The 71,795-nt window shown below is 47.8% G+C and overlaps 3 protein-coding genes across 3 annotated transcripts; 1 reads left to right on the forward strand and 2 right to left on the reverse strand.

Annotated features, from left to right (window-relative positions):
- Positions 1 to 24,979: 24,979 nt before the first annotated feature.
- On the reverse strand, positions 24,980 to 26,953 carry LOC125534255 (flavonoid 3',5'-hydroxylase 2). Its single transcript, XM_048697521.2, has 3 exons — positions 26,289 to 26,953; positions 25,880 to 26,171; positions 24,980 to 25,766 (listed from the first exon to the last, which is right to left on the reverse strand). The coding sequence occupies exons 1-3, from the start codon at positions 26,903 to 26,905 to the stop codon at positions 25,140 to 25,142; spliced, it is 1,536 nt and encodes a 511-aa protein (XP_048553478.2). The 5' UTR covers positions 26,906 to 26,953; the 3' UTR covers positions 24,980 to 25,139.
- A 7,893-nt stretch (positions 26,954 to 34,846) lies between these two features.
- LOC125539980 (rust resistance kinase Lr10) lies at positions 34,847 to 36,500 on the forward strand. Its single transcript, XM_048703538.2, has 2 exons — positions 34,847 to 35,087; positions 35,166 to 36,500. The coding sequence occupies exons 1-2, from the start codon at positions 35,051 to 35,053 to the stop codon at positions 36,368 to 36,370; spliced, it is 1,242 nt and encodes a 413-aa protein (XP_048559495.2). The 5' UTR covers positions 34,847 to 35,050; the 3' UTR covers positions 36,371 to 36,500.
- LOC125539979 (UDP-glycosyltransferase 87A2) lies at positions 36,439 to 38,164 on the reverse strand. The gene is made up of 2 exons (XM_048703537.2): positions 37,398 to 38,164; positions 36,439 to 37,301 (listed from the first exon to the last, which is right to left on the reverse strand). The coding sequence occupies exons 1-2, from the start codon at positions 37,900 to 37,902 to the stop codon at positions 36,439 to 36,441; spliced, it is 1,368 nt and encodes a 455-aa protein (XP_048559494.1). The 5' UTR covers positions 37,903 to 38,164.
- Between the last annotated feature and the right edge of the window lie 33,631 nt (positions 38,165 to 71,795).

Genomic DNA, 71,795 nt, shown 5'->3' on the forward strand with positions numbered 1-71,795 from the left:
TCCGGACACGGGACGGAGTCTTTAATCTTGTATCTTCATAGTCCAGGAGTCCGGCTGAAGGTATAGTCCGGCTATCCAAACACCCCCTAATCCAGGACTTCCTCAATGACGATCATCATATGTAGTTCTAGATGATATAGCCACACACACATATGTAGTTCTAGATGATATCGATGACGATCATCATCCTCAAGCTCGGGCGGTGGGTGTTCCTGATAGTAATTAGGATGGCCTGTCCAATACGAAGATTCTTGCCAACGAGGAACCTCTTCCACCCAATCAAGTTTAAGTGTGTGCGACCGTCTGTGTCCATGCGGTAAGTACAGGTGGTGACGGAGCCCCTTGCGGTAAGGTGTAGTCTAGCTGAGCCTTCTTCATCAGGCTCGATACCACAACTCACAGATAGGTTCTTTGGCAATTTCTGAATAAGAAAAACATATCAATTAATAAATAGCCTCACACATACTCTTGCAAATATATTTCTATTAAGTCTAGATTTCTACACTATCAAAAGACACAATACTACGTATTTGTACTAATTAATCATGAATTCTACTAATAAGTATATATGGATTATCTACACTATTAATAGTTCCTTTGATTCTACACTAATAAGCATGCGATCAGACTCTACACTAAAGCATATCATCGACTAGATTCCACAAAGCATATCATTGGACTCTACACTAAGCATATCATCGGATTCACTAAGCATATCATCGGATAATTTGCATTTGTAAATATAACAATAAAGCATATATATATATATCATCAGATTACTACAGTCAATACGTATAACATACCATTTCATGCCGATCGACCATGGTACTTGTCAGGCGGGTCATGAATGGCACCCCGACAAAGTCATCACGTGGCGGAATTATGTCCCATAGGTTGCACACCTCCTCCTCGCTCAGCCTCATTCTTTGAGCTATGATGGCTTCATGAAGTGGGTTCTCACATCTTCATCGAGTGGGTCCTCATTATCTTCATCATCCTCGTCATCTGCATCATCTTCGTCATCTTCATCATCTTCGTCATCTTCATCATCTTCCACCAGGTTGAGATAAATGACAGCCAGCTTGGGTCTTTCTGCTTTGAAGGAGAAGCTGATCAACTCACCACCAGTGAGACGCATGCGGGCAAGGAAACGGGCCCATCCATCTCCTCCAATCTGTGACATATTGCGTCCTTTCTCGACCTCCATAGTGTATGGGCCCCCAGGAGCCTCAAATGTCACAGTGTCTCCTGTCAGCTTGTTGAATTCCAACCTCACATTGCATGGGATGATCTGTGTAAGAAAAGCAAAATGACACAATGCAGTAATGCCAACACTAAAAATAAAATAGTTGTTACATTTCATCTAATTTCTTACCGCCACATGACGAAAACTCGGCTGGAAGTAGATGTCGAACAGCTTGCCAGTGGCAAGGCTGCTGGCGCACCTTGACTTGCACAGTCGACATAGTGGTGGTGGTGGTGGCGCCATTTTCCTAAAGCAATATGATCAAAGGATTAACGATTCACTTCACAGGAAAGAAAAATAGTAGCATGTGATATTTTTGGTTCTTCCGCGATAAGCAATTTTATGGACAATTATAATCCTAAGATTTAGTAACATATTAGATGACAAGGTACCACCTACCAAAGCATTTCGTTGGCATCTATTGCCTAAGATAATTGATTAAAAAAACAAGTGGGAAATTTATCTAAATTGGCACCTACATTTTGCCAAAAAATAACTTACTACAAAAAAACAAAAGCATCTACCTATCCATGTATAGAAAAATAACAATAAAATCGTGCATACTAAATCAACTAAATCAATTAGCATACTAAATCCACTAGCATACTAAATCAAAATGATCTAAATCAACTAAATCAACTAGCCTACTAAATCAACTAAATGAAAATGTTCTAAATCAACTAAATCAACTAGCCTACTAAATCAACGAATCATATCAACTAAATCAAAATGTTGCATATAAACTAGCCAACTAAATCAAAATGTAGCAGGGAGGAGGGATAAGGAGGGGCGACTCGAGGAGGGAAAAGAGAGTAGGACGGAGGAGGAAGGCGGAGCTAGGAGGGGCCGGCCGGCGGCGAGTGGAGGGAGGACGGAGGAGGAAGGAGGAGCGAGGAGGGGCCGACCAGCGGCGAGTGAAGGGAGGACGGAGGAAAGGCCGGTACCGAGTCTAGCGAGGAGGATGAGGTGACGATGGCGCAGATCGGAGGAGGGGCGACGGGGGAGGACCGGCGGCGTGGGGGTCGAGGGGGAGATCGAGTGAGTGTGTGTGAGAGTGTGATCTGGATCAGATATGCAGGGGGGAGATGGAATGGCTTAGCAGTAGCGCGCTATATCAAAACGTGCTACTGCTAAACGACCTATCAGTAGCGCCTTTCGCCTAGAACGCGCTACTGCTATGTGTCAGTATGTAAAAATAGACATAGACATAAAAAATACATTGATCATCAATGGTCTTTTTGTGTACAATCTGATTTGTCAATAGGAATCCTCGCCGATTGGTTTAAGAACCGGCGAGGATTCCTATTGCGGCCACAAATCCTACACATAGAGTTCAATGAAGACCAAGTGCTTGTGAAAGTTGTAGAAGTAACATATTTAAGGTGGTACAAACCCTCTTCGCCGAGCGAGGTGGGACTAAATTTTCATAGTAAACTTAGCAGCAGCGGTTATCGCGTAAATGTGCTACTGCTATGACTCGTAACAGTAGCACTCTTCGTGTTAACGCGCTGCTGCTATAACTGGCCTCGCGGCGGCGTCGTGGGAAATTTAGGAGTAGCGCGTCTTTGAGTGTGCGCGCTCCTGATAAACTTGTTTCAGCAGTGAGTTTTGTCTGCGTGCGCTACTGCTACTTAGCAGCAGCGCCTAATTTTAAAGCGCGTTGCTGGTAAGATTCTGTGTATAGGCTTTTCCCTAGTAGTGTAGATATATTCCACCTAAGCATGATATCAATGAGTCTCTCAAAGCCATGAGAGTTTCCATTGATGAGTGCAAAGAAAGAACCGCTAGAATGCGTGCTAAGAAATATTGCTTTGTAAAGGCGTGTTCTTCTAGTTTTTATGAGAATAGAGATGAAGATCTAAAAGTTGTTGACATGTCTCCTATTAAATCTTTGTTTTGCAATATGAATCTTGATAATGATGGGACTGGAGATGAGTCAACTTTATTTAAAAGGTGTCCCAATAATTCGGAGTTTTTAGATCTTGATGCAGAAATTGGTAAAAGTGGGATTGAAGAGGTCAAAACTATAGATAGCATAGAACCCACTATTTTGGATTTCAAGGAATTTAACTATGATAATTGCTCTTTAATAGATGTATTTCCTTGTTGCAATCTGTGCTAAATTCTCCTCATGCTTATAGTCAAAATAAAGCCTTTACGAAACATATCGTGGATGCTCTGATGCAATCTTGTGAAGAAAAACTTGAGTTGGAAGTTTCTATCCCTAGAAAACTTTATGATGAGTGGGAACCTACAATTAAAATTAAAATTAAAGATCATGAATGCTATGCTTGTGTGATTTGGGTGCTAGTGTTTCCACGATTCCAAAAACTTTGTGTGATTTGCTAGGTTTCCGTGAACTTGATGATTGCTCTTTAAACTTGCACCTTGCGGATTCCACTATCAAGAAACCTATGGGAAGAATTAATGATGTTCTTATTTTTGCAAATAGGAATTATGAGACCGTAGATTTTATCGTTCTAGATATAGATTGCAATCCTTCTTGTCCTATTATTCTTGGTAGACCTTTCGTTAGAACGATTGGTGCAATTATTGATATGAAGGAAGGGAATATTAGATTCCAATTTCCGTTAAAGGAAGGCATGGAACACTTCCATAGAAAGAAGATTAAATTAACTTATGAATCCATTATGAGAGCCACTTATGGGTTGCCTACCAAAGATGGCAATACCTAGATCTATCCTTGTTTTTGTGCCCAGCTAGGGGCGTTAAACGATAGTGCTTGTTGGGAGGCAACCCAATTTTATTTTAGTTCTTTGCTTTTTTGTTCTTTTTAGTAATAAATTTTTCATCTAGCCTCTGGTTATATGTGGTTTTGTGTTTTAATTAGTGTTTGTGCCAATTAAAACCGTTAGGATAACCTACGGTAATAGTTGTTTGATCTTGCTGCAAAAAACAGAAACTTTGCATGCACGAGATTAGTTTTCATAATTCACAGAAACGTGATTTTCAGTTGATTCTTTTTGCATTAGTTCAATAAAAAAATTATCTAGGACTTCCTAATTTGGTAGAATATTTTAGGTTCCAGAAGTTTGTGTTAGATACAGATTACTACAGACTGTCCTGTTTTTGACAAATTCTGTTTTTCGTGTGTTGTTTACTTATTTTGATGAATCTATGGCTAGTACAAGAGCTTATAAACCATAGAAAAGTTGGAATACAGTAGGTTGAACACCAATGTAAATAAATAATGAGTTCATTATAGTACCTTAAAGTGGTGGTTTGTTTTATTTCGCTAACGGAGCTTATGAGATTTTCTGTTGAGTTTTGTGTTGTGAAGTTTTCAAGTTTTGGGTAAAGATTTGATGGATTATGGAACAAAGAGTGGCAAGAGCCTAATCTTGGGGATACCCAAGGCACCCCAAGGTAAAATTCAAGGGCAACCAAAATCCTAAGCTTGGGGATGCCCGGAAGGCATCCCCTCTTTCGTCTTCGTCTATCGGTAACTTTACTTGGAGCTATATTTTTATTCACCACATGATATGTGTTTTGCTTGGAGCATCTTGTATGATTTGAGTATTTGCTTTTTAGTTTACCACAATCATCCTTGTTGTACTCACCTTTTGAGGGAGACACACATGATTTGGAATTTATTAGAATACTCTATGTGCTTCACTTATATCTTTTGAGCTAGATAATTTTGCTCCAGTGCTTCACTTATATCTTTTAGAGCACGGTGGTGGTTTTATTTTATAGATATTATTGATCTCTCATGCTTCACTTATATTATTTTGAGAGTCTTCTAGAACAGGATGGTATTTTGCTTTGGTTGAAATTAGTCCTAATATAATAGGCATCCAAGATAGGTATAATAAAAACTATCATATAAAGTGCGTTGAATACTATGAGAAGTTTGATACTTGATGATTGTTTTGAGATATGGAGATAGTGATATTAAAGTTGTGCTAGTTGAGTAATTATGAAATTGAGAAATACTTGTGTTGAAGTTTGCAAGTCCCGTAGCATGCACGTATGGTAACCATTGTGTAACAAATTTGAAACATAAGGTGTTCTTTGAGTGTCATCTTTTGTGTGGAGGTCGGGGGCGCGCGATGGTTATCTCCTACCAACCTCTCCCCTAGGAGCATGTGTGTAGTGCTTGGTTTTGATGACTTGTAGATTTTTGCAATAAGTATGTGATTTCTTTATGACTAATGTTGAGTCCATGGATTATACGCACTCTCACCCTTCCATCATTGCTAGCCACCATACCTACCTATCATGGCATGCATTCCTCTTCGGTGCCGTGCATTGCCCTTTCTCACCTTGAGAGTTGGTGCAAACTTCGCTGGTGCATCCAAACCCTGTGATATGATACGCTCTATCACACATAAACCTCCTTATATCTTCGTCAAAACAGCCACCATACCTACCTATCATGGCATTTCCATAGCCATTCCAAGATATATTGCCATGCAACTTTCCACCGTTTCATTTATTATGACACGCTTCATCATTGTCATATTGCCATGCATGATCATGTAGTTGACATCGTATTTGTGGCAAAGCCACCATGCATATTATTTCATACATTTCACTCTTGATTCATTGCCCATCCAGGTACACCGCCCGAGGCATTCATGTACAGTCATATTTTGTTCTAGTATCGAGTTGTAATCATTGAGTTGTAAATAAATAGAAGTGTGATGATCATCATTCATAGAGCATTATCCAAAAAAAAGGAGAAAGGCCAAAAAAAGAAGGCCCAAAAAAAGAGAAATAAAAAGGGGACAATGCTACTATCTCTTTCTCTACACTTGTGCTTCAAAGTAGCTCCATGTTCTTTATGATAGAGAGTATCTTGTTTTGTCACTTTCATATACTAGTGGGAATTTTTCATTATAGAACTTGGCTTGTATATTCCAACAATGGGCTTCCTCAAATGCCCTAGGTCTTCGTGAGCAAGCAAGTTGGATGCACACCCACTTAGTTTCATTTGTTGAGCTTTCATACGTTTATAGCTCTAGTGCATCCGTTGCATGGCAATCCCTACACCTTGCGTTGACATCAATTGATGGGCATCTCCATAGCCCATTGATTAGCCCGCCAATGTGAGACTTTCTCCTTTTTGTCTTCCCCACACAACCCCCATCATCATATTCTATTCCACCCATAGTGCTATGTCCATGGCTCACGCTCATGTATTGCGTGAAAGTTGAAAAAGTTTGAAAATTCTTAAGTATGAAACAATTGCTTGGATGAAACCGAGGTTGTGCATGATTTGAATATTTTGTGTGACGAAGATGGGACATAGCCAAACTATATGATTTTGTAGGGATGAACTTACTTTGGCCATGTTATTTTGAGAAGACAAAATTGCTTAGTTAGTATGCTTGAAGTATTATTATTTTTATGTCAATATTAAACTTTTATCTTGAATCTTTCGGATCTGAACATTCATGCCACAATAAATAAAGTTACATTGAGAAATATGCTAGGTAGCATTCCACATCAAAAATTCTGTTTTTATCATTTACCTACTCGAGGACGAGCAAGAATTAAGCTTGGGGATGCTTGATATGTCTCCAACGTATCTATAATTTTTTATTATTCCATACTATTATATTATCTGATTTGGATGTTTAATAGGCTTTATCATACACTTTTATATTATTGTTGGGACTAACCTATTAACCAGAGGCCCAGCCCAAATTGTTGTTTTTTTTTGCCTATTTCAGTGTTTCGCAGAAAAAGAATATCAACCGGAGTCCACACGGAATGAAACCTTCGGGAACGTGATTTTCGGAACAAACGTGATCCAGAGGACCTGGAGTGGATGTCAACCAATCAACGAGGAGGCCACGAGGCAGGGAGGCGCGCCTGCCCCCCTTGAAGGAAATATGCCCTAGAGGCAATAATAAAATTATTATTTATTTCCTTATTTCATGATAAATGTTTATTATTCATGCTAGAGTTGTATTAACCGGAACTTAGTGCATGTGTGAATATATAGACATACAGAGTGTCACTAGTATGCCTCTACTTGACTAGCTCGTTGAATCAAAGATGGTTATGTTTCCTAACCATAGGCATGAGTTGTCATTTGATTAACGGGATCACATCATTAGAGAATGATGTGATTGACTTGACCCATTCCGTTAGCTTAGCACTTGATCGTTTAGTATCTTGATATTGCTTTCTTCATGACTTATACATGTTCCTATGACTATGAGAGTATGCAACTACCGAATACCGGAGGAACACTTTGTGTGCTACCAAACGTCACAACGTAACTGGGTGATTATAAAGGTGCTCTACAGGTGTCTCCGATGGTGTTTGTTGAGTTGGCATAGATCGAGATTAGGATTTGTCACTCCGATTGTCGGAGAGGTATCTCTGGGCCCTCTCAGTAATGCACATCACTATAAGCCTTGCAGGCAATGTGACTAATGAGTTAGTTGCGGAATGATGCATTACGGAACAAGTCAAGAGACTTGCCGGTAACGAGATTGAACTAGGTATTGAGATATCGACGATCGAATCTCGGGCAAGTAACATACCGATGACAAAGGGAACAACGTATGTTGTTATGCGGTTTGACCGATAAAGATCTTCGTAGAATATGTAGGAGCCAATATGAGCATCCAGGTTCCGCTATTGGTTATTGACTGGAAACGTGTCTCGGTCATGTCTGCATGGTTCTCGAACCCTTAGGGTCCGCACGCTTAATGTTAGGTGACGATCGGTATTATGAGTTTATGTGTTTTGATGTACCAAAGGTAGTTCGAAGTCCCGGATATGATCACGGACATGACGAGGAGTCTCGAAATGGTCGAGACGTAAAGATTGATATATTGGACGACTATATTTGGACACCGGAAGTGTTCCGGGTGGTTTCAAAGAAAACCGGAGTGCCGGAGGGTTACCAGAACCCCCCGGGAGAAATAGTGGGCCTTATGAGCCTTAGTGGAGAGAGAGAGGGCTGGCCTAGGGCAGGCCGCACGCCCCTCCCCCTCTGGTCCGAATTGGACTAGGAGAGGGGGCGGCGCCCCCCTTTCCTTCTCCCTCTCCCCCTTCCTTTCCCCCTCCTAGTAGGAGTAGGAAAGAGGGGAGTCCTACTCCTAATTGGAGGACTCCTCCTCCTCCTGGCATGCCCTACAGGGCCGGCCGGCCTCCCCCTTGCTCCTTTATATATGGGGGCAGGGGGCACCCTAGAACACACAAGTTGATCTGTTGATCTCTCCCAGCCGTGTGCAGTGCCCCCCTCCACCATATTCCACCTCGGTAATATCTTAGCGGTGCTTAGGTGAAGCCCTGCATCGGTAGCATCATCAACACCGTCATCACGCCATCGTGCTGACGGAACTCTACCGCAAAGCTCTGCTGGATCGGAGTTCGTGGGACATCATCGAGCTGAACGTGTGCTGAACTCGGAGGTGCCGTATGTTCGGTACTTGGATCGGTCGGATCGTGAAGACGTACGACTACATCAACCGCGTTGTCATAACGCTTCCGCTTTCGGTCTACGAGGGTATGTGGACACACTCTCCCCTCTCGTTGCTGTGCATCACCATGATCTTGCGTGTGCATAGGAATTGTTTTTAAATTACTACGTTCCCCAACAATGGCATTCGAGCCAGGTTTATGCGTAGATGTTATATGCACGAGTAGAACACAAGTGAGTTGTGGGCGATACTAGTCATACTGCTTACCAGCATTCCATACTTTGATTCGGCAGTATTGTTGGATGAAACGGCCCAGACCGACATTACGTGTACGCTTACGCGAGACTGGTTCTACCGACGTGCTTCACACACAAGTGGCTGGCGGGTGTCAGTTTCTCCAACTTTAGTTGAATCGAGTGTGGCTACGCCCGGTCCTTGTTGAAGGTTAAAACAACACATACTTGACGAAATATTGTTGTGGTTTGATGCGTAGGTAAGAATGGTTCTTGCTCAGCCCATAGCAGCCACGTAAAACTTGCAACAACAAAGTAGAGGACGTCTAACTTGTTTTTGCAGGGCATGTTGTGATATGATATGGTCAAGACATGATGCTATATTTTATTGTATGAGATGATCATGTTTTGTAACAGAGTTATCAGCAACTGGGAGGAGCCATATGGTTGTCGCTTTATTGTATGAAATGCAATCGCCATGTAATTGCTTCACTTTATCACTAAGTGGTAGCGATAGTCGTAGAAGCAATAGTTGGCGAGACGACAACGATGCTATGATGGAGATCAAGGTGTTGCGCTGGTGACGATGGTGATCATGACGGTGCTTTGGAGATGGAGATCAAAGGCACAAGATGATGAAGGCCATATCATATCACTTATATTGATTGCATGTGATATTTATCTTTTATGCATCTTATTTTGCTTAGATCGATGGTAGCATTATAAGATGATCTCTCACTAAATTTAAAGGTATAAGTGTTCTCCCTGAGTATGCACTGTTGCGATAGTTCTTCGTCCTGAGACACCACGTGATGATCGGGTGTGATAAGCTCTACGTTCACATACAACGGGTGCAAGCCAGTTTTGCACATGTGGAATACTTGGGTTAAACTTGACGAGCCTAGCATATGCAGATATGGCCTCGGAACACTTGAGACCGAAAGGTCGAGCGTGAATCATATAGTAGATATGATCAACATAGTGATGTTCAGCATTGAAAACTACTCCATCTCACGTGATGATCGGACATGGTTTAGTTGATTTGGATCACGTGATCATTTAGATGACTAGAGGGATCTCTATCTAAGTGGGAGTTCTTAAGTAATATGATTAATTGAACTTAAATTTATCATGAACTTAGTCTTGGTAGTATTAGCATATCTATGTTGTAGATCAATAGCTTGCATTTAGCTCCCCTGCTTTTATTTTTGATATGTTCCTAGAGAAAACTAAGTTGAAAGATGTTAGTAGCAATGATGCGGATTGGATCTATGATCTAAGGATTATCCTCATTACTGCACAGAAGAATTATGTCCTTGATGCACCACTAGATGACAGACTGATTGCAGGAGCAAATGCAGACGTTATGAACGTTTGGCAAGCTTGATATGATGACTACTTGATAGTTTAGTGCACCATGATTTACGGCTTAGAATCGGGGCTCCAAAGACGTTTTTGAAACGCCACGGAGCATATGAGATGTTCCAAGAGTTGAAATTAGTATTTCAGACTCATGCCCATGTCGAAAGGTATGAGACCTTTGACAAGTACTTTGCCTACAAGATGGAGGAGAATAGCTCAGCTAGTGAGCATGTGCTCAGAATGTCTGAGTACTACAATCACTTGAATCAAGCGGGAGTTAATCTTCCAGATAAGATAGTGATTGAAAGAGTTCTCCAGTCACTATCACCAAGTTATTAGAACTTCGTGATGAACTATAATATGCAAGGGATAACGGAAACGATTCCCAAGCTCTTCGTGATGCTGAAATCGACGAAGGTAGAAATCAAGAAAAGCATCAAGTGTTGATGGTTGACAAGACCACTAGTTTCAAGAAAAGGGCAAAGGGAAGAAGGGGAACTTCAAAAGGAATGGCAAGCAAGTTGCTGCTCCCGTGAAGAAGCCCAAAGCTAGACCCAAGCCTAAAACTGAGTGTTTCTACTGCAAAGGAAATGGTCACTAGAAGCGGAACTGTCCCAAGTGTTTGGTGGATAAGAAGGATGGCAAAATGAACAAAGCTATATTTGATATACATGTTATTGATGTGTACTTTACTAGTGTTTATAGCAACCCCTTGGTATTTGATACTGGTTCAGTTGCTAAGAGTAGTAACTCGAAACGGGAGTTGCAGAATGAACAGAGACTAGTTAAGGGTGGAGTGATGATGTGTATTGGAAGTGGTATCAAGATTGATATGATCATCATCGCACACACCCTATACTTTCGGGATTAGTGTTGAACCTAAAATAAATGTTATTTGGTGTTTGCGTTGAGCATGAGTATGACTGGATCATGTTTATTGCAATACAGTTATTCATTTAAGTTAGAGAATAATTGTTGTCCTGTTTACATGAATAAAACCTTCTATGGTCATACACCCAATAAAAATGGTTTGTTGGATCTCGATCGTAGTGATACACATATTCATAATATTGAAGCCAAAATATGCAAAGTTAATAATGATAGTGCAACTTATTTGTGGCACTGCCGTTTAGGTCATATTGGTGTAAAGCGCATGAAGAAACTCCAAGCTGATGGGCTTTTGGAATCACGTGATTATGAGTCACTTGATGCTTGCGAACCATGCCTCATGGGCAAGATGACTGAGACTCCATTCTCCGGAACAATGGAGCGAGCAACTGACTTATTGGAAATAATACATACTGATGTATGCGGTCCGATGAGTGTTGAGGCTTGTGGCGGGTACCGTTATTTTCTGACCTTCACAGATGATTTGAGCAGATATGGGTATATCTAGTTGATCAAACACAAGTCTGAAACATTTTAAAAGTTCAAAGAATTTCATAGTGAAGTGGAGAATCATCGAAGAAAATAAAAAGTTTCTACGATATGATCGCAGAGGTAAAATATTTGAGTTAACAAGTTTGGCCTTCAGTTAAAACAATGTGAAATAGTTTCACTACTCACGCCACCTGGAACACCACAGTGTAATGGTGTGTCCGAACATCGTAACCGTACTTTATTAGATATGGTGCGATCTATGATGTCTCTTACCGATCTACCACTATGGTTTTGGGGTTATGCATTAGAGACAGCTACATTCACGTTAAATAGGGCACCATCTAATCTGTGGAGATGACACCGTATGAACTATGGTTTGGCGAGAAAACTAAGCTGTCGTTTCTTAAAGTTTGGGACTGCGATGCTTATGTGAAAAAGTTTCAACATGATAAGCTCGAACCCGAATCGGAGAACTAAATCTTCATAGGTTACCCAAAATAAACTGTTGGGTACACCTTCTATCACAGCCGAAGGCAAGATATTCGTTGCTAAGAATGGATCCTTTCTAGGGAAGGAGTTTCTCTCGAAAGAAGTGAGTGGGAGGAAAGTAGAACTTGATGAGGTAATTGTACCTTCTCCCGAATTGGAAAGTAGTTCATCACAGAAATTAGTTCCAGTGATTCCTACACCAATTAGTGAGGAAGCTAATGATAGCGATCATGAAACTTCAGATCAAGTTACTGCTGAACCTCGTAGTTCAACCAGAGTGAGATCCGCACCAGAGTGGTATGGTAATCCTGTTCTGGAGGTCATGTTACTTGACCATGACAAAACCTACGAACTATGAGGAAGCGATGATGAGCCCAGATTCCGCAAAATGGCTTGAGGCCATGAAATCTGAGATAGGATCCATGTATGAAAACAATGTATGGACTTTGGTGGAATTGCCCGATGATCGACAAGCCATTGAGAATAAATGGATCTTCAAGAGGAAGACAGACGCTGATAGTAGTGTTACTATCTACAAAGCTCGAATTGTCGCAAAAATGTTTTCGACAAGTTCAAGATGTTGAATACAATGATATTTTCTCACTTGTATCGATGCTTAAAAGTCTGTCTGGATCATGTTAGCAATTGCCGCATTTTATGAAATTTGGCAAATGGATATCAAACCTGCATTTCTTAATGGATTTCTTAAAGAAGAGTTGTATGTGATGCAACCAGAAGGTTTTGTCAATCCTAAAGGTGCTAACAAAGTGTGCAAGCTCTAGCGATCCATCTATGGACTGGTGCAAGCATCTCGGAGTTGGAATATACGCTTTGATGAGTTGATCGAAGCATATAGTTTTATACAGACTTGCAGTGAAGCCTGTATTTACAAGAAAGTGAGTGGGAGCACTACATCCTTTCTGATAAGTATATGTGAATGACATATTGTTGATCGGAAATGATGTAGAATTTCTGGAAAGCATAAAGGAGTGTTTGAAAGGAGTTTTTTCAAAGAAAGACCTCGGTGAAGCTACTTACATATTGAGCATCAAGATCTATAGAGATAGATCAAGATGCTTGATAAGTTTTTTCAATGAGTACATACCTTGACAAGATTTTGAAGTAGTTCAAAAATGGAATAGTCAAAGAAAGAGTTCTTACCTGTGTTACAAGGTGTGAAGTTGAGTAAAGACTCAAAACCCAAACACGGCAGAAGATAGAGAGAGAATGAAAGTCATTCCCTATGCCTCAGCCATAGATTCTATAAAGTATGCTATGCTATGTACCAGATCTATTGTATACCCTACACTGAGTTTGGCAAGGGAGTACAATAGTGATCTAGGAGTAGATCACTGGACAACGGCAAGGGAGTACAATATGTTTCTCGATTATGGAGGTGACAAAAGGTTCGTCATAAAGGGTTACGTCGATGCAAGCTTTGACACCGATCTGGATGACTTTAAGTCACAATCCATATATATATTGAAAGTGGGAGCATTTAGCTAGAGTAGCTCTGTGCAGAGCATTGTAGACAGAATATTAGCAAAATGCATACGGCTCTGAATGTGGCAGACCCATTGACTAAACTTCTCTCACAAGCAAAACATGATCACACCTTAGTACTCTATGGGTGTTAATCACATAGCGATGTGAACTAGATTATTGACTCTAGTAAACCCTTTGGGTATTGGTCACATGACGATCTGAACTATGGGTGTTAATCACATGGTGATGTGAACTATTAGTGTTAAATCACATGGCAATGTGAACTAGATTATTGACTCTAGTGCAAGTGGGAGACTGAAGGAAATATGCCCTAGAGGCAATAATAAAGCTATTATTTATTTCCTTATTTCATGATAAATTTTTATTATTTATGCTAGAATTGTATTAACCGGAAACTTAGTACATGTGTGAATACATAGACATACAGAGTGTCACTAGTATGCCTCTACTTGACTAGCTCGTTGAATCAAAGATGGTTATGTTTCCTAACCATAGACATGAGTTGTCATTTGATTAACGGGATCACATCATTAGAGAATGATGTGATTGACTTGACCCATTCCGTTAGCTTAGCACTTGATCATTTAGTATGTTGCTATTGCTTTCTTCATGACTTATACATGTTCCTATGACTATGAGATTATGCAACTCCCGAATACCGGAGGAGCACTTTGTGTGCTACCAAACGTCACAACATAACTGGGTGATTACAAAGGTGCTCTACAGGTGTCTCCGATGGTGTTTGTTGAGTTGTCATAGATCGAGATTAGGATTTGTCACTCCGATTGTCGGAGAGGTATCTCTGGGCCCTCTCGGTAATGCACATCACTATAAGCCTTGCAAGCAATGTGACTAATGAGTTAGTTGCGGGATGATGCATTACGGAATGAGTAAAGAGACTTGCCGGTAACAATATTGAACTAGGTATTGAGATATTGACGATCGAATCTCGGGCAAGTAACATACCGATGACAAAGGGAACAACGTATGTTGTTATGCGGGTTGGCCGATAAAGATCTTCATAGAATATGTAGGAGCCACTATGAGCATCCAGGTTCCGCTATTGGTTATTGACTGGAAACGTGTCTTGGTCATGTCTACATAGTTCTCGAACCCGTAGGGTCCGCATGCTTAACGTTCGGTGACGATCGGTATTATGAGTTTATGTGTTTTGATGTACCGAAGGTAGTTCGTAGTCCCGGATATGATCACGGATATGACGAGGAGTCTCTAAATGGTCGAGACGTAAAGATCGATATATTGGACGACTATATTCGGACACCGGAAGTGTTCCGGGTGGTTTCGGAGAAAACCGGAGTGCCGGAGGGTTACCGGACCCCCCCCCCGGGAGAAATAGTAGGCCTTATGGGCCTTAGTGGAGAGAGAGAGGGCTGGCCTAGGGCAGGGCGCGCGCCCTCCCCCTCTGGTCCGAATTGGACTAGGAGAGGAGGGGCGAAGCCCCCCTTTCCTTCTCCCTCTCCCCCTTCCTTTCCCCCTCCTAGTAGTAGGAAAGAGGGGAGTCCTACTCCTACTAGGAGGAGGACTCCTCCTGGCGCGCCCTACAGGGCCGGCCGGCCTTCCCCCCTTGCTCCTTTATATACGGGGGTAGGGGGCACCCTAGAGCACACAAGTTGATCTGTTGATCTCTCCCAGCCGTGTGCGGTGCCCCCCTCCACCATATTCCACCTCGGTAATATCGTAGCGGTGCTTAGGCGAAGCCTTGCGTCGGTAGCATCATCAACACCGTCATCACGTCGTCGCGCTGACGGAACTCTCCCGCAAAACTCTGCTGGATCGGAGTTCGTGGGACGTCATCGAGATGAACATGTGCTGAACTCGGAGGTGCCGTACGTTCGGTACTTGGATCGGTCGGATCGTGAAGACGTACGACTACATCAACTGCGTTGTCATAACGCTTCCGCTTTCGGTCTACGAGGGTATGTGGACACACTCTCCCCTCTCGTTGCTATGCATCACCATGATCTTGCGTGTGCGTAGGAATTTTTTTGAAATTACTACGTTCCCCAACACCCCTGGGCGCGCCCCCCACCCTCGTGGGCCCCTCGTAGCTCCACCGACCTACTTCTTCCTCCTATATATATACCTACGGACCCCAAAAACATCCATGAGCACCACGAAACCCTATTTCCACCGCCACAACCTTCTGTACCCGTGAGATCCCATCTTGGGGCCTTTTCCGGCGCACCACTGGAGGGGGCATTGATCATGGAGGGCTTCTACATCAACACCATAGCCTCTCCGATGATGTGTGAGTAGTTTACCTCAAACCTTCGGGTCCATAGTTATTAGCTAGATGACTTCTTCTCTCTTTTTGGATCTCAATACAAATTTCTCCTCGATCTTCTTGGAGATCTATTCGATGTAATCTTCTTTTGCGGTGTGTTTGTCGAGATCCGATGAATTGTGGGTTTATGATCAAGATTATCTATGAACAATATTTGAATCTCCTCTGAATTCTTTTATGTATGATTTGTTATCTTTGCAAGTCTCTTCGAATTATCAGTTTGGTTTGGCCTACTAGATTGATCTTTCTTGCAATGGGAGAAGTGCTTAGCTTTGGGTTCAATCTTGTCGTGTTTGATCCCAGTGACAGAAGGGGAAACGACACGTATTGTATTGTTGCCATCGAGGATAAAAAGATGGGGTTTATATCATATTACTTGAGTTTATCCCTCTACAGCATGTCATCTTGCCAAATGCGTTACTCTGTTCTTATGAACTTAATACTCTAGATGCATGCTGGATAGCGGTCGATGTGTGGAGTAATAGTAGTAGATGTAGAATCGTTTCGGTCTACTTGTCACGGAGTGATACCTATATACATGATCATGCCTAGATATTCTCATAACTATGCTCAATTCTATCAATTGCTCGACAGTAATTTGTTCACCCACCGTAATACTTCTGCTATCTTGAGAGAAGCCACTAGTGAAACCTATGGCCCCTGGGTCTATTTTCCATCATATTAATCTCCCGTCAACTAGCTATTTCTGTCGCCGTTTATTCTGTTTTCTTTACTTTTAGTCTTTATCATAAAAATACCAAAAATATTATCTTATCATCTCTATCAGATCTCACTTTTACAAGTGGCCGTGAAGGGATTGACAACTCCTTTATCGCGTTGGTTGCAAGGTTCTTATTTGTTTGTGTACGTGTGTGGGACTTGAGCATTGTCTCCTATTGGATTGATACCTTGGTTCTCAAAAACTGAGGGGAAATACTTACGCTACTTTGCTGCATCACCCTTTCCTCTTCAAGGGAAAACCAACGCAGTGCTCAAGAGGCCACTCCCGGGTCCGCTGAAGTGTCGGTGTCCTCCTCCCCGACGCCCGTCTCCTCGGAGTTGCCCTCCGGGTCATCCAGAAGCAGTCTGTAGTCGTCGGCAGGCACGACTCCGCCATCCTTCGATTGCTCCGGCCAGAACTCGTCGTGAAAGGCGAACCCGGCGATGTAGCTGGCCCGAGCGGCTATCCGGCCGGCCTCCGCATGCAGCTGGCTCTCTGAGCCGGCTCGCTGGCCCATCAACGCGTCCAGCGACAAGTCTGGATGCCAAGACATCGCAAACCGGAGCGCCATCTCGCCACCAGCACGGACGGCGGAAACGCGCCAGTCATGGAGCCGATCCAGCCCCGCCTCCAACCACCGCGCCAGCCGCGTAAAGTTGGTCGGCACGATGGAACCCGGCCAGAGGGCCGCCGTCATCGCCGCGCCGGCCTCAGAGAGCCGCCCCATCTGATCACCTAGGACTCGCAGACGAGCCTCGGCGGTGGTCACGATCTCCGAGAAGATCCAGGGCACCTGCGGGTCGCGCCGAAAACGGACCGCCTCCTCCGCCAGCTGGCTTGTCTTCGGGAAGGCCCCTGTTGTGAAGAAAAGCAAGTCAGAAGAAAGTCACCAAGGACAAGGAGCCGGGTCCACAACCCGGCAGAATCCAAGAAAAGCACTTACTAGAGAAGGACTCTTCCAGGTGCTGCGCCTCGAGCAACGTACCATGCCGCTCCCGGGCAATGGTGCGGTCATGCTCCTGCAGCGCCTTCTCCAGATCGGCGACCTTGGCAAGGGCCACCTTCAGCTCGGCCTCCTTGTCCTCGTCTGCCTTCACGGCCTCCTTGCGGCGCCGGGTCTTCGCCTGCCAGGTCTCCTCCGACGTGGCCACCAGCACCTTCAGGCGCTCCACCTCGGCCTGAAGCTGCCCCTTGTCATCGGCCAGCTTGCCGCGTTGCTGGTCCGCCTCGGCGAGGGCCCGCTGCGCCTCCACGACCTTGGTGGCCTCCGCCTTGAGGCGCTCCACCTCGGCCTCGAGACGGCCCTTGTCGCCCGCCAGCTGCTCACGCAGCTGGCTAGCTTCGTCGAGCGCCCGCCGGGCTCCCGTCGCCTCCGCCCTCGCCCTCTCCACCTTGGCTCCAAGCCGACCGGCGTCAGCAACAAGCCGGTCGTAGTGGAAGCCGGCCCGAATCAGCCGGGTCCTCCAAGACAGCACCTCGGCTGCAGAAGAAAGATTCAGAAACAAAGCACTATTTTAAGATTCAACCCAACTACTACACAGTTGGCCCGAATCTCAGGGGCTACATCCAGTGGGTGCGCTAGCGCGCCCCCACTAAAAAGAGTACGCAAGAAAAGTACCTGCCACGGCACGGAGCTCCTCCTCCTTGGCAGCGAGGTGTTCCTTGAGACGCCGATGCGTCTCAAGGAGCCGGTTGAAGACGCCGACTCGGTAGGAGTCCAGTTGCTGTAGAAAGCAACGATTAATACAAGACAGCAAGTTAAGATTCGACCCAACTACTACGTAATTGGCCCGAATCTCGGGGGATACACCCAGTGGGTGCGCTGGCGCGCCCCCACAAAGTAGAACACAACGGAAAACTTACAAACACGGCGCGCTCCAGCTCCTGCGTCGCCTCCACCTCGGCCTAGGCAAAGGCCTGGATCCGGTCCGTCCGCCCTCACAGACGCCGGGTCACGGCGGCCATCGCCGCCTCCTCCTGGGTCGGAAGCCCAAAGAAGACATCGCTGGTCCCGCTCTGCGTCGGCTGCGACCCGGCGGCCCGGCGACCCCCTGACATGAGCACCAGGGCTTGTTCCCCGCTGGCCGCGCCCCCTGCGGCTGGCTCCTTCTCCGGCGCCCTCTCCGGCATTGTCGCCGGCTCGGTGGCCGGAGTGGCCCGCGGCTCCCCCACCAATGGTGCCTCGCTCGTCGATGCCTGGGGTGCTCCCTCCGGCACCATCTGCGGCACCTCCTCCAAGACAGCGTCGCCGCCGCTCCATCGACCCCCGCCCGCTCGGCCATGTCGGTCCCCAACGACCACGACCACGACCTCCCGGTCGAGGTCCATCACATCTGCACGGCCGCTTCGGCCGTGCTACCCCTCCAACGACGGCACAAAAACCGTCGCCGCAACCATCGACCCTGCCGGCATCTCCGGCCACGCCGACTCCTCGCCGGCTCGCGCCCATGTCGCCGCAACGTCAACCCACGCTCGGGCCGACGCCGCCTCCAGCTCCGCCTTGGCCCGATTCTGGTCGCGCCAGGCCAGGCCTTCAACATCGGTCGGGTCCAGACCAAGAGCTGGATCCGCCCGCTCCACCTCCTCGTCCCGTTTGATGTTGTCGGATCGGCTCCTCCGGAACGCGGCGCCCTAGTTGGATATAGCATCCGCAAGACTACTAGTTCTATGAAGAATGGACCCACCCATAGTGGGCAAAGCACCGGCACAAGTAAAGAAATCTTGAATAACTCCTTTTCCAATAATATTACCACTACCAATCCGAAACTTTTTAGTGTGTAAAATAGTAGGTTCTTCATGAGGATCAAAAGCATCAAAATTTCCCCCATCGTTACTACTATCTTTTTCAATGATAACCTCCCCAGTTTCAGACATGATAACAACAAATCGCACTAAGAACGAACACACAAGAGGCATGCGGAAAGAGTCGAACGGAAGAAGGGCAAAGAAAAGGCAAAGGTTTTCGAAAATCATTTTAGAAGTGGGGGAGAGGAAAACGAGAGGCGAATGGCAAATAATGTAATGCGAGGGAGAAGAGTTTATGATGGGTACTTGGTATGTCTTGACTTGGCGTAGATCTCCCTGGCAACGGCGCCAGAAATCCTTCTTGCTACCTCTTGAGCATGCGTTGGTTTTCCCTTGAAAAGGAAAGAGTGATGCAGCAAAGTAGCGTAAGTATTTCCCTCAGTTTTTGAGAACCAAGGTATCAATCCAGTAGGAGACAACGCACAAGTCACCTAGTACCTGCACAAAATATCAAGAACCTTGCAACCAACGCGATAAAGGGGTTGTCAATCCCTTCACGGTCACTCGCACAAGTGAGATGTAATAAAGATAGTAAAGTAAATATTTTTGGTATTTTTGTTGTATAGATTGGAAAGTAAAGATTGCAAAATAAAAGAACGGCAATATAAATTGGCAAGTTAACGGGAAACTAATATGATGTAAAATAGACCCGGGGGCCATAAATTTCACTAGTGGCTTCTCTCAAGATAGCATGAATGACGGTGGGTGAACAAATTACTACCGAGTAACTGATAGAAAAGTGCATAGTTATGAAGATATCTAAGGCAATGATCATGAATATAGGCATCATGTCCGTGTCAAGTAGACCGAAACGATTCTGCATCTACTACTATTACTCCACACATCGACCGCTATCCAGCATGCATCTAGAGTATTAAGTTCATAAGAACAGAGTAACGCTTTAAGCAAGATGACATGATGTAGAGGGATAAACTCAAGCAATATGATATAAAACCCATCTTTTTATCCTCGATGGCAACAATACAATACATGCCTTGCTGCCCCTACTGTCACTGGGAAAGGACACCGCAAGATTAAACCCAAAGCTAAGCACTTCTCCCATTGCAAGAAAGATCAATCTAGTAGGCCAAACTAAACCGATAATTCAAAGAGACTTGCAAAGATATCAAATCATGCATATAAGAATTCAGAGAAGAACCAAATAATATTCATAGATAAACTTGTTCATAAATCCACAATTCATCAAATCTCGGCAAACACACCGCAAAAGAGTATTATATCGAATAGATCTCCAAGAATATCGAGGAGAACTTTGTATTGAGAATCAAAGAGAGAAAAGAAGCCATCTAGCTAATAACTATGGACCCGAAGGTCTGTGGTAAACTACTCACGCTTCATCAGAGAGGCTATGGTGTTGATGTAGAAGCCCTCCGCGAACGATTCCCCCTCCGGCAGATCGCCAGAAAAGGCCCCAAGATGGGATCTCACGGGTACAGAAGGTTGCGGTGGTGGAAAAGTGGTTTCGTGGCTCCCCCTGATGTTTTTAGGGTATAAGGGTATATATAGGCGAAAGAAGTACGTCGGTGGAGCTCCGTGGGGCCCACAAGGGTGGGGGCGCGCCTACCCCCCCCCCCCCCCGGGCGCACCCTCCAGCCTCGTGGCCGCCTTGCGGAGTTCCAGACTTCAACTCCAAGTCTTCTGGTTTGCTTTTGGTCCAAGAAAGATCATCGCGAAGGTTTCATTCCGTTTGGACTCCATTTGGTATTCCTTCTCCGCAAAACTCTAAAATAGGCAAAAAAACAGGAACTGGAACTGAGCCTCCGGTTAATAGGTTAGTCCCAAAAATAATATAAAAGAGCATATTAAAGCCCATTAAATATCCAAAACAGATAATATAATAACATGGAACAATAAAAAATTATAGATACGTTGGAGACGTATCACCTAGTAGCGAACCACCATGTTTGAGTCTACAAGTAAAACATAGCAATGGAAGTTGGTAAGATCACGAAGACAACGACTAGAGATACCTAGGAGCCCTCTCAGCGATTAGAGGTCGTCAACCATTGGATGTACTTACCGACAAATCAGATCTTCTAGTATCCACGCAGCACCCCATTGGGCCTCTCTCATCTATGAGGACCCGTCACGCCAACGTAAAAGGGCCGCTACTATGCAAAGCTACCTGGACGACTTCTCCTTCGTAGGACCTGTCACACATTGGATATTACGCTGACGATCTGATGCACGCAAGGGAATCATATCGGAAGCCGCTCCCCTCTCTCATGCTCTTGTAGGCGATGGTGGCGTCTTGCTCCTTTCCACCTATGGCGATTGTGGCCATCCCGGAAGCGCAGATGCGGATAGCCATCATGCTCTACAAATCCAAAGGAAGGCCTTCATGGAGGCGTAGAGGAGATAGATTGAACATGCGGGAGGACGATTTGTTGTGCGATGTGTGGTTGTCCACTAGTATCGATCCGATCAATGGTACGGAGCAAAAAGGCACAACATTTTGGGCCAACGTTCATATTTGGTTCCATGAGCACAAGCATTTCGAGCCCTACCATGACAAACTCATCCACAACCGTGGGACGAAGTCGCTCAACCATTGATGGTACATCATCCAAGAGGTCGTGTCCAAGTATTGAATGCCATTGAAACAACTAACCGGTCTATGGCAAAGTGGTGCGCAAATAACCGAACAAGTAAGTTGTTCCATGTGTTGGCCATCTGGCCAGATATGCAACCTGTTGGCTGAATAAGCTCTATTTGTTGGTCATTTGGCCGGATATGCAACTTGACAAGAATGTTTTTTCTTTATAGCCTTCCCATGCGTGCAACTCGTTCTTAAAGGTGGAGAAGAGGAACTTCGTCCTCATGCATTATTGGTGTTGGGCAACCCAAGTGTAATTTATTCATTGCCAACACCATCAAGACTACTAGCATCGGCACCGAGAAAGAAGCGGGTGATCCAACCGACCCAACAAAAGAGCCGCCCAAGAAGGTTAAAAGAGAGTTCCAGGGAAAGAAGTGGGAGGAGGAGAAGGAGAAAATAGAAGGGACGACAGACAAGATGATGAAGAGGTTCGAGAACATCTTGGCGAAGAAGGAGGAGACATGTGTCAAGCGCTCCAATGTTAAGGAGGAAAAAAAGGCCGAGAGGTTTAACATGTTGATGACGGCGATCGATAAGAATCTCAAGCTCGAAGAGAAGATGGCCATGCTCGAAGAGAAGAAGGTTGAGATCGTGGCTGCTTCGGAGGATTCGAAGATGGTGACCTTGAAGATGGAGAAGTCGGATGATGATGCAAATCGTGCAAGCCGTCCGTCTCAGGATGTTGAAGCGCTTGAAGACCAAGTTGGAGACGGTGAAGAATGAAGCGGGTGAGCATGAGGCGGATGGCGAGGCGGAGCCGGCGACAGAGTGAGCCTGGAGGCCCGGATAGCGGGCAAAAAATTCATTTGTTTGCACGTACTGCCAGACTAAGATATTTTTGTGACCCGGCATATGAAAACTACGAACATCACCCTCTTTTTGATTGTGATCGTGCATTATGTGATTGTGCCCTATGCATTTAAATTTTAAATTGGGCGAACGTGAGAAAAGATGATATTTAAAGGATGCGGTTGAATGACATATTCTCCCACATCCATATCCGTGGGCTAGTCTAGAGGATCTCCGCAACGTGCACATGGGACGCGCCATCACGCGTACGCGGCTGGCGCCAACCGTGCGGTGACAATGGCCCGTCGTGGCACAACCTTGGGTATGGTCAGGCTGAGCAACTCCTCCATGTCCAGCTTCTCGACTTCCGGCAACCGCCACTCGAACGCATGCACCGGCATACTCAGGAAGTACTGCACGAGCACCATGCCAGCCAGCTTCTCAACGCAGATCCTCGGCCCGGTGCCGAAAGGGATGAGCTCGAAGTAGTTCCCTAGCGCATCCACGTTGCTCATTGGTCCTGACAGGAACCGCTCCAGCCGAAACTCTCGATGGGTCCCGGCTGATGGCCCAAATGTTAACAAGTGGCTATTCTTGGATGCGAGGGTTTAATCTTTATGGTCTAAAGGCATCTCCAACAAAGACCTGCAAAATACCGATACATGTTTATTCAAATATTTTTGTTCACTTTTGCAATTCAATGAAGACCCTTATCGATCTGTAAAGTGGTACGGACATCCGTTTTCTAGCAAAAGTGAGACAAACGTGAAGCTATCCCGGAGTTCGGACATCCACTTGACAAACCAAAAGCCTGCACGTGGTCCCCTATTTTCTCTCTCTTCAAATGCATAGTCCCCTCTCATTTCTCTCCTCTCCACCAGACATCACATCACAAATCCCACCACATACATGGTCCTTACTTACTTTTTCTTCTCCCAACCGGATACATTGTGGTTAGCATTGGATGGCTCACTCCGGCATCATGTCTGCGCCCATGTCCGGACACAAAAACAGACATATATCGAAGACATTTGTGGGTCGGCGTTAGAGATGACATTTGTGATGGCAAACTGTAGTATTTTTCTTCCATACCTTACTTGATACAAAATTTGAACCTTCAAAAATCTTAGATTCTGACTAGCACAAGTTTCAGCATTTAACAAGCCTTTTAAAAAAAATCTTGTCAATATTGTTGTCTGCATTTTTTTTGTGAAATATACCCTCAGATCTAATAACCAACCGACATTTCAAGGCAACCCCGAAAAAGAAGAAAATTACAACTAGATCCCTAAGAAGCTTCCCGACCCCTTCTTCCTGGATGAGCCGATGGCTCACCGCCCCAACCGCTCCGGCAACCCCGCTGCCAGATTCCAACAAACTTTGTAGTCTCACGCAGACGGGTGGTCATCACTGCCAAGCATCCGAAAGAAGCAGTCGTCAACGCCGGAATCGAAGCCATCTATCTGAGAATCCCATCGCCGGCCAAGCCGACGTGGAACCACATACACACGACCTCCACGAGGCCCACAACCTCCCCAACCTCCGCAACGACGGCGCCATTGGAACGAGGACAGAGCTAGGAAACAAAAACCCGCTGAGCCAGCAACACCACCATCACGCCTCCAACACCCAGGGATCGAAGACCAGGATGTACCACCCCAGAGGGGTAGAGATCAAGCCACACCACGCTCTCCTCACTGTCGATGACGAAACCGCCACCGGGATGGTGGACAAGGAGCCGAGGGATCCTTATTCCCCTCGACAACGCCAGTGCCACCTCAATGCCGTTGCCGAAAAGCCCTAAACCTAACCCTAGCTACCCTATCTACCGTGCCAAAGCGCAGAGAACGGTGTCCCCGCCCCCTCCCGCTGCCAGACCAGCGAGCGGAGGAGGAGGGTACCAACTCCCTCGCCGGCGAAGAGTAGTTGGAGTGGTGGCGTCCCTTTCGCCCTGCTTAGAAAATATGCACAATTATTTTTGTGTTGATTATTTTTTTTTAGATTGTATAATGTACATGAGATGCGCAAAAAAAATTGACGAAAAAGCAGCATAGCTGATTTTCATTGATGGACAAGAGAAGAACATAGCAAAGCAGCCGAAGCTAGGAACGACGAAGTAGAAAAAGGCAGCATAACTTATTTTCATTGATCGACCTCTTGGCATTTCATGTACATTCAATACAAATACGATAAAAAAAAGTGGACAATCGATCCATACAGAACCCGCATGGCCGCATCTCATCCGCGCAGACGTGCACACGTGACGGGACGCGCCCGTCACGCGTAGGCGGCCGGCGCCAACCGTGGCGTGACAATGGCCCGCAGCGGCACGGCCTTGGGCATCGTGAGTCCGAACTGCTCCTCCATGTCCAGCTTCTCGCCCTCCGCCACCCGCCAATCGAACGCGTGCACCAGCATGCCCAGGAAGTACTGCACGAACACCATGCCGGCCAGCTTCCCCACGCAGATCCTCCGGCCGGCGCCGAAGGGGATGAGCTCGAAGTGGTTCCCCAGCGCGTCCACACTGGCCGCCGGCCCGGACAGGAACCGCTCCGGCCGGAACTCCAGCGGCTCCTCCCACGTCGCCGCGTCCCGGCCGATGGCCCAGATGTTGACGAGCAGCTGCGTGTTCTTCGGGATGTGGTACCCGTCCACCTCGCACTCCTCGCCGGAGAAGTGCGGGATGCTGAGCGGCGTCCAGGGGTGGAGCCGCATCGCCTCCTTGCATACGGCCTGCAGATAGGGGAGGCCGGCGACGTCCGACTCCTCGAGGCGGCGGCCGCGGCCGACCACGCGGTCCATCTCCTCCTGCGCGCGCGCCATGATGGACGGGTTCTTCATCATCTCCGCCATCGCCCACTCCGCGATGATCGACGCCGTGTCCGTGCCGGCCGTGAACATGTCCTGCATGCGGTTCGATCACCCATAGTTTATTCTTCGCTTGTACTACTACTGCAGATTGATCCTCCTGGACAAATTATCGTAACGGAAAAGGTTACTAAGAAGTTGGCGCTTACAAACACGAATCCCTTGACGTTGACTTCGGAGATCGTGTCGGCGTCGTCTTTGCTGTCCTTGGCGGCCATGCTGGCCCTCAGCTTGTCGATGAAGTCCGGCCGGCCCTGCCGCTGCGTGGCCGTCGCCGAGTGCTCGTCCAGGAGGCTGGTGATCATGTCGTCGAAGCGGAGGTGGATCTTCCGCAGCTTCGCCTGCACGCCCTGCAGGTCGAAGCGTGACAGGGCCGGCACGAAGTCACTGATGTTGAACAGCCCCGACCCGCTCTGCACCAACGTGATCATCTCCTTGTATCTGCGCACGCAAAACATTTTAAGGTAAGCATCAAGTTCCTTTCCTTACAACATCCGTGTCGATCGTGTGAGTGAGTAAGAGTAACCATGCATTGCATTGCATTCTGAGATCCAGTACCTGTTGGCCTCGTCGCCCTGGGTGTCGAACAGCCTCTTGCTCAGCGTGATCTGCCCGACGATGTTGGCGAACGCGCGCACCAGCACGTCCGGCACGGAGATCAGCTCGCCGGCCACGGAGGCCCCGACCACGTCGCGCAGCAGGCGGCCGGCCTCGTCCCGGCGAACGGACGCCCACTCCGCCATGGCCTGCGCCCCGAGCAGGTGCACGGTCGACAGCTTGCGCATCTGCTTCCACCGGGGCCCCTGCATGCCGAACGCGATGGTCTGGAAGCCGTACGTGATGTCCACGGCGCTGGCGACGGCGGGGCGGTCGGCGAAGCGCGCGTCCTGCACCTTGAGGAACTGTCGCGCCGCCGCGGGGGACGACGCCACCACGACGCCGCAGGTGCCCATCTTGAGGTACATGACCGGGCCGTGCTTCCGGGCCAGCGCCGCCAGCCCGGTGTGCGGGGTCGGGCCGACGAGCGGCAGCGCGCCGAGTATCGGGAAGCCGCGCGGTCCCGGCGGGAGGCGGCGGCCGCCGGAGCGGAAGTGCCGGAGCAGGAGGTGGACGAGGACGAAGAGGGCGGTGGCGGAGAGCACCCAAGGGTCCGTGTACACCGCGGCGAGCTGCATGGCGTGCGTACTACGGGTGGTGCAAGTCTCAGTGCTACGTAGGAGCACGGCGGGTCACATTATATAGGCCAGGTCACCCCGAGTAAAGAGTTGGTTATCTTGTTCACTTCAATCTTCTGACTTTGCACATTATATAATCATCTTGTACAGATAGTCCCTACCGTTTCGCTTTGACTTGCAGTTCTACCAACCGATAATTTGATACGTATATAATCATTCTGTGGTTCCTCTATGGCTCTACAATAATCGTCTTGTAGATAAGACATGATACTCGACTAAGGGCCTGTTTGAAGCCCGGTAAAATTTTGTTGTGACCACCGGTATTTAGTTCAAGTTTGAGCCAAAAAATATTATTGAGCACACAAAATTTACTCCCATTCCAACCAGAGCCTAAGAGTATCTACAGCCGGGCGCCTCAAACACCCTCATACGTTCGGACGGACAGCCTGATCAGTGATCGGTCAAAATAAACGACCCACGGTGCGCCATTGGTCACCACGACTTGCCGCGTGCTTCTGCCCATTGATCGAGCGCCGCGGGTCGCCGACAACGTCGGTTGTTGGGGGGAGGGAGGGAACTCTACGGGCAAGCGGCGCAGGTCGGTGGCTACGTGTGGGGGAAGGAACAAGGGGGAGTAACGAAGGCCTGGCGGTGACCAGAGACAACAGTTTAAGTGGCAGAGGCGGAATCCCTAGCAACGCTGCTTTGTCTCTCGCGGCGCTGGGGCGGGCATTTCCCTTTTTTTTGGGCGAATGGAGATGCTAGATTACAGTGCGTAGGCGTGATGGCATTTTTCTTGCAATTACTGTCAACTTCAGTGGCAAGTGGATATTCAAGTAGCTCCTGTCGGAAGCTGCCCTACCCCCAGCTCATTTCCATCGTGAAGGAGTTGGGGGTGAAAATAAGTTAAGTCCAACACCCCAAAATCAGTTTTTTTAGGCTTTTGGCTTAATTTCGTAAAAAGCCGAGTATATTGGATTAAAGTTGGACGAGAAAGTTTATTATATGTGAAAACTGCTTAGCCTATCGGGCGCGCGGCCGTCGAATGAGGGTTGATCGTTCACGTCCTTTTGTCGGATCCTATCCTCTTCTAAACCTAGCCCGCAACCACACTGCACTCTTTCCCTCCCGACTCCCACCTCGCGCCACCACCACTCAGCCCCACGTCGGTGACGTGCGTGCACCTTGTCGCGCATGGCCTCCGCCTTGCCCGCGATTACAGAAGGACGCCGCCCCAGCCCCCTTCTCCTTCCCCCCTCTCTCCTTAGTCCCCCCACTCTCCACACACGAGCTCTCAATGAGCTCCCATGGCGCTCTTTCCTTTGACTCTCTCTTAATTGGGATTTGATGGATTACAAGATCGATGATGTTTCTAAAACTTAACCTATGTTGCAATGCTTAAGGAGGTTCATGAATGAACAGACACGAACCCACGTATAGCATAGGAGGTTCATGAAAACTGGTCCTTTTGCTCTCTTTTGGTACTCTCTCCGATTTGGTGCATAGGCATGCACATGTTTCTAGGTTGAAAATTTGACTAGCCACTTATTTAGGACAATAAAACTTAGTATAATCTTAGTTATCTCACGACCTGGGTGTTTCTGGCTTTCCGTTCGCTTGATGTAGTCGATCTCGGACATTACTATTTGTTTCAACCTGCACTGCAGTTCATATTTCCTGGCCCAACCGTGTTAAAATGCTATCTTAGGAGGTTTCATGTGCACAATCAAACATCCATACTAACTTTGTAGACTACTATGGTTTTCTTAATGAAAATCACAGGGAAACCCTTCTGCTAAATGAAACTAATTATGTAGTGTTGAGGATAACATGCCACTTAATTTCTGTGTTTCTGATATTCCTGTATTTTACAAATCATGTGAATCAAAACAGCCCGAGAAAACTATTCAACACCAACCCCCCCCCCCCCCCCCCCCTCATCTGGAAGAGTGCTGACCTTCAGTTTTCTAGTTCACATGATTGTCTGATTTGAACACCTTACCATCGTTAGCTCTGGATATTCTCCAAGCTCAATCAAAATCCTTTTGTTTCGAGAGAAACTTCCAATCTATTTATCATTGACACAGTACATAAAACATTAGAAGTAAAAAAATTATAACCAGGTCCGTGGACCACCTAGCGACGACTACAAGCATTTGAGCGAACCGAAAGCGTGTCGCCGTCATCGCCCCTTCCTCGCAGAAGTCGGGCAAACGTTGTTGTAGTAGACAGTCGGTAAGTCGTTGTGCCAAGGCCCTATAGGACCAGCGCACCAGAACAACATTGGCCACCGATGAAGAAAAGCGTAGATCGGAAGAATTATTAATTGCACACAACCAAAGACTAGATCTAAATAGATCCACTAATGGCCAGATATGCCACTTAATTTCTGTGTTTTTGCTATCGTCACGTATGCGTATGTTTTCTTCTCAACGTAATAGCAGTGTGACAAAGCATATATCATCTCGTTAACCGTGGCAAGTAATTAATGTGACTAAAAAAAGTGACATGATTGTAAAATGGAAATGTGGGAGCGATAATGAATAGTTTCGCTTGTAAACTGATTTGTCAGTTGCTGAGAGGTTCATGCAAAATCGCTGCCCAACTAACTGATACAATGTGCTGGCGTCGAAATTTCCTGAAGATGCAGCTAGTTAGGTCATAACTTCACAGCCATAGTTAGATCCTTAATTAACGATGAAATGTTCTGTCAAAGATAAGGCTATCTTGTTTTCTTGTCTATAATGTGTCTGGATGAGATGCACAAGCTACCTCTACTAGCTAGTTGACTTGGCCAGTTCGAAATTCCAACTACTAGTAGCTCGCAACGGTAAAGCTCACAATTCTGGAATAAACAACGCATATATAAAAGTGTCTTTTATCTAAAATAGCAGACAATACGCCTTGTTTGACCACCACGTAACGGGAGCCATTGATAACCGACAACTCATCGATGGATCGATCTCCGTCCTTTCATTTTAGAACCAGATATATAACCCTTCATCTGAACTTCTCATACCACCCAAATTTCATCCCTCTACCAACCAAAAGTTGAGTTGGATTTGTTTGTTTTTTTAGAATAGTTGAATTGGTATTTGACATATTCAGTGAGTTCCTCCTCTTCCGCCCCCTCTCTCTATCTCACTCTCATCCATTTCTTTTAAAAAACTTATCCATCAAATCCATTAAGGTATGGTAGATTGGTGGCCAACCAGCTAAGCCACGTGGCGCATGCTGGTTGGTCACGATGAGAATTTTTTTGATTTTTTTAAATGGCAGTGAGACTTTTTCCTTTTTCTTTTCAAGAAAAGTTTTTTGAGCTTTTTTCTTTTTGAGATGGATGTGATGTTCACGTGACATGAGAATGTTTTTTTTTATTTCAAGATGAGGGTGAGGTGCGTACAACTTTTTTTCAAGCGGCCCGCAATGACGGGCCCCAACCACTAGTCCATTAAAATTGCTTGCCGGCATTGCAAAGAAGCCACACGGAAGGGCTTGTTGTAGCGGTAGAAGCAGTACGCTGTACGCGAGCTTCCCCTCCATTGGCGTTGCCAAGAACTCTGTTGCCGCCTTCGAGAGCCCTGCATCACATACTTCACCACGCCATGGTTTACTACCAAATCGAAACCATGTCAAGATACGAAGTGGTAAGAGAGGTTCAAGCAAAGTACATATGCAAGTGCCAATTAATATATTTTTTGTGAGAAAGTGTCAATTAAATTAGGGAACTCAATCGTCCTGGAAAATATATAGAATAAGTCGGTTTTTCTGAACCATTGGATTATAATCCAACGGTTGACGCTGTGTCTTCCTCCTCCAACCGCCCCCCCCCCCCCCCCCCCTACACACACACCGCCCCGCCCCGCCTCCAGTCTCTCCCCCGACATCCTGGCGGACCCTTGGCTGCCTATGTAATCCGAGGGGGCGGTCAAATTGACAGGCACTCTTCCTTGCCTACGCTAACAACATCGCCATCAGCACGCCGCCCATGTCTCAGCCTTGGGGCCACACCGTTGCTCCTCTATGCGCTGAATCCTCATGCAACTAAGAAATAACAACCATTTTAGATTAAATAACTCGTGCGTCCCTCAAGGAAGACGATCTCTTTGTCAGCCTAAGTGATTTCGTTAGCAACCAGGCGGACTAGCGTTCATCAAAGAGGACCGCTCGCTGGAGGTCAATGACTGGAAGAGCGACGTCGTAGCTTTTTTTTTGAGAAGGAACAACGCGCTTTATTTCATGTCTCAATGTTTAAAGGAATACAAAGATGATCCGGTGGATCGATGAGCCACAAATGTCGGCCAATATCAAGGGTAGTAGCCATTCTAGCTAATCTATGTGCCTCACCATTGCTAGCGCGTTGCTCGTGGACGAGCTCACAGCTTTGAAACTTCTGTTTCCTTTCGTTGATCTCTTGTAAGATCATGCAGTATTCGCCGAGATGGATTGGACTCTTCAGGTCGTCGATGACTCTCAGACAGTCAGATGCAACACGCACTTTATTCACAACCAAATCCTCGGCTAGAGCGAGTGCCCCCCTACAAGCAAATGCCTCCAATGTCGCTGGTTCAGTCAACCCATGAAATACAACAGCCGAGGCCCCCCAAAAAAGTCCGGTCTCACTCCGGCATACAACGCCCACTGCCCCAACGTTGGATGACTTGGCCACCGCACCGTCTACATTTAGCTTTACCTCTCCCATTCCCGGTGGGATCCAGGCCTTATCATGTGCTGTAACCGAAGCTCTTGCAAGTCTAGCAACTTGCTGTCTCGCTAGGATCTCTTGAAGCTCCTGCAGAAACTTTATGATGAACTGGGCACATGACATCGAGCAGGGCAACACACTTGTCCAGCGGGAAGACGTATGTATGGGTTAAAAGCGGGTGTTGGGCTTGCGTGGGCGTCTGCCCCGTCCCTCTCGTTCGCCGTTTTCATGGGCCTGAGTTGGGGTAGTGGGTTGGGCGGTCACACAGTCAACTGGAAATTTACGAGCAGTTGAGCCACATGGCAAAAAAAACCCTAAAGCAAGGGAGTTCATTTCCCTTTATTTTTGGCGTCAAAGAACTACGAACTGCTGGGTATGATCTCTGTTGTGAATCAAATTGTTGCCACATAGACCCACTTGTTTCCTCTCAATCTAAAATGTATGTACATACCTCGTTGTTCTGATTTATTTATTTATTTTAAAGAAAAGGGGATCCCCTCCCGTCTTTACTGCAAAAACGAGGCGATAAACATTCATGCATGTTTTACATACAACGCTCAGACAAGCCAAAGTGGAGTTACATCCTGGACCTTCTTCAACGTCTGGGATTCCCCGCAAAGTTTCGTGCGTGGATTGCAGCCTTTCTATCGACATCTTCATCTCGCATCCTTCTCAATGGGTTGCCTGGCCCACCGATCAAGCACGGCCGCGGATTTCGGCAGGGGGACCCGATCTTCCCCCTCCTATTTGTCATTGCGATTGATCCACTGCATAAAATCCTTGACTTGGCAACGCGAAAAGGCCTTCTTCATAAGATTTGTGGGCGTGGGGCCACGGTGCGAACCTCCCTCTATGCGGATGATGCGGCGGTATTTACGGCTCCTATCAAGCAAGACGTTGATAACCTCGCCTCGATCTTGCGAGGCTTTGGTGAGGTTACGGGGCTCTGTACCAACTTTCAGATAAGTTTGGTAGTGCCAATTCGGTGCAACAACGTCAACCTTGGACACATTCTTGGAAATATGCCAGCTACCCGGGCAACCTTCCTGGTGAAATACTTAGGCCTGCCACTCTCGATATGGCAACTTAAGAAGGTGGACTTCCAATATCTCGAGGATAAGGCGGCTGGCAAACTGGTCGCTTGGGAGGGCCAAAACATCACGACGATTGGCCGCACGGCTCTGGTCAAGTCAGTTCTATGCTCCCAAGCGGTGTACTCCATTACGCCTCTTATTATACCACCAAGCACGCTCCATAATCTAACCAAGATTGAAAGAGCTTTTCTCTGGTCTGGAGGGGACAAGATGACAGACGCCAAATGCAAGGTCAATTGGGATATGGTCTGTAGGCCGAAGGAGTATGGTGGCCTTGGGGTTCTTAAGTCTAAAAAGTTTGCACGTGCTCTTCGGTTGCGATGGCCTTGGTATGAGTGGAAGGAACCCCACAGATTATGGGTAGGATTTGGCAACCCTTGCATGGAGGATGATCTCAACGGATCCGGCTTGCCTGCTCCCTGCCCATGCTCCCATCCGTGCTCTCACTTCATCCTACGGCTGTTTTTTTCCCTTTTCCTTTCTAATCTAATCATCTCCCCCCTAATTTTAAGGGGGTGGGGCCGGGCCTTATTTTGTTCCAATCAAATTAAGCCACATATGCGGGAGTACGGATGGGAACATGGGAAGGGAGCAGGCAAGTCCCCGTGGGGGACGGCGCCAAAACGCCTTTTTGGGACTCCCCTTGGCTTCTCGGGCGCAAACCCAAGGATATTGCACCGCTAATTTTTGAGGCTTCGAGGAGAAAGAATTGGAAGATGCGGGAGGCTCTCAAAGGCGATGCATGGATATTCAAAATCAACTTGAACATCGTCATCTCTGTTGATCACATCCGGGAACTTTTCACTCTATAGATGCTTGTGAATGACGTCCACCTTGATGAACAACTTGAAGATGGCATTGTTTGGAAGCACTCGAACAATGGGTTTTGCAGGGCGGCCACCGCGTACAGGGCCCAGTTCCTTAGATTAACTCTCTCCCCTATGGATCACATGGTTTGGAAAGTCTGGGCTCCCCCGAAGGTTAAATTTTTTGCCTGGTTGGCCCTCCTAGATAGGATCTGGACTACCGATCGTCTGGAGAGATGGGGTTGGGCAAATTGTGGCCTCTGTCCTCTTTGCAAAAGGGAACAAGAAACTGGTGCGCATCTCTTTTTCAAGTGCCGCTACACGCTTAGACTATGGAGGTCAATCATCGCCAAGCTTGGCCTTGCTCACATGGACACCTCTGGCTGGCACCCTGCTGACTCTGTCCACGAATGGTGGGACAAGCGAACTGACAACCGTGTCCCCAGCCGAAGCGCCTCAGCCTCTCTCACCATGCTTGTCTCTTGGACCATTTGGAATGAGCGCAACGCCCGGATGTTCCGGCACAAGTGCGCGCTGCCGCCTATCCTTCTTAATATCATCATGGACGAGGCAAAGCTTTGGGTCACTGCCGGTGCTAAAAGACTAGGGTCTATTATCTTGCGTGAGTAATCGGCATGCCGTGTATGTTGATGTTATTGTAAAACTCTAATCTCTATTCCTCTCTTATTTAATAGATGAGGCAAATCTTTTGGCTACGTTTCGAAAAAAAAAGTAGCTGAAGGAGTAGCACGAGAAACTACAGACAACCGCAGCTATTTAGCAGCGATCGGCCAGTAAACCGGTGGGTGTTAGTTCTCAGGTAGGCTCGACGTTGTTCATACGCCCACTCATGCAGGCTCCGTGTGATTATCAGTATACCTCGTTCTCCATGTTCGTTTCTTGATTAAAAATAAAAAGATGTAAGCATCCTTTGAATTCTGCGAAGACTTTTCATGTCGTGGTGGCGAAGAAAGCTCGATCCCATTCGGCTTACCAGCAAATTAAACACGCTGTTTCAGAAAACACGTACGTCCTCCGTTTCGAATTACTTGTCATAGGTATGAATGTATCTAGATGTATTTTAGTTTTGGCTACATCTATTTCTGCGACGAGTAATTTAAAACGTAGGGAGTTGCAATTTGGATCATTAAGATATGCATACGCACTTCCACGTGGTTTGAGGTAAGCGTGTGACATGGAGACCATAATAAAACGTAGTCAACTGGTTAGGAATCGTCGTTCTCACCACCTAAATTGATCCAAATTCTTTGACCAAACAATGTAGAACGGATTGGGCACAGCCGATTGTTTTACGCCCCGGAGGCCTTGCCATTGACTGCATACTTTCAGGACGTACGTGTCAGATCATCCAGAGTTGACAACCGAGATATCAGAAATGTCGAATGACGCATACAGGCATACAGTTGCAAGCAAAGGAACCAACACATTTATCCCCGGACACTCGAAAGGCCGCTCCAAGGAGGCAACATAATCCTTGCTTCATGCCATCCTGATCCCCCGAAGTTGCTTCTTGATCGCCATGGCGCTTAGCAGCGGCATCCTCGCCTTGTCAATCAGTAAGTACGATATGCTCAGCGGTTGATTTATTCACTCTCGATTCTCAGGTGTTTTGGGGGTTAACAAACATGTTGCAGCTGGAGTGCTGGTGGCTGGTATAGTGACAGTGGTCGCCACGATCGCCATCTACCTATGCGCCAAGGTCGCCGTGCAGATGTATCTGCAGAAGGAAGACAAGCCGGGCGGTCACCGGGACGGAGCTGCCGCCGGCAGCACGCCGAGGGTCGTGGACGAAGCCGCCGAGGTTGAGATGGGAAGCATGAGCTTTTTCATCGAGGGCGTCCAGAACGAGCGGCCCGTTCGGTTCAGCTCGCAGCAGCTGCGGGGCTTCACCCAGGGCTTCGCGCACAAGCTCGGCTCCGGCGGCTTCGGCGTCGTGTACAGGGGCAGGTTCCCCAACGGCGCGCCCGTGGCCGTGAAGGTGCTGAACAGCACGCTCGGGAGGCGCGCGGAGGAGCAGTTCATGGCGGAGGTGGGCACCATCGGGAGGACCTACCACATCAACCTCGTCCGCCTCTACGGCTTCTGCTTCGACGCCGCCGTGAAGGCGCTCGTGTACGAGTACATGGAGAACGGCTCGCTGGACCAGCACCTGTTCGGCACGCCGGCGCCGGAGGGCCGCGCCATCGGGTTCGAGAAGCTGCACGAGATCGCCGTCGGGACGGCCAAGGCGGTGCGGTACCTGCACGAGGAGTGCCAGCACCGGATCATCCACTACGACATCAAGCCGGAGAACGTGCTGCTCGGCGCCGACTTCGGGCTCGCCAAGCTGTGCGACAGGGAGGACACCCACCTGACCATCACGGGCGCGCGGGGCACGCCCGGGTACGCGGCGCCGGAGCTGTGGATGCCGCTGCCGGTCACGCACAAGTGCGACGTGTACAGCTACGGGATGCTGCTGTTCGAGATGCTGGGGCGGCGGCGGAACCTGGAGCTCGGGCTGCACAACCGCGCTGAGAGCCAGGAGTGGTACCCGCGGTGGGTGTGGCACCGGTTCGTGGCCGGCGAGATGGACGCCGTGCTGGCGCGCGCGATGGCCGCGGGGGACCTGGATGCCATGGAGAAGGCGGCGAGGATGTGCAAGGTGGCTCTGTGGTGCGTGCAGTACCGGCCGGAGGACAGGCCGTCCATGGGCAACGTCGTGCGGATGCTGGAGGGGGAGGAGCGGATCGCCACGCCGGGCAACCCGTTCGCACACCTCGCAGCGTACAGCGCCGGCGCGACGCTGTCCGATGACACCACCACGGATTCCTACGGTTCTTCGGCTTTCACCGGCAGGTAGCTTCGTTACGTTTATGTGAACAGCAATTTGTATGGAAAAATATACTCCATTGTACAGCTTAAGTTAAATCATATACAGCTTAAGAAAGAGTTCAGGTCAGTGGACGAAGATCCACCCTCTTGGATGGCTCTACGAGAAGCGTCCCTCCACAGGAGCGCTCTGCTCCTCACCCCATTGCTCTCTGGCAGATCAGAGGAGCTCATCAGCGTCTCGACGGCCCGAGCAATCGGCTCCCTCGTGATGGTGCCGTCCGACTGCATCTTCTCTTTAAGGCTGTACCCAATCTTCCACACGTCGACGACCAGGCGGCTGTTGGTCGGCTGGTCCATGCCTATGGGAAGGGTGAGCATCGGAACGCCGGCAAACACCGCCTCCAGCACAGAGTTCATGCCGCAGTGCGTCAGGAAACCCCCAACGGAAGGATGGCACAGCACCTTGAGCTGGTCGCACCACGGCACGAGCACCCCGTCGCCGTTGCCGTCCAGCAGCGGCTGCACCTGAGAGCGCGCTTGGTCGTGGAGCGCCCACAGGAACTTGACGTCGCTCGCGACGAGCCCCATGGCGAGCTCGGCGAGCTGGGAGGGCGGCAGCGAGAGGAAGCTGCCCAGCGACACGTACAACACGGAGCCTGCAGGCTGCGTGTCCAGCCAAGCCCAGTAGGAGTGCTCGTCTCGCGGTTCTTCTTCAAGTGTGGTGTAAGGGATGCAGGGGCCAATCGAGTACACGCGGGGCGACGAAGGGTCGGAGACGAGCGAGTCCATGACGCCGGCTTCGAGCTCGTAAAACGAGGAGAAGAGCACGCACTGACCTGCCCGGGCACTGCGAATTCTCGCCTTGAATCGCCCTCGACTGGCCTCGCCGGACAAGATCGGCTGAACCTCGCGCATTGTTAAGCAAGCATGACCAGGGATGGGCTGATCCCACATCGGATCTGCAGTACAATTGAGCAACACGAAATCACACCAAATAGATCATCACTTCATCACTAGTAATAATGGGGGAAAGTTGTGTGAGTTGGCGCTCTCACCCTCGACGGCCAAGCTGCTGCCCGCCATGAGGCGCTCGAAGTGGTACATGGCGGCGAAGTTGGTGGCGGAGAAGGGGCAGAACGTGCAGGCCTTCACGCCCCTTCTCAACGCCATGGGCACCACCCACTGCAACAACAAGTCGGCCACGACCACGACGGCCGCCATCTCCGGTGATTGCAGCATCCCCTCGAGCTCGAGGAGCCGCTCCACGGGGGCCTCCATCCTGGTGTTAACGGCGTCGGAGAAGCCAGGGTAGTCGGCGGCGCGGCCGTGCTCCGAGGGGATGACGTTGGGGATGGCGGTCAAGCGGACGCGCGCCGGTAGGGGCGGCTCTGCTGCGCCAACCAGACCAACCCACTCCTCGGTGAGGATGACCGTGGTGGCGACGCCGCGTGCGGCGAGCAGGCGGCACAGGCTCAGCATCGCGTTGACGTGGCCGCGGCCGGGATACGGCAGTGCCACGACGTGGCATGGTGGGTGATCGGCGAGAGCGGCATCCGCCATGATTATTTGATCTGGGCGCGTCTCTTTGTTTTGTAGGTGCACGATCACTGTCCCGTGCGTTCAATTTGGATGGCTTTTCTTGGAGTATACGCTGTTGGGCCATAAAGTACTACGTACTCTGCAGTAAGTTTGTTGTTGCACCATAAAATTAATCATCGACAATCGGCTGATCAAATGGAGCTGGAGTATAAATTATTAATTGTTGGGACCTTAGCCGCCATGGGGTGGGTAGCTAGGCATTGATGGGTGGAAGAGTTGTTATTGTAGACACAGTGGACTTTCATGCATATATCCAAACGAATGATAATACGAGCGAAAGTACTCTTCTTCAAATGAGCTCAGATGAATAGAAGAATAAAAATAAAATTAAAATGTAAAAAAAATTGTGATAAAACTTTGACAAACGTTCTAAGTGTTGGTAACTTTTTATCATAAGATCATATTCGTGAAAAGTGTGAGAAAAAAATCAGGGCTCCGAAATACTTCCGAAAGTAGCATTTTTGGAGTATCAGTTTTGTTTTTTGTCACGTCTTCCATGAATGATGAATCTGCTCTCGTAATGAAAATTTGCAAGCACTTATAACATTTGTCAAAGTTTACCATAAAAAATTCATTTTTTTATTTTTTTATTTCAGTGCTCATCGGTGCTCATTTGAGCTAGAGCTCAGATACTCCATGTCCCAATACGAGTCACTTTTATTTCCAGGGAGAGAATAACATACAACAATGTGATAATATGATTTTCTTTTGTCTATAAGGATGAGATTATTTGGTCGAGAAAATGTTCATCAACGACAATTAATATGGATGAGAGGGAGCAAGTGATCCTTTGTGCATCTCAAGATCACCAGAATGGAGATAGAAAAGATAAAGACCAGTCGGAACACTAAACTCACCAACCGCAGACCCATTTTGTAGCACCTGTCATTAGCCATGGTTAACTAGTGGCTGTCGCCACCCGTGCTGGTGCAGAGTGCAGACCTAGCCAATGGCAGCAGAGGAATCAAAATGTAATCAGATGCAGCAAAGGAAAAGGAAAAGCCCGCGCCCATCGCGCTCGTGTTACCCACGGTTTTTTCTTTCATTTGAGGATAATTACACATCCACGCCTCAATCGGCAAGGTTAAAAGGAATAATTTCCGTGCCATGGGGATGACCCAGCCAAGTATGACGGCCTTCATCTAAAGAGGGAGATAGTGCCTAGCTAACTAGGAGTAATTAGGGGATGACGTGTGGCCCAGCCAAGTGTTATCAGCAACGTACGCACACCGAAGCTGGAGAGGTCGCGAGTAGGCTTCACTAAACAGTAACCTTCCACTGTTGGGCTATAGGGTAATGGACGCGTTCCAACCGACAAACTGTTTGCACGTAGTTATCTCCAAATAGCACGTCGTACACGGGAGAACCGGACACCATATCCAACGCTGAAGGCATCTCCAACGCTGGCCTCAAACCGGACACCATATCCAACCGATCGGTGAGGTTCAGTTCATAGACACTGATACGAGAGCCGGCCATCCAACTCTGCCCGCATACATTTTAAAGAGGATTTCAACAAACTAAATGAAATTCATGCAAACTGGACGATTTTCATATAGACCGGACGAGGGCATTTACGCTTCGAACATATTTCAACTAAACTACAACGGGCTAGACTAGACTATTCTAATCTAGTCTATCACCGGCCGCGGTGGTGCCCATTTTACACGACATGTCTTCCCCATGTTCAGCAGCAACCTCACCGGACCACTGTGAGTCTCGAGCTAAATGCTTCAGTGGGAGGAAAAAAAATAGCCTCCGCCTGCGAAGACTGGATCTACGGTTGGATTTGGGGGGGGGGGGGGGGGGAGAGACGGTCGCGGTGGCCTACGCACCCGCAAAGCGCACAATTCAAAGGTTGTGTAACCCAGCAAGATGGTTGCGGTGGCCTTCCTGGGACCCAAGCGACGGCAGCCTCCTATGGTCTACTTTTCCTCTCTACCAGCATGGTTGCGGACGTACCGACTTTGTCGTTGGGCGGCGGGGCGCGGCCGACGCGGAGTTGGCAACGTCGTCATCGGTGCCCCAGTCAAATTCCTTCGCTGCCACGTCAATCTCCGCGAACATGGTTTCTTTCTTCACCTGCCGGACACGGTGTCGTCATCGCTCGTGGAAGATTTGGCGGGCGGCAACGTAGGACAACCTAAACGGGTGAGGATGGCCCATGCTGATGCCACCCTGGACCGACAAGTGTGGTGGCGCTGGCTCCGTAGAGCTTTTAGGCAAGCTAGCCTGTACCCGACTGTCTCCCGGCCACCCAACCGGTTGCAATGCCGCGGAGTTCCTTCTTCTGCTTGCCGGAGAGGCTGTCCCATAGGGCTTAGGAGCTTGAGGCTATGGCTTGTGTGCTGCAAAGGGGAGATGGAGAGCGGAGGTGTGGTGCGGTTGTTGCACGATGCCTGGCCATGTTTAAATAGCGGGCAGATGCCAAGCGCCAAGACGCGGGGTGTTTTGATGTCTGCCGACATGCGGATAGACGTGTGGCGCTCGGGACACCGGAGTTGGTTTCTCGGCAGACACGTTGGTTTAATTGAGGTAGGCGGGAAGACGAATGGCATTTCAATGCAAAGGAAAGGCGCGTGCAACGGGCGACGCTCTCGGCGGGTGCGCCGCTTCAATGTCGGCTCTAGTGAGAGGTCACATCTGCTCTGGGCTGGCTTGAATGTGGCACTAGCGTTGGAGCAGCGCTGGCCGTTTCGAGGGGCAAAGGGCAAGTGAGAGGGAAAGGGTTTTGGGTGGGCCAAGGTTGTTGGAATCATGTGTGTCCCCCCATGTGTCTTTGTTTTGGGTTTCCAGGAAAAAAAGACATTCAGACCGGCAAGCGGACGGATACAAACCCATGTTAGATGACAAAACGCGTCCGGACAACGAATTTAGGACGGTTGCCGGCGGTTTGAGGGCCCACGTTGGAGATGCCCTAAGGAATAGGTTGTGCTAAAAGAGCCATACATCAACCCTCCATCGACTCCACCCCTCCCTCGTGTGGCGGCACCGTCCCGCACCGGGGCTCCTCCTGCCGACACTTGAGGCCCTCTCCCATCACCCCTCCCCTCCCTCCACCGCTGCCGAAGGCGCCGCCAGGCAAAGCCTATGCGACGTGGCTGCGGCAAGGCTCCTGTTGGTCGTGGCCGGGTGTGGCGACGGCGGCGCCCATTCCCACTCCTTCTGCAGCGGTGGTGAATGGCAGTAGTGGCCAAAGGCATGACGACGACTGACAGTCGCCAGCGGCGGCTGTCGTGGATCTGAGACTGACAGTAGAATCGGGGGTAAGTATGAGGAGGCAGGATCCTAGCTATGAAGGAGTTGTACATGCGAGTTTTACGAGTTCAGGCCCTTCTCGGAGGAAGTAACAGCCCTACGTCTCGGTGCCCCGAGGCGGTCGACTGGATTATATGTATGAGTGAGTTTACAAAAAGATGCGAACCCTTGTCACAGAGGAGGGGGTGGCTTATATAGAGTGCGCCAGGACCCCAGCTCCCCTCCGTTACACAGGGTTCAATGCTCATAAAGGAAAGGCGTTACTGGTAACGTCTACAGTAAAGAGTCATAAATGCTCATAATGCCATGGTTTAAATCCTGACCGTTGCAGAGTGGAGGGTTCCTCATCTTCTGGTGGTCGAGTGTCTTCAAGGTGGTCGAGTGAGTGCATCTCCACGGTCGAGTGGATGACGGTTTCTCTTCGATTGCTTCTGATTCTTTGCAGAGATGTCCTTGGGGAGGGTATGCTGGATAGGTCCGCGACCCTACCCTAGGTACATAGCTTCATCATTAGCCCCCGAATGGATCAGGGTTTGAGTGAGGAAGGGGTTGAGAACACTTTCGACCCACTCTTTGTGCTATGAATATGCCTTGTCCTGGAACAATGAGTTGAGGTGACGACGTCGACTCCTTTCTCAATCGCCTTGGTCCATTCTTGGTTGTTGTTGAGTGAACTTTCATGGTAGAATTCCGAATGATGTAGAGGGTGTTTGTATTTAGTCTGACAGGTTGTTCTGCTCTCCGTGGATCTCGCGGGATTCGAATTTTGGGAAGTGCGCCAGACGGGCGGAACCGAGGTTATCGGGACGGATTAGGCAAGTCTCCTCGATCCCCGCGCCACCTTTTTCGCCACATACTGCGCGTGCGACTGTTGCGGGATTTGTTTAGATCGCTTGGGTCCACCGGCCAGCCACTCGGAGAAAGGCCTTATAAAAGGTCTCGGGCCAGGCCTCTGCTCCGCACGCTCCCATTCTCTCTTCTCTTTCTCCCGATCCCTCCGCCACTCTCGCTTCCGCCTCATCGCCAGACCTCTACTCGAGCTCGATCCGCCACCATGGGGAAGGAGAAGATGGCGGTGCTGGAACGTGCGAAGAAGGCGACCGCGAAGGCGAAGGGCAAGCGGACCAGCCGGGGCGGATCCTCGTCGAGGTCCGGCCTGCCGGCGGGCTGGATCCAGGGCGACTGGATCCGCTCGGCAATCACGCAGGACGACCTCGACGACCTGGTGGAGGGGGAATTGATCCCTCACAAGTCGGCTCGGCTCCCGGGGGATGAAACCGAGCCGCAGCCTAGAGAGGGCGAGTGTGTCCTCCTCGCCACCCACGTAGATCGCGGATTCTCACTGCCACCCCACCCTTTCTTCCGGGTTTTTTTGAACTTCTTTGGGGCTCAGCTCCACCATTTCACTCCGAACACCATAGTCTATCTGGCCGCTTTCGTGTCCATGTGCGAAAACTTCTTGGGCTGTCGACCGCACTGGGGGCTTTTCAAACACATCTTCACTTGCCGCTCCCAGTCAGTCAAAAAGGCCAAGTCGAGTGACGAGAGGACGCGGGTGATCTAGATGTGCGGTGGTCTGGGGATCCAGATGAGGAGTAAGAGTACCTTCCCAGCCATGATCCTTCCTGACTTGGTCCGGGGCTGGCAGTCGACTTGGTTCTACTGCAAGGATCAGCCGACCCCTGGCCAGTCGACTGGACTTCCTCCTTTTTCCTTGGCTCGAGTGGAGAAGCCTGCTCCCCTGAAGGTAGTTCCAGAAGAGAAGGCGCATGTCAAGGTGCTGGTTGAACGGGTCATCCAGCTTGTCTGCGGCGGAGTGACCGGGATGGATCTGCTGGAGGTATTTCTTGGTCGACGCATCCAACCTCTTTAGGCACGCGATCATCCGATGTGGATGTACTCTGGGCTCGAGGATACCACTCGGATCCACCCGGAGGAGGTCAGCGAGGATATCTTGGAGAACTGGTTGAGGGGAATCACCGGCAACAAAGACAACCCTCGGGGGTCCAGGAGGGTGATTCCATTCGACAACTCGCACTAGCTGGAGCAGGTATATTTCTGTTTTATCAAGTATCTTTCCGATTCACCATGTGATGTCTTGTTTGTGGTCGATTGAGTTTCCTTTGATTGTTGTCCTTTCAGGCCCTCATCCAAATGTACTCGATGCCCAACGGAGTGCAGGACCCAGGCGCTGAGGAAGAAGGGAGCGGGGGCAAGAGCGGCGAGGAGCATTCGGAAGCCGAAGAGGACGAGGAGAGCGATGAATCGACTGATGAGGAAGAAGTCGACTCGCCTCCTCGCAGGGAGAGGAGGTCCAAGCACACTCATGACCCGGCACGCGCTCCGGACTTGGCGGCTACGCCGATCGGGCAGTCCTCGAAGCGCCCCAGGACGTCTTCCCCGACGCCGATTGAGAAGGCTCCAAAGCAATCCAAGGTCGCGCCGCTTCCAGCGTCGAAAGTGCCGAAAGCCATCTCTTCCAAACCGCCCAAAGCTTTGCCCCGGATCAAAGTGACCGTTCCTAGTATCTCCGGGTAACCATCTGACTTGTCCTTTATGTGGATTCGATTAACTGGGTGTAACCGATCGAATGCAGGCCTTTGCAATGATGCTACGTCAGGGACCTCTTCATACCAGTACCGGGACGAGGAAATGGAGGATGCGGTAACCTCCAACCCAGGTATAAACTCTTACGATTTCGATTCTTGATCCTTTTAGGGTCGAGTGGTTCACTTGGGGTCGAATGTTCTGTCTTGCAGCTCCACCCAACATCATTGATCTTCCGGAAAATGACGAAGATGTGGCTCCTAAGCCTAGGAAGAGCAAGAAGGTAACAGCTGGCAGGGTGGCTCGGCAAGAACCAACTGCAACGCCTCCCGTCCATCAAGCTGAAGACGCGGGCAGGGCCACTGTGACGTTCGCTGCACCCTTGCCGACTGGGCATCCCACGCAGTCGACCACGCCTGTGGTTCCTTCAACTATCCAACTCCACACCACAGAGCTTCAAGCAGCCGCACCTGGGTCGTCTGCACACTTTTTCACCAGCTACCCCGTCCCAGACAACCAGTCGGAAGCGGCTGCGGAAGCCATCCGACAGGCTGATATGATGATGGAGCGGGTGAAGATAGTGCACGAGAGCAGTCAGGCTTCCTACGACGCTAGTGCCGCCCTTCGGGCCAATGTCCAGGTGAGTAGACTTTCTGACTGTTTTTGTTCTCGAAAAATCTTCTTTTGCACAATCTCTTGTTGTTCGCGTTGAATTAGAGCACCCACTGGGTGTTGCTGTCGTTTTTGGTAGTTTCGCTCTTCCACTCGGTCTGGGCAAGTGGGACTAGAACTAGTGGGGGCACGCTAAGTGCACCCACTGGGTGTAGTCCCCGAGACCACGGTCGACTGCTGGCAGTCAACTGTGGTCTGAGTTCTTCTTTCTTGACGGCGCAATTGTGCTTTCTCTCTTCTTCTTTGTTTTTGCACTCGACTCCGGCGTGCCGGTCGAGTCAGATCAGAACCGGTGGGGGCACGCCAAGTGCACCCACTGGGTGTAGTCCCCGAGACCGCGGTTGACTGCTGGCACTCGACTGGGGTCTGAACAGCTTGTTGCCCACTTCTTTAGGTTTTATTCACTCGGAAATGAACTGCCTTCGAACCTATTGATTGATCTGTCTCTTGCCTCATGCAGAAGTCTTGTACTCTTATCTCCAAGTTTGCCGAACTCGAAGAGAAGCAGAGGAAACTCAACTTAGACTTGGAATTGGCTCAGCAAAATCTGAAAAAAGCTCAAGACGAGGCCGTTGGTATGGAAGGTAACTGATTGCCGACTGAATTTCAATATATCTCTTTGATCTCTTCTTTGATTTGATTACTTCTTTGCAGAGAAAATGAAGTTGGCTCTGGACAAGAAGGACTCAGACCTCGCCGCCGTGCAAAAAGCAGCCCAAGACAAAACCGCTCTCGCAGACAAGAAGCTTGCTTCAGTCAGAACGCTTGAAGGAGAGGTGAATAGACTGAAATCTTGTCTTAATGAAGCTAACCGCGAAGTGACCAGCCTGAAGAAGGACAAGGTCGTCCTGAACCAAAAGTTGGAGCCTGCGATCCACAAGAGGAATGACACAGAAGCTTATCTGAGGACCCTCGCCAAGAAGCTTTATCTCCTGCTTGAAGGTATTTCTTTTAATCTGACTGCTTTGATGCTTGCAATTGGGTCTTGCTCAGTTGATGGACTGACTTTTGGCTGCAGAACTCTGCCAAGACTTCGGCGAAGAAACTGGAAGGGTCGAGATGTGTTTGGACCCTATCGCCTCCCCAGTCTGCGACGAAACTACGATGAACGTGCTCCGACTGGAGTCCCATATCGCCAGCGCCACAAGTTACCTCGCATGCCTGAAGGAGGTTGTCTCTTGAATCGACTTGACGCTTTGGCCGGGGGCGACACTTCAGAATGATCTGGAATCTCTGATGACTCGTCTGAACGAGATCCCTGACCGAGTGCAAGAATGGAAGAAATCCTGACCCTATCGCCTCCCCAGTCTGTGACGAAACTACGATGAACGTGCTCCGACTGGAGTCCCGTATCGCCAGCGCCACAAGTTACCTCGCATGCCTGAAGGAGGTTGTCTCTTGAATCGACTTGACGCTTTGGCCGGGAGCGACACTTCAGAATGATCTGGAATCTCTGATGACTCGTCTGAACGAGATCCCTGACCGAGTGCAAGAATGGAAGAAATCCTCCGCCCGGTGTGGTGCTGATGTGGTGCTGTCCTTGGGGCGAGTCCATTGCAAGGAGGCTCATGAAGACAAGCTGGCTGCGATCAAAGTTGCTAACACCAAAAAGCACGACTTCCAGTCCTTCATGGAGACTTTCATTGCTGCCGCCACTCGGATCGCTGATGGGATCGATCTGGACTCATTTGTGGAGCCTGCCAGCCCTCCTCCGGCCGAGTGAACAATCTTATGAAACTTGGATACGCTTTAAATTTGCCTCGGAATGCCGAGTGGTTTCTGTAACCGTTAAAATCCTTCGGGCTTGGTGCCCGAGTACTTTTGATTCGCTGCTTGGAACCTTTTAGGATTTATTTGAATTTGGTTTATCTCCGAATGTGCTTGTGTGTGCCTCCAGATGGACTTTGCTCACTGCACCTCGTCGCCCTTGCGGATAGGGATGGAGCGGATTTTGTATTTGTGCCGCAGCTCCGAAGGAGAAGGTTGCAGTCGACCTGCACCTTGTCGTCCTTGCGGATAGGGATGGAGAGGACGTTGTATTTGTGTCGCAGCTCCGAAGAAGAAGGTTGCAGTCGACCTGCACCTCGTCGTCCTTGCGGATAGGGATGGAGCGGACGTTGTATTTGTGCCGTAGCTCTGAAGGAGAAGGTTGCAGTCGACCTGCACCTCGTCGTCCTTGCAGATAGGGATGGGTCTCAAACTTAGGCGAGTACTGGACTGCAGCTAAGCCCCCGAGTGGGAGGATTGCTCTCCACTTGGTAGGATTTCTTCAAACTTAGGCGAGTGCTGGACTGCCGTTAAGTCTCTTAGTGAGAGAACTTAGGCGAGTGCTCGACTGCAGCTAAGCCCCCGAGTGGGAGGATTGCTCCCTACTCGGTAGGATTTTTTTTCAAACTTAGGCGAGTGCTGGACTGCCGTTAAGCCTCTTAGTGAGAGAACTTAGGCGACTGCTCGACTGCAGCTAAGCCCCCGAGTGGGAGGATTGCTCTCCACTCGGTAGGATTTTTTCAAACTTAAGCGACTGCTGGACTGCCGTTAAGCCTCTTAGTGAGAGAACTTAGGCGAGTGCTCGACTGCAGCTAAGCCCCTGAGTTGGAGGATTGCTCTCCACTCGGTAGGATTTTTTTCAAACTTAGGCGAGTGCTGGACTGCCGTTAAGCCTCTTAGTGAGAGAACTTAGGCGAGTGCTCGACTGCATCTAAGCCCCCTGAGTGGGAGGATTGCTCCCTACTCGGTAGGATTTTTTCAAACTTAGGCGAGTGCTGGACTGCCGTTAAGCCTCTTAGTGAGAGAACTTAGGTGAGTGCTCGACTGCAGCTAAGCCCCCGAGTGGGAGGATTGCTCTCCACTCGGTAGGATTTTTTCAAACTTAGGCGAGTGCGGGACTGCCGTTAAGCCTCTTAGTGAGAGAACTTAGGCGAGTGCTCGACTGCATCTAAGCCCCCCGAGTGGGAGGATTGCTCACTACTCGGTAGGATTTTTTCAAACTTAGGCGAGTGCTGGACTGCCGTTAAGCCTCTTAGTGAGAGATCTTAGGCAAGTACTCGACTGCAGCTAAGCCCCCGACTGGGAGGATTGCTCCCCACTCGGTAGGATTTTTTAAAACTTAGGCGAGTGCTGGACTGCCATTAAGCCTCTTAGTGAGGGAACTTAGGCGAGTACTCGACTGCAGCTAAGCCCCCGAGTGGGAGGATTGTTCCCCACTCGGTAGGGTTTTTTCAAACTTAGGCGAGTGTTGGACTGCCGTTAAGCCTCTTAGTGAGAGAACTTAGGCGAGTGCTCGACTGCAGCTAAGCCCCCGAGTGGGAGGATTGCTCCCTACTCGGTAGGATTTTTTCAAACTTAGGCGAGTGCTAGACTGTCGTTAAGCCCCTTAGTGAGAGAACTTAGGTGAGTACTCGACTGCAGCTAAGCCCCCGAGTTGGAGGATTGATCTCCACTCGGTAGGATTTTTTCAAACTTAGGCGAGTGCTGGACTGCTGTTAAGCCTCTTAGTGAGAGAACTTAGGCGAGTACTCGACTGTAGCTAAGCCCCCAAGGATTGCTCTCCACTCGGTAGGATTTTTTCAAACTTAGGCGGAACGGATTCGCGACTAAGCCCACCCACTAGGGGATTTCAGAAGTAAATAAGAACAACACAATCAAATGAGAGAGACGTAAGCTCTTGTCTTTTATAAACGAATTACAAAAGGTGTTTGTCGGTGTCAAAACCGACGGATCTCGGGTAGGGGGTCCCGAACTGTGCGTCTAGGCCGGATGGTAACAGGGGGCAAGGGACACAAAGTTTTACCCAGGTTCGGGCCCTCTTGATGGAGGTAAAACCCTACGTCCTGCTTGATTAATATTGAAGATATGGGTGTTACAAGAGTAGATCTACCACGAGATCAGAGAGGCTAAACCCTAGAATCTAGCCTACGGTATGATTGTATGTTGTGATTGTTGTCCTGCGGACTAAAACCCTCCAGTTTATATAGACACCGGAGAGGGTTAGGGTTACACAAGGTCGGTTACAAAGGAGGAGATATCCATATACGTATTGCCTAGCTTGCCTTCCACGCCAAGTAGAGTCCCATCCAGACACGAGACAAAGTCTTCAATCTTGTATCTTCATAGTCTAACAGTCCGGCCAATGGAGATAGTCCGGCTGTCCGGAGACCCCCTAATCCAGGACTCCCACAGTAGCCCCTGAACCAGGCTTCAATGACGATGAGTCCGGTGCGCAGTTGTCTTCGGCATTGCAAGGCGGGTTCCTTCTCCGAATACATTACAGAAGAAGTTGAATACGAGGATAGTGTCCGACCCTGCAAAATAAGTCCCACATTTCACCGCAGAGAGAATAATGTTTTTTCACAGATCTAATTTGCTGGCTTGTTTTGACAGCATGACGTCATGTCATGGCCCGGTGACTATTTCAACCGTTTCTTTTAACGAGCCCCGCACATAACGTGAGGCAGTTTTTCGACACGTCTTGTCAAAGAAGAGATCATGTCCCCTTATTACGGGGTTCTCATCAATATGGGCGTGGGTAAACCAACCGCGCCATCAATTGCGGCGCTTGGGGGATAAGCGAGTTTTACTAGGCAAGTGGGGACGTTTAATTTTGTCCGCCCATATAAAGGGATAAGGATTCACCTTTCTATCCACGCCTTCTTCCTCCTCTGCTCATTTGCTCCCGCACACTCGAGCTCTAGCGCCCAAGTCCTCACTTCCATCTCAACCTTCTCCAACCATGTCCAGAGCGGGAGGCAAGTGGATGGTCTCCTCCGTCACGGAGGGAGACGTCAAGAAACTGAGGAGAGCCAGATACCTGCTGATATGTCTCCGATGTATCTATAATTTTTGATTGCTCCATGCTATATTATCTACTGTTTTGGACTATATTGGGCTTTATTTTCCACTTTTATATTATTTTTGGGACTAACCTATTAACCGGAGGCCCAGCCCAGAATTGTTGTTTTTGCCTATTTCAGTGTTGAGACCGATGAATTGTGGGTTTATGATCAAGTCTATCTATGAACAATATTTGAATCTTCTCTGAATTCTTTTATGTATGATTGGTTATCTTTGCAAGTCTCTTCGAATTATCCGTTTGGTTTGGCCAACTAGATTGGTAGTTCTTGCCATGGGAGAAGTGCTTAGCTTTGGGTTCGATCTTGCGGTGTTCTTTCCCAGTGACAGAAGGGGCAGCAAGACACGTATTGTATCGTTGCCATCGAGGATAACAAGATGGGGTTTATTTCATATTGCATGAATTTATCTCTCTACATCATGTCATCTTGCTTAAAGCGTTACTCTGTTTTTAACTTAATACTCTAGATGCATGCTGGATAGCGGTCGATGAGTGGAGTAATAGTAGTAGATGCAGAATCGTTTCGATCTACTTGTCATGGACGTGATGCCTATATACATGATCATGCCTAGATATTCTCATAACTATGCTCAATTCTATCAATTGCTCAACAGTAATTTGTTCACCCACCGTAGAAAACTTATGCTCTCGAGAGAAGCCACTAGTGAAACCTATGGCCCCCGGGTCTATTCTCATCATATCAATCTCCATCACTTTAATCTTGTTTTGTTTTTACTTTGCCTTTTACTTTTCACTTTGCATCTTTATATCAAAAATACCAAAAATATTATCTATCGGATCTCACTTCCGTAAGTGACCGTGAAGGGATTGACAACCCCTAATCGCGTTGGTTGCGTTGAGCTCTCTGTGTTGTGTAGGTACGAGCGACTTGCGCATGGCCTCCTACTGGATTGATACCTTGATTCTCAAATACTGAGGGACATACTTACGCTACTCTGCTGCATCATCCCTTCCTCTTCGGGGAAAACCAACGCAAGCTCAAGACGTAGCAAGAAGGATTTCTGGCGCCGTTGCCGGGGAGTCTACGCAGAAAGTCAACATACCAAGTACCCATCACAATCCCTATCTCCCGCATTATATTATTTGTCATTTGCCTCTCGTTTTCCTCTCCCCCACTTCACCCTTGCCGTTTTATTCGCCCTCTCTCTCTATCCTCCCTCTCTATTTGCCTCTTCTGGCCCGTTTGCTTTTTGTTTGCTCGTATGGTTGGAATAGTCATTTATTTATTACTAAACAGAGAACCTAAGATTTATGGATCCTCATCCGCTTGCTAATCTTTTTAAGAGATCCAGTTATGTTGAACCAATTGCTAGTGATTTTTGTGCACAAGATTATCTTTATGAAGTTTTGCTTGAAATTTGTGAATCTAAAAATTGCGATGAAGTATGTTATGAAGTGATTCACGATAGATCTTTGAATAAAAAGCATGATTGCAATGATGTTATTATAAATTATATTAATGAAAATTGTGCTAATAATATGCAAAACCTAAGCTTGGGGATGCTAGTTTTGTTATGTCCTCTACTTGTTGCAATGATCATGATTGGGGTGATTCTTCTTTTGATCTTGAAAATTTATTTAAACCCCATGATAAATATGAGATTGATTATAATGTTTGAAATAATATTGAAAGTGGGTTTGGAAGAATGTCAACTTTAGATCCCACATATTTAGAGAATGTTCAATCTTATGAAGTTTTTGATAAAAGTGCGTTTGGGAAGGTCATGACTTTAGTTAATGTTAGTCCCACTATTTCAGAAAAGTGCCAACTTTGCATGCATGTGGATCATGTTGAGAATATTTTATGTGATAGCTATATTGTTGAATTTTCTTATGATCCTACATGTAATTACTATGAGAGAGGAAAATATGGTTGTAGAAATTTTCATGTTACTAAATTACCTCTCGTTATGTTGAGATTGCCATTGTTTCTTTCCTCTTCCTTGCATATGCTAGTTTTTGCTTGCCTTGATAATTTTTTTGCCTATAATATGCCTATGCATAGTTATTAACTTCGACTTAGATGTGTTTGCCACATGCTTTATGATGCTCCTTTTGTGCTTCAATTCTTGTCTTTCATGTGAGCATCATTAAAATTATCAATGCCTAGCTATAAGGCTTTAAAGAAAAGCGCTTGTTGGGAGACATCCCAATATTTTTCCTTGATGTTATTTAATAAATAAATTATTTAGACTCTGTTTTGGTTGTGATTTTTGTGTTTAATTAGTGTTTGTGCCAAGTAGAACCGTCGGGAAGACTTGGGGAAAGTCTTGTTGAACTTGCTGTAAAAAAACAGAAACTTTAGCGCTCACGAGAACTGCTGTCATTTTTATTTGGAAAGTGCTATTTAATTAATTCTTTTTGAAGATGATTAATAGATAAATTCCTCACGTCCAGCAATTTATTTTAGAATTTTTTGGGTTCCATAAGTTTGCATTAGTTACAGATTACTACAGACTGTTCTGTTTTTGACAGATTCTGTTTTTCGTGTGGTGTTTGCTTATTTTGATGAATCTATGGTTAGTAAAATAGTTTATAATCCATAGAGAAGTTGGAATACAGTAGGTTTAACACCAATATAAATAAAGAATGAGTTCATTACAGTACCTTGAAGTGATCTTTTGTTTTCTTTCTCTAACGGAGCTCACGAGATTTCTATTGAGTTTTGTGTTGTGAAGTTTTCAAGTTTTGGGTGAATTCTTTTGATGGATTATGGAACAAGGAGTGGCAAGAGCCTAAGCTTGGGGATGCCCATGGCACCTCCAAGATAATCCAAGGACACCAAAAAGTCAAAGCTTGGGGATGCCCCGGAAGGCATCCCCTCATTCGTCCACTTCCATCGGTAATTTACTTGGAGCTATATTTTTATTCACCAACATGATATGTGTTTTGCTTGGAGCGTCTTGTATTATTTGTGTCTTTGTTTGTTAGTGTGCCACAATCATCCTTGCTGTACACACCTTTTGATAGAGTCATCTTGAATTGAAATTTGATAGAATACTCTATATGCTCCACTTAAATCTTTTGAGCTATGTAGTTTTGCTCTATGCATGCACTTCACTTATATCTTTTGAGCGTTATAATTTTGCTCTATGTGCTTCACTTAGATCTTTTAGAGCACGGTGGTGGTTTGTTTTAAAGAAACTACTGATCTCTCATGCCTCACTTAAATTATTTTGGGAGTCTTAATAACATGGTAATTTGCTTAATATAAATATGCTTGGTGTTCAAGATATGTGAAATTTTCTTTTGGGTGCGTTGAATACTAAGAGAAGATTGAAGCATGATAATTGTTTTGAGATATGGAGGTGATAATGTTAGAGTTATGCTAGTTTAGTAGTTGTGAATTTAAAGAATACTTGTGTTAAAGTTTGTGATTCCCATAGCATGCACGTATGGTGAACCGTTATGTGATGAAGTCGGAGCATAATTTATTTATTGATTGTCTTCCTTATGAGTGGTGGTCGGGGACGAGCGATGGTCTTTTCCTACCAATCTATCCCCCTAGGAGCATGCACGTAATACTTTGCTTTGATAACTTCTAGATTTTTGCAATAAGTATATGAGTTCTTTATGACTAATGTTGAGTCTATGGATTATATGCACTTTTTCCCATCCTTCCACCATTGCTAGCCTCTCTAATACCGTGCACCTTTCGTCGGTATCATACACCCACCATATACCTTCCTCAAAACAGCCACCATACCTACCTATCATGGCATTTCCATAGCCATTCCGAGATATATTTCCATGCAACTTTCCACCGTTCCGTTTATTATGACACGCTCTAAGGGACAATGTTACTATCCTTTTACCACACTTGTGCTTCAAAGTAGCACCATGGTCTTCATGATAGAGAGTCTCTCATTATGTCACTTTCATATACTAGTGGGAATTTTTCATTCTAGAACTTGGCTTGTATATTCCAATGATGGGCTTCCTCAAATTGCCCTAGGTCTTCGTGAGCAAGCGAGTTGGATGCACACCCACTTAGTTTCTTTTGATGAGCTTTCATATACTTATAGCTCTAGTGCATTCGTTGCATGGCAATCCCTACTCACTCACATTGATATCTATTAATGGGCATCTCCATAGCCCGTTGATATGCCTAGTTGATGTGAGACTATCTTCCCCTCTTTTTGTCTTCTCCACAACCACCCTTCTATTCCACATAGTGCTATGTCCATGGCTCACGCTCATGTATTGCGTGAAGATTGAAAAAGTTTTGAAAAAGTTAGAGTATGAAACAATTGCTTGGCTTGTCATCGGGGTTGTGCATGATTTAAATACTTTGTGTGGTGAAGATAGAGCATAGCCAGACTATATGATTTTGTAGGGATAACTTTCTTTGGCCATGTTATTTTGAGAAGACATAATTACTTTATTAGTATGCTTGAAGTGTTATTATTCTTTATGTCAATATGAACTTTTGTCTTGAATCTTTCTAATCTGAATATCCATACCACAATTAAGAAATTTTGCATTGAAATTTTGCCAAGTAGCACTCCGCATCAAAAATTCTCTTTTTATCATTTACCTACTCGAGGACGAGTAGGAATTAAGCTTGGGGATGCCTGATACGTCTCCAACGTATCTATAATTTTTGATTGCTCCATGCTATATTATCTACTGTTTTGGACTATATTGGGCTTTATTTTCCACTTTTATATTATTTTTGGGACTAACCTATTAACCGGAGGCCCAACCCAGAATTGTTGTTTTTTTTTGCCTATTTGAGTGTTTCGAAGAAACAGAATATCAAATGGAGTCCAAACAGAAAAAATCCTTTTTGGAACATGATTTTCTTCTCGGATAAGACCCAGGAGACTTGGACCCTACTCCAAGAAGTACCGGAGGCGGTCACGAGGGTAGGGGGCGCCCCCCCTATAGGGCGCGCCCCCTGCCTCGTGGGCCCCTCGGTGCTCCACCGACGTACTCCTTCCTCCTATATATACCCACGTACCCCCAAATGATTAGAAGAGGAGCCAAAAACCTAATTCCACCGCCGCAACTTTCTGTATCCACGAGATCCCATCTTGGGGCCTGTTCCAGAGCTCCGCCGGAGAAGGCCGTCATCACGGAGGGCTTCTACATCATCATAGCCCCTCCGATGAAGTGTGAGTAGTTTACATCAGACATTCGGGTCCATAGTTAGTAGCTAGATGGCTTCTTCTCTCTTTTTGGATCTCAATACAATGTTCTCCCCCTCTCTTGTGGAGATCTATTCGATGTAATCTTCTTCTTTTGCGGTGTGTTTGTTGAGACCGATGAATTGTGGGTTTATGATCAAGTCTATCTATGAACAATATTTGAATCTTCTCTGAATTCTTTTATGTATGATTGGTTATCTTTGCAAGTCTCTTCGAATTATCCGTTTGGTTTGGCCAACTAGATTGGTAGTTCTTGCCATGGGAGAAGTGCTTAGCTTTGGGTTCGATCTTGCGGTGTTCTTTCCCAGTGACAGAAGGGGCAGCAAGACACGTATTGTATCGTTGCCATCGAGGATAACAAGATGGGGTTTATTTCATATTGCATGAATTTATCTCTCTACATCATGTCATCTTGCTTAAAGCGTTACTCTGTTTTTAACTTAATACTCTAGATGCATGCTGGATAGCGGTCGATGAGTGGAGTAATAGTAGTAGATGCAGAATCGTTTCGATCTACTTGTCACGGACGTGATGCCTATATACATGATCATGCCTAGATATTCTCATAACTATGCTCAATTCTGTCAATTGCTCAATAGTAATTTGTTCACCCACCATAGAAAACTTATGCTCTCGAGAGAAGCCACTAGTGAAACCTATGGCCCCCGGGTCTATTTGAAGGAAATATGGCCTAGAGGCAATAATAAAGTTATTATTTATTTCCTTGTATCATGATAAATGTTTATTATTCATGCTAGAATTGTATTAACCGGAAACATAATACATGTGTGAATACATAGACAAACAGAGTGTCACTAGTATGCCTCTACTTGACTAGCTCATTAATCAAAGATGGTTATGTTTCCTAACCATGGACAAAGAGTTGTTATTTTATTAACGGGATCACATCATTAGGTGAATGATCTTATTGACATGACCCATTCCATTAGCTTAGCACCCGATCGTTTAGTATGTTGCTATTGCTTTCTTCATGACTTATACATGTTCCTATGACTATGAGATTATGCAACTCCCATTTGCCAGAGGAACACTTTGTGTGCTACCAAACGTCACAACGTAACTGGGTGATTATAAAGGTGCTCTACAGGTGTCTCCAAAGGTACATGTTGGGTTGGCGTATTTCGAGATTAGGATTTGTCACTCCGATTGTCGGAGAGGTATCTCTGGGCCCTCTCGGTAATGCACATCACATAAGCCTTGCAAGTATTGCAACTAATGAGTTAGTTGTGAGATGATGTATTACGGAACGAGTAAAGAGACTTGCCGGTAACGAGATTGAACTAGGTATTGAGATACCGACGATCAAATCTCGGGCAAGTAACATACCGATGACAAAGGGAACAACGTATGTTGTTATGCGGTCTGACCGATAAAGATCTTCGTAGAATATGTAGGAGCCAATATGGGCATCCAGGTCCCGCTATTGGTTATTGACCGGAGACGTGTCTCGGTCATGTCTACATTGTTCTCGAACCCGTAGGGTCCGCACGCTTAAAGTTTCGATGACAGTTATATTATGAGTTTATGAGTTTTGATGTACCGAAGGAGTTCGGAGTCCCAGATGAGATCGGGGACATGACGAAGAGTCTCGAAATGGTCGAGACGTAAAGATCGATATATTGGACGATTATATTCGGACATCGGAAAGGTTCCGAGTGATTCGGGTATTTTTCGGAGTACCGGGGAGTTACGGGAATACGGGGAAGAGTATTGGGCCTTAATGGGCTTTAGTTGGAAGGAGCCAGGAGGTGGCGCGCGCCCCTCACAAGCCCAGTCCGAATTGGACAAGGGGTTTGGGGCGCGGCCCCCCTCTCCCTTCCTTCTCCACTTCCCTCCTTTCCCCCCTTCTCCTAGTTGGACTAGGAAAGAAGGAGTCCTACTCCCGGTGGGAGTAGGACTCCCCTTGGCGCGCCCTCCTCCTAGGGCCGGCCTCCTCCTCCCTTGCTCCTTTATATACGGGGGCAGAGGGGCACCCTAGAGACACAAGTTGATCCACGTGATCATATTCTTAGCCGTGTGCGGTGCCCCCTTCCACCATAGTCCTCGATAATATTGTAGCGGTGCTTAGGCGAAGCCCTGCGACGGTAGTACATCAAAATCGTCACCACGCCGTCATGCTGACGGAACTCTTCCCCGACACTTTGCTGGATCGGAGTCCGGGGATGGTCATCGAGCTGAACGTGTGCAAGAACTCGGAGGTGCCGGAATAACGATGCTTGGATCGGTTGGACCGTGAAGACGTACGACTACATCAACCAAGTTAATGCTTCCGTTGTCGATCTACAAGGGTACGTAGAACACACTCTCCCCTCTCGTTGCTATGCATCACCATGATCTTGCGTGTGCGTAGGAATTTTTTTGAAATTACTACGTTCCCCAACAGTGGCATTCGAGCCTAGGTTTTATGTGTTGATGTTATATGCACGAGTAGAACACAAGTGAGTTGTGGGCGATATAAGTCATACTGCTTACCAGCATGTCATACTTTGGTTCGGCGGTATTGTTGGACGAAGCGGCCCGGACCGACATTACGCGTACGCTTACGCGAGACCGGTTCTCCCGACGTGCTTTGCACAAAGGTGTCTAGCGGGTGACAGTTTCTCCAACTTTAGTTGAACCGAGTGTGGCTACGCCCGGTCCTTGCGAAGGTTAAAACAACACCAACTTGACAAACGATCGTTGTGGTTTTGATGCGTAGGTAAGATTGGTTCTTGCTTAAGCCCGTAGCAGCCACGTAAAACTTGCAACAACAAAGTAGAGGACGTCTAACTTGTTTTTGCAGGGCATGTTGTGATGTGATATGGTCAAGACATGATGCTAAATTTTATTGTATGAGATGATCATGTTTTGTAACCGAGTTATCGGCAACTGGCAGGAGCCATATGGTTGTCGCGTTATTGTATGCAATGCAATCGCGCTGTAATGCTTTACTTTATCACTAAGCGGTAGCGATAGTCGTGGAAGCATAAGATTGGTGAGACAACAACGATGCTATGATGGAGATCAAGGTGTCGTGCCGGTGACGATGGTGATCATGACGGTGCTTCGGAGATGGAGATCACAAGCACAAGATGATGATGGCCATATCATATCACTTATATTGATTGCATGTGATGTTTATCTTTTATGCATCTTATCTTGCTTTGATTGACGGTAGCATTATAAGATGATCTCTCACTAATTATCAAGAAGTGTTCTCCCTGAGTATGCACCGTTGCGAAAGTTCTTCGTGCTGAGACACCACGTGATGATCGGATGTGATAGGCTCTACGTTCAAATACAACGGGTGCAAAACAGTTGCACACGCGGAATACTCAGGTTATACTTGACGAGCCAAGCATATACAGATATGGCCTCGGAACATGGAGACCGAAAGGTCGAGCGTGAATCATATAGTAGATATGATCAACATAGTGATGTTCACCAATGAAACTACTACATCTCACGTGATGATCGGACATGGTTTAGTTGATTTGGATCACGTAATCACTTAGAGGATTAGAGGGATGTCTATCTAAGTGGGAGTTCTTAAGTAATATGATTAATTGAACTTAAATTTATCATGAACTTAGTCCTGGTAGTATTTTCCAAATTATGTTGTAGATCAATAGCTCGCGTTGTTGCTTCCCTGTCTTTATTTTGATATGTTCCTAGAGAAAATTGTGTTGAAAGATGTTAGTAGCAATGATGCGGATTGGATCCGTGATCTGAGGTTTATCCTCATTGCTGCACAGAAGAATTATGTCCTTGATGCACCGCTAGGTGACGGACCTATTGCAGGAGCAGATGCAGACGTTATGAACGTTTGGCTAGCTCAATATGATGACTACTTGATAGTTTAGTGCACCATGCTTAATGGCTTAGAATCAGGACTTCAAAGACGTTTTGAATGTCATGGAGCATATGAGATGTCCAGGAGTTGAAGTTAATATTTCAAGAAAATACCCGAGTTGAGAGATATGAAGTCTCCAACAAGTTCTATAGCTAAAAGATGGAGGAGAATCGCTCAACTAGTGAGCATGTGCCCAGATTGTCTGAGTACTACAATCGCTTGAATCAAGTGGGAGTTAATCTTCCAGATAAGATAGTGATTGACATAATTCTCTAGTCACCATCACCAAGTTAGTAGAACTTCATGATGAACTATGATATGCAAGGGATAACGGAAACGATTCCCAAGCTCTTCGTAATGCGGAAATTGGCGAAGGTAGAAATCGAGAAAAACATCAAGTGTTGATGGTAGACAAGACCACTAGTTTCAAGAAAAGGGTAGAGGGAAGAAGGGGAACTTCAAGAAGAACAACAAGCAAGTTGCTGCTCAAGTGAAGAAGCCCAAGTCTGGTCCTAAGCCTGAGACTAAGTGTTTCTACTACAAAGGGACTGGTCACTGGAAGCGGAACTACCCCAAGTGATTGGCAGATAAGAAGGATGTCAAAGTGAACATAAGTATATTTGATATACATGTTATTGATGTGTACTTTACTAGTGTTTATAGCAACCCCTCAGTATTTGATACTAGTTCAGTTGCTAAGATTAGTAACTCGAAACGGGAGTTGCAGAATAAACAGAGACTAGTTAAGGGTGAAGTGACGATGTGTGGTTCCAAGATTGATATGATCATCATCACACACTCCCTATACTTTCGGGATTAGTGTTGAACCTGAATAAGTGTTATTTGGTGTTTGCGTTAAGCATGAATATGATTTGATCATGTTTATTGTAATACGGTTATTCATTTAAGTAAGAGAATAAATTGTTGTTCTGTTTACATGAATAAAACCTTATATGGTTACACACCCAATGAAAATAGTTCGTTGGATCTCGATCGTAGTGATACACATAATCATAATATTGAAACCAAAAGATGCAAAGTTAATAATGATAGTGCAACTTATTTGTAGCACTGCCGTTTAGGTCATATTGGTGTAAAAGCGCATGAAGAAACTCCATGCTGATGGGATTTTGGAATCACTTGATTATGAATCACTTGATGCTTGCGAACCATGCCTCATGGGCAAGATGACTAAGACTCCGTTCTCCGGAGCGAGCAACTGACTTATTGGAAATAATACATACTGATGTATGCGGTCCAATGAGTGTTAAGGCTCGCGGCAAGTATCGTTATTTTCTGAACTTCACATATGATTTGAGCAGATATGGGTATATCTACTTGATGAAACATAAGTCTGAAACATTTGAAAAGTTCAAAGAATTTCAGAGTGAAGTGGAAAATCATCGTGACAAGAAAATAAAGTTTCTACGATCTGATCGCGGAGACAAATATTTGAGTTACGAGTTTGGTCTTCAATTAAAACAATGTGGAATAGTTTCACAAACTCATGCCACATGGAACACCACAGCATAATGGTGTGTCCGAACGTCATAACCGTACTTTATTGGATATAGTGCAATCTATGATGTCTCTTGCCGATCTACCACTATCGTTTTGGGGTTATGCATTAGAGACAGCTGCATTCACGTTAAAAGGGCACCATCTAAATCTGTTGAGACGACACCGTATGAAATGTGGTTTGGCAAGAAACCAAAGTTGTCATTTCTTAAAGTTTGGGGTTGCAATGCTTATGTGAAAAAGTTTCATCCTGATAAGCTCAAACCCAAATCGGAAAAGTGTGTCTTCATAGGATACCCAAAAAGTTACTGTTGGGTACACCTTCTATCACAGATCCCAAGGCAAGACATTCGTTGCTAAGAATGGATCCTTTCTAGAGAAGGAGGTTCTCTCGAAAGAAGTGAGTGGGAGGAAAGTAGAACTTGATAAGGTAATTGTACCTTCTCCCTTATTTGAAAGTAGTTCATCACAGAAATCTGTTCCTGTGACTACTACACCAATTAGTGAGGAAGCTAATGATGATGATCATGTAACTTCAGATCAAGTTACTACCGAATCTCGTAGGTAAACCAGAGTGAGATCCGCACCAGAGTGGTACGGTAATCCTGTTCTGGAGGTCATGCTACTTGACCATGACGAACCTACGAACTATGAAGAAGCGATGGTGAGCCCAGATTCCGCAAAAATGGCTTGAGGCCATGAAACCTGAGATGGGATCCATGTATGAGAACAAAGTATGGACTTTGGTTGACTTGCCCGATGGTCGGCAAGCAATTGAGAATAAATGGATCTTCAAGAGGAAGACGGACGCTAATAGTAGTGTTACTATCTACAAAGCTAGAATTGTCGCAAAAGGTTTTCGACAAGTTCAAGGTGTTGACTACGATGAGAGTATCTCACTTGTATCTATGCTTAAGTCTATCCGAATCATGTTAGCAATTGCCGCATTTTATGAAATCTGGCAAATGGATAAACAAAACTGCATTCCTTAATGGATTTATTAAAGAAGAGTTGTATGTGATGCAACAAGAAGGTTTTGTCAATCCTAAAGGTGCTAACAAAATATGCAAGCTCCAGCGATCCATTTATGGACTGGTGCAAGCATCTCGGAGTTGGAATATACGCTTTGATAAGTTGATCAAAGCATGTAGTTTTATACAGACTTGCGGTGAAGCCTGTATTTACTAGAAAGTGAGTGGGAGCACTACAGCATTTCTGATAAGTATATGTGAATGACATATTGGTGATCAGAGATAATGTAGAATTATTCTGCAAAGCATAAAGGAGTGTTTGAAAGGAGTTTTTCAAAGAAAGACCTCGGTGAAGCTGCTTACATATTGAGCATCAAGATCTATAGAGATAGATCAAGACGCTTGATAAGTTTTTTTTTCAATAAGTACAAACCTTGACAAGATTTTGAAGTAGTTCAAAATGGAGCAGTCAAAGAAAGAGTTCTTGCCTGTGTTACAAGGTATGAAATTGAGTAAGACTCAAAGCCCGACCACGGCAGAAGATAGAAAAAGAATGAAAGTCATTCCCTATGCCTCAGCCATAGGTTCTATAAAGTATGCCATGATGTGTACCAGATCTATTGTATACCCTACACTGTGTTAAGCAAGGGAATACAATAGTGATCTAGGAGTAGATCACTGGACAACGGTCAAAATTATCCTTAGTGGAATAAGGAAATATTTCTTGATTATGGAGGTGACAAAAGGTTCGTCGTAAAAAGTACATCGATGCAAGTTTTGACACAGATCTGGATGACTCAAAGTCTCGATCTAGATACATATTGAAAGTGGGAGCAATTAGCTAGAGTAGCTCCGTGCAGAGCATTGTAGACATAGAATTCGCAAAAATACTTACAGATCTGTATGTGACAGACCCGTTGACTAAAATTATCTCACAAGCAAAACATGATCACACCTTAGTACTCTTTGGGTGTTAATCACATAAATGATGTGAACTAGATGATTGACTCTAGTAAACCCTTTGGGTATAGGTCACATGACGATGTGAACTATGGGTGTTAATCACATGGTGATGTGAACTCTTAGTGTTGAATCACATGGCGATGTGAACTAGATTATTGACTCTAGTGCAAGTGGGAGACTGAAGGAAATATGCCCTAGAGGCAATAATAAAGTTATTATTTATTTCCTTGTATCATGATAAATATTTATTATTCATGCTAGAATTGTATTAACCGGAAACATAATACATGTGTGAATACATAGACAAACAGAGTGTCACTAGTATGCCTCTACTTGACTAGCTCGTTAATCAAAGATGGTTATGTTTCCTAACCATGGACAAAGAGTTGTTATTTGATTAACGGGATCACATCATTAGGTGAATGATCTGATTGACATGACCCATTCCATTAGCTTAGCACCCGATCGTTTAGTATGTTGCTATTGCTTTCTTCATGACTTATACATGTTCCTATGACTATGAGATTATGCAACTCCCGTTTGCCAGAGGAACACTTTGTGTGCTACCAAACGTCACAACGTAACTGGGTGATTATAAAGGTGCTCTACAGGTGTCTCCAAAGGTACATGTTGGGTTGGCGTATTTCGAGATTAGGATTTGTCACTCCGATTGTCGGAGAGGTATCTCTGGGCCCTCTCGGTAATGCACATCACATAAGCCTTGCAAGCATTGCAACTAATGAGTTAGTTGTGAGATGATGTATTACGGAACGAGTAAAGAGACTTGCCGGTAACGAGATTGAACTAGGTATTGAGATACCGACGATCGAATCTCGGGCAAGTAACATACCGATGACAAAGGGAACAACGTATGTTGTTATGCGGTCTGTCCGATAAAGATCTTCGTAGAATATGTAGGAGCCAATATGGTCATCCAGGTCCCGCTATTGGTTATTGACCGGAGACGTGTCTCGGTCATGTCTACATTGTTCTCGAACCCGTAGGGTCCGCACGCTTAAGGTTTCGATGACAGTTATATTATGAGTTTATGAGTTTTGATGTACCGAAGGAGTTCGGAGTCCCGGATGAGATCGAGGACATGACGAGGAGTCTCGAAATGGTCGAGACGTAAAGATCGATATATTGGACGACTATATTCGGACATCGGAAAGGTTCCGAGTGATTCGGATATTTTTCAGAGTACCGGGGAGTTACGGGAATACGGGGAAGAGTATTGGGCCTTAATGGGCTTTAGTGGGAAGGAGCCAGGAGGTGGCGCGCGCCCCTCACAAGCCCAGTCCGAATTGGACAAGGGGTTTGGGGCGCGGCCCCCCTCTCCCTTCCTTCTCCACTTCCCTCCTTTCCCCCCTTCTCCTAGTTGGACTAGGAAAGAAGGAGTCTTACTCCCGGTGGGAGTAGGACTCCCCTTGGTGCGCCCTCCTCCTAGGGCCGGCCTCCTCCTCCCTTGCTCCTTTATATACGGGGGCAGGGGGGCACCCTAGAGACACAAGTTGATCCAGGTGATCATATTCTTAGCCGTGTGCGGTGCCCCCTTCCACCATAGTCCTCGATAATATTGTAGCGGTGCTTAGGCGAAGCCCTGCGACGGTAGTACATCAAGATCGTCACCACGCCGTCATGCTAACGGAACTCTTCCCTGACACTTTGCTGGATCGGAGTCCGGGGATCGTCATCGAGCTGAACGTGTGCAAGAACTCGGAGGTGCCGGAGTAACGGTGCTTGGATCGGTTGGACCATGAAGACGTACGACTACATCAACCAAGTTAACGCTTCCGTTGTCGATCTACAAGGGTACGTAGATCACACTCTCCCCTCTCGTTGCTATGCATCACCATGATCTTGCGTGTGCGTAGGAATTTTTTTGAAATTACTACGTTCCCCAACACTATTCTCATCATATCAATCTCCTTCACTTTAATCTTGTTTTGTTTTTACTTTGCCTTTTACTTTTCACTTTGCATCTTTATATCAAAAATACCAAAAATATTATCTATCGGATTTCACTTCCGTAAGTGACCGTGAAGGGATTGACAACCCCTAATCGCGTCGGTTGCGTTGAGCTCTTTGTGTTGTGTAGGTACGAGGGACTTGCGCGTGGCTTCCTACTGGATTGATACTTGGTTCTCAAAAACTGAGGGAAATACTTACGCTACTCTGCTGCATCATCCCTTCCTCTTCGGGGAAAACCAACGCAAGCTCAAGACGTAGCACCTGCACGACGATATCGCGCACCGGCTCCCAGTTGAGGGACAACTCATCCCCACCCCAGAGCCCCATGAGAGGGTGGTATTCCTCATCCATTTCCTCCGTGAACTGGGATTCCCTCTCCATCCCTTCCTTCGGGGACTCATGTTTTATTACGGCCTGGATTTCCACGATCTGGCCCCGAACTTCATCCTCAACATCTTGGCGTTCATCATCGTGTGCGAGGCCTTCCTCCGCATCAAGCCCCACTTCGGCTTATGGCTGAAGACCTTTAATGTCAAGCCGAAGGTAGTGAGCGGCCGCCAGACGGAGTGCGAGGCGCCATGGTGGTCAAGATACCCAACATCACATGGCTCGAGGGCACCTTCGTGGACACCATAAAGGGGTGGCAATCGGGGTGGTTCTATATCACCGAGCCGCGCGACCCCGCATGGGTGGCGGCCCCCGAGTTCCGATCTGGCATCCCCATGCGGCTTACCTCCTGGAAAGAGAAGGGCCTGTCCTGGGGTAATTCAAAAGAGCTGACCGGACTCCAGTCATGTATTCAGAACATGGTGGATAAGAAGCTCAAACTTGTCAACATAGTCCAGGTTATGCTCGTTCGCCGGATACTCCCGTGCCAACAACGGGAGTTTACCTTGTGGGAGTTCAATCCGGCGCAGCACCGAACTCTGAACAGGCTCTTCGACACGACTCACGAAGATGCCTGGAGGGTGCTGTTCAAGGGCGCCGCGGTCCCTCCCCCCATTACTGAGGATCGCGGATTCAGCACGAAGCGCCACCCCAGTGCGGTAAGTTGTTTTGCCTTTCACAGGATACTTGTTTTCTATATAGATTGATTCTATGCGGGATCTAAACTCCCGTGCCATTAACAGGACTGGCAGAAGATGGCCGGACAGATCGACTGTCCGGCTCCCTTGCCCGAAGGCCCCGCAGACGCTCTTCTGACGAAGATGCTGACTCTGGCCCCTTATAAGGTGCTGGAGAAGACCAAGAAGGCTAAGGGAGCTCGAAAGAGTTCCCGACACCAGGCGTCGTCGGACTCACCGTCCGATGACTCTACGGCACACTCTTCCCCCGAAGACGAGGAAGAGGAAGAAGAGGCTCCCCCACCGACTGGGGGAGACAAGAAAAGGAAGGACGCCCCAACTGGGGAGGCCAAAGGGTCCAAGAAGGGAAGGACGCTCCTTCCGGACAGCTCCACCGCCGCCGATGAAAGTGAAGACGAGTGGTAGCCCAGGGGCAAGCCCCAGGGGAGATCGTAAGTGTTCGGATACCAAAGTAACCCATAGGATTCCTTTATCGCATTGCTTTCCCTAACGCCGAACTCAATTGTACAGGCCGCCCCGAGCCAATATCGAGGTATCCTCGGACGGCTCCCTGGGCTCGTCAGACATGGATAGCGATCCAGTCCCGACCGCCACCTCCCCTCATCCGGCCGACGACGCCGAGGTGCTGTCTCAAGAGGCACCGGATCAAGGGGGGACAGTCCCGGAGGTGCCTCAAGGCGACCTTCTGGACTCCGGGAGCCGAGGGGACGGGGTCCCCAAGAGCTCCGAGTTCGGTCCTCAGTCGAACACCGCGCCGGACCCTCCAACGGATCCGAGCTCGGGCAGGTGGTCCCCTTCTAAGGAGGGTGAGACGCATGTGCCGGTGACCTCTGTCCACCTAGAGGCGCCGGACACTATGTTGGAAGCGCTTCGCATCGCTTCCATCGAGGAGGAGCACCGCACTATCATGAGTGCGGTGATCCAGAAGGTTCAGTCCGCCAAGAGCGGATTGACTGAAGCCTGTACTAGCCTTCTAACAGGCTTCGAGGTAAGTGTTTTAAAATGTAGTAGAAGTGTTACTGCATAGACAGTAGCCCCTGATGCTTTGTTCGGTGTTCACAAAGAAAAGTCGAACAGAGGATCAAGTAATATCGCAGGAGTCTAATATAAGTATGTCAATATGGATGTGTAGGTTTCGTTGCTGGCGTCCGCCGCACTAACTGCGGAGGTCGCCATACTGAAGGAGGCCCTTGAGGGGTCCCAGAAGGAGCTCGACCTTGCTAAGAGGCAGCTCGAGGAGAACAAGGGTAAGTGATACCCCATCTGTAGATGAGAAAAAGGACGCGATTGCTAAATGACAGGATCATTGTATGTTTGCCAGGGGCCACGACCGAGGTGGCGACCCTGAAGCAAGCACTGTCCCAGGCTGAAGAAAAGGCGGCCCAGGAGCGCACCGAGCGAGAGAGGCATGAGGCTCAGGTGGGCGAGGTGCAGCAAGAGCTCCAAGCTCTCGTGACGAAACACGAGGCGTTGGAGCTTGACTTGAAGACGAGAGAGTCTGAGCTTGCCGCGGCCCGTGAGAGCGCGAAGAGTGCCAAGGCCGAGGCCCAGAAGGCCCTTCAGGAGATCGACGCGATGAAGAAGATAGCGGCGGGTAAGGCTTTCTATAAGCAAAGCAAGCATGCAACGGTGAATTACCGATTACTTACCCGAATCCGGAGCTCTTCAGGAGCACTCGCAGATTTGCCCCGCAGTGTGTCTGATGCCGCACTATTCTACCAGGCCGAGGACGGAAGCTCGACGGAGAAGCTGTTCTGGTCTCAGTATGCTGAGGCCGAACATCCGGTGCCAATGAGCGACCAGCTGAAGCAGATGGCCGAGCTACATAAGGCGGCCGATCAGGCCATGAAGGGCTTCATAGTCCGGTTGTGGCCTGGCGACGCCCTTCCGAACAGCTTCTTTGGCCTGGTGAGGCGGCTTGTGGATGCATGCCCACGGCTGGAGGTCGTCAAGCGATCTGTCTGCATTGAAGGTGCACGCCGAGCCTTCGCCCGTGTAAAAACGCAGTGGGTCAAGCTAGACGCCGTGAAGCTTATCAAGGAGGGGCCGCCGGAGGGCAAGGAGCACCGCCACCCCGAGATGTACTACGAGGGTGTTCTGCCGGGCGCCCGTCTTATCGCGGATAAGTGTTCAAAAAATGTAATATTTGAATGAGACTTGCTCGTTTTTTATCCTGTGTAATGAAAACTTGTTTCATATGCGCTATGCAACGCTTGTGTGAATTTAAAATATTACCTTCTGTTTGGCTGTTTATCAAATCTGAGAGATGGCTAGTCCTCGGCTTCTGCCCCCATGCCATGAGTGCCGGGGTGTTCGGGATAAACCTGAGCACTCTTGTTCCCATGTTTGGGTCCTTCGAGGGAGGTGCTCAGCACAACGAACAAGGCAACCGGACTAATAATGCTTTATCACTCTCACTTAGCCATAGAATTCTATAATTTTAAATTTCGGCGAAGCCCCTGGTATTCGGAAGGCTGAATTCGGGGCGCGATACACGCCTGTAAGCCAGACGGAGCCGGCCCCTCGCCCTAAGCGGCATAAGTCTTTAGGGACTCGAAAAACCTCGCCGAACAGCGACTAGTCTCTCGCCTTATCATGACAGTCAGTTTTAGCTTTCTCTACTGAGGTGCTCGGCCCGGCAGAACCGGGGCACAATCGCAGTAGTTCTCCTAGCGCTACCTTAGCCGATAGAGCGGAATGTAAGGTACCAAAACATAGGGGCAAGGAAAACCCAACATTTGACCAAAGACATGATTCGGAGCTGATGCATATAATGCTATAAGTTCGGGGTGCCGCACTTGTGAAAGTGTTCGGACTTTTCACACCATATTGTGGGTACGTAAGCCCCTGGTGCATTGGCCGTACCAGAGTGTACGGTTGCTAGGTGTCATTAATGAACACATAGATATGTATACATATAGCAAAAATGCGATAATAATCGTAATGTCATGCATTGTATATTTAAAAAATTGCATTAAAGCAGAGTGATACAGATAGTGTAATGAGCAAAAGAGTAGGACTATGTCCCTTCCAAGGGCGAGCTGAGGAATTATGTGAAATCTGTAATCCACCTGGGAATTCCGTAGTCGTCGGCCTCCTTGGTTGCTGTATCATGTGTTAGGCAATAGAGCTGCCGGACAGTGTTTCCAGAGATTGAAGTCCTAAAAGAAAAAGAAAAATAACCAAACGGGAAGCCCCTGGTGCGGTTTAGGCCACGTTTTGGGACGTGCCGTAGTTGTGCCTTCCCCTCCCCATCTGTGCCCATGGTATTTTTAATGCATAATGATGTACGCGTGGCACGAACAACGTCGTTGGGCTGGGATTGGGGTGGACGTCGTATTGCTAGCGAGCTCAGATCGCGCCATGCGGTCTATTTGCCGATTGCCCCGAGCGCGCTTGAAGGTGTCCGGGCTTTGAAACACCGAACTGGTAGATTGCCTTGAGAGGCTGCTTTGCGCTTCTGCTATGAGGGCCGCGGTGTGCTCCTCTGTTCGGAGAGAGCGCTCTGTGTTTCCATTGACTGTAATAACTCTGCGAGGTCCTGGCATCTTGAGCTTGAGGTATGCATAATGTGGTACCGCACTGAATCTAGCGAATGCGGTTCGTCCGAGCAGTGCGTGATAACCACTGCGGAACGGGACTATATCGAAGATTAACTCTTCGCTTCGGAAGTTATTCGGGGATCCGAAGACCACTTCCAGTGTAATTGAGCCTGTGCAGTGGGCCTCTACGCCTGGAATGACGCCTTTAAAGGTCGTCTTTGTGGGTTTGATCCTTGAGGGGTCTATACCCATTTTGCGCACTGTGTCCTGATAAAGCAGGTTCAGGCTGCTGCCGTCGTCCATGAGGACTCGAGTGAGGTCAAATCCGTCGATGATTGGGTCTAGGACCAGTGCGGCGAATCCGCCGTGACGGATACTAGTGGGGTGGTCCCTGCGATCGAAGGTGGTCGGACAGGAGGACCAAGGGTTGAACTTCGGGGCGACTGGCTCCAGCGCATATACGTCCCTGAGCGCACGCTTCCGCTCCCTCTTGGGGATGTGGGTTGCGTATATCATGTTCACCGTTCGCACTTGCGGGGGAAACCTCTTCTGTCCTCCGGTGTGCGGCTGCTGGGTTCTTCCTCGTCCTCGCTATGCGGCCCCTTGTCCTTGTTTTCGGCGATTAACTTGCCGGCCTGCTTGAACACCCAACAATCCCTGTTGGTGTGATTGGCTGGCTTGTCTGGGGTGCCGTGTATTTGACACGAGCGATCGAGTATACGGTCCAAGCTGGACGGACCCGGCGTACTTTGTTTGAATGGCTTTTTCCGCTGACCGCGTTTAGAGCCTTTGAATCCGGCATTGACTGCCGTATCCTCAGTACTTTCGCTGTTAATGCGGCGCTTATGCTTGTTGCGATGTGACCTGCTGTTGCCGTCCTTGGTATCTGAGGTACCATGGTTCTTTGATATGTTGTTACTGCGAGCCAACCAGCTGTCTTCTCCCGCACAAAAGTGGGTCATGAGCGTCGTGAGGGCTGCCATAGATTTCGGCTTTTCCTGACCAAGGTGCCAGGCTAGCCACTCGTCTCGGATGTTGTGCTTGAAAGCCGCTAAGGCCTCCGCATCCGGATAGTCGATGATTTGGTTTTTCTTTGTAAGGAACCGAGTCCAGAATTGCCTGGCCGACTCTTCTGGCTGCTGAATTATGTGGCTCAAGTCATCGGCATATGGTGGTCGCACATAAGTGCCCTGAAAGTTGTCGAGAATGCGGCTTCCAGATCTTCCCAACAGCTAATGGAGTCCGCTGGCAAGCTATTAAGCCAATGTCGTGCTGGTCCTATGAGTTTTAGTGGGAGGTACTTGATGGCATGTAAGTCATCACCGCGGGCCATGTGGATGTGGAGGAGGAAGTCCTCAATCCATACCGCGGGATTTATTGTGCCGTCGTATGATTCAATGTGTACAGGTTTGCAACCTTCTGGGAATTGATGTTCCATTACTTCGTCTGTGAAGCATAAGGGGTGTGCAACGCCTCTGTATTGGGCTATATCGCGACGCAGCTCGTATGGGTCCTGCCCGCTGTGTTCGGCCCGGCCGGATTTGCTTTTACTGTATCCGGCGTGACGTTTACCGTCTCGTAGAGTGGTGCGCCCTCGTGATCTGTAGATCAATCTTGAGTGCTTTGCTTTGTCCTCTAATATGTCTCGCAGGTCTGGCGTATCTCCCCATGCCTTTTTATTTGGATGGCATTGGGGTGGAGGCTGAGCTTTCGGCAGGAATGCCTCTCTATCGCGGCCACGAGGTGGCCGGTCAGCCGTATCATACGCTTCTTCCTCCAGTCGGGGTAGTAACCTACGCCTTGGGTAACTCTTGGAGGGACGTTCGAGTTTATATTCCTCGGCTGCGAGGACTTCAGTCCATTTGTTAGCTAGCAGATCTTGATCAGCTTGAAGCTGCTGCTGCTTTTTCTTCAGGCTATTTGCCGTGGCCATAAGCCTGTGCTTCAAGCGCTCTTGTTCGATGGGATCCTCTGGTACGACAAATTCATTGTCGCCGAGGCTTGCCTTGTCTTCGGAGGGGGGCATGTAATTTTCATCTTCCTCCTCTCCGCCAGACGCTCTCTCAGGAGAGCTGGCTCCTTCATCCTCCTGATCTAACTCTTGCTGGAGGGGGTTTTTGTTGTCTTCGGCGGTATCCGGAGTGTTATTATCTCCTGTGCCGTATCACCACTTTTGCTTTGGCGGGACTTAGAGCGGCGCCGCTGACGTCGGCGCTTGGGTTGCTTCTTGGAGGGGTCATCCTTCGCTATCTCGTCGCCGTTGCCTTCATTGGGTGTATCCACCATGTATATGTCATACGACGAGGTGGCTTTCCAGTGCCCTATAGGTGCTGGTTCATGTTCGTCTCCTACATCGTCGTCCATATCGTCGATGTCTTCGGAGTCGAAGTAGAGCATGTCGGTTAGATCATCGACAGTGGCTACAAAGTGGGCAGTGGGTGGGCGTCGAATTTCTTCGTCGTCCGCATCCCAGTCCTGTTGGCCATGATCCGGCCAGGGCTCTCCTGACAGAGAGAGAGACCTTAGTGAATTCAGAATGTCGCCGAAGGGCGAGTGCTGAAAGATATCCAAAGCGGTGAATTCCATGATCGGCGCCCAGTCGGATTCGATTGGCAGGGGCGCGGATGGTTCGGGGTCCGGAGGAGAGTCCGGCACCTTGGAGTCACGGGCTGCGCAGAGGATGATGCTGGTGTTCGGCTTGATCGCTGTTGAGACTGCAGCCCCTGAGGTGGTGTTTAACCACCCGTCCTCGATTAGCGCAGCTGGCTCCGAGCTAAGGGTCGGAGCTGATGCGGGCGCGGCCTCTGGGGTACCGTCCGATGGCAGAGCTAGGTCATACCCATCGCGACAGTGCGGCGCGCCCGGCTGTGGCTCGAATCCTTCGAAGATCAAGTCCCCACGGATGTTGGCTGTGTAATTCAAACTTCCAAATCTGACCTGATGGCCAGGGCATAGCTTTCAATCTGCTCCAGATGGCCAAGCAAATTAGCCCGCAGTGCAAAGTCGCCGAATACGAAGATCTGTCCGGGGAGAAAAGTCTCATCCTGGACCGCATCGCTATCGATGATAGTAGGAGCCATCAAGCCTAACAGCGACGACACAGAGGAACTCTCAATGAAAGCACCAATGTCGGTGTCAAAACCGGCGGATCTCGGGTAGGGGGTCCCGAACTGTGCGTCTAGGCCTGATTGTAACATGGGGCAAGGGACACGAAGTTTTACCCAGGTTCGGGCCCTCTTGATGGAGGTAAAACCCTACGTCCTGCTTGATTAATATTGAAGATATGGGTGTTACAAGAGTAGATCTACCACGAGATCAGAGAGGCTAAACCCTAGAAGCTAGCCTACGGTATGATTGTATGTTGTGATTGTTGTCCTACGGACTAAAACCCTCCGGTTTATATAGACATCGGAGAGGGTTAGGGTTACACAAGGTCGATTACAAAGGAGGAGAC

The sequence above is a fragment of the Triticum urartu genome, chromosome 2A, assembly GCF_056163025.1.
Source record: "Triticum urartu cultivar PI428250 chromosome 2A, HENAU_Tu73, whole genome shotgun sequence".
NCBI classification, from domain to species: Eukaryota; Viridiplantae; Streptophyta; class Magnoliopsida; order Poales; family Poaceae; genus Triticum; species Triticum urartu.

Excerpts from the sequence above, each read along its gene's own strand:
- LOC125534255 (XM_048697521.2), bottom strand. The coding sequence starts at position 26,905 with ATGCAGCTCGCCGCGGTGTACACGGACCCTTGGGTGCTCTCCGCCACC. Across the intron at positions 26,172-26,288 it reads CAGGGCGACGAGGCCAACAG|ATACAAGGAGATGATCACGT; the intron begins GTACTGGATCTC and ends TTGCGTGCGCAG. Across the intron at positions 25,767-25,879 it reads ACGTCAAGGGATTCGTGTTT|GACATGTTCACGGCCGGCAC; the intron begins GTAAGCGCCAAC and ends AACCGCATGCAG.
- LOC125539980 (XM_048703538.2), top strand. The coding sequence starts at position 35,051 with ATGGCGCTTAGCAGCGGCATCCTCGCCTTGTCAATCA. Across the intron at positions 35,088-35,165 it reads CATCCTCGCCTTGTCAATCA|CTGGAGTGCTGGTGGCTGGT; the intron begins GTAAGTACGATA and ends AACATGTTGCAG.
- LOC125539979 (XM_048703537.2), bottom strand. The coding sequence starts at position 37,902 with ATGGCGGATGCCGCTCTCGCCGATCACCCACCATGCCACGTCGTGGCA. Across the intron at positions 37,302-37,397 it reads CAGCAGCTTGGCCGTCGAGG|ATCCGATGTGGGATCAGCCC; the intron begins GTGAGAGCGCCA and ends ATTGTACTGCAG.